Source organism: Onychostruthus taczanowskii, unplaced genomic scaffold, assembly GCF_017590055.1.
Source record: "Onychostruthus taczanowskii isolate IOZ18803 unplaced genomic scaffold, ASM1759005v1 scaffold77, whole genome shotgun sequence".
NCBI classification, from domain to species: domain Eukaryota; kingdom Metazoa; phylum Chordata; class Aves; order Passeriformes; family Passeridae; genus Onychostruthus; species Onychostruthus taczanowskii.
Window position 1 is genome coordinate 4,368,390 of NW_024505561.1, and position 66,264 is coordinate 4,434,653.

The following is a 66,264-nucleotide window of genomic DNA, read 5'->3' on the forward strand; positions in this document are numbered from 1 at the left end:
AGATGATTTTGGACATCCAAATCAAAAATGGTTTCCACCAGTGCTGTCTTGATATGTTATATACTAAACCCAAGAGATAAAAGTGGTAGATCCATGTTATTGTCTAATTTGGTGATCAAATGGTCAGTCTTTACTAATATTATCAATTGCAGCTTGGGTTAGGCTATGTAAGACCTATTCCAGCCTTGCCTAACTTTTGATAAGAGTTTGCAAACAACACAGATTGACAGATTTCAATTAATTAGAGGCAGGTTCTAAAGCTCAAGGGATTGATAACAACAAGAAAGTTAATCCTGGTTAATGCCTCGATCGATCACAAAAATAAACAGTCAGAAAAAATCAAAAGCTCCTCCCAACAACAACTCAAACACTTTATTCTTCTTGGAGCAATGTCAATAACTTCAATTTTTAGGGCTTTTGAATCTACCTAGGAAAATTAAATTTGTGGCACTTTGACAAATTGGGGAATTTTGAAATAATTTACATTTTTGTGGCCTACAACTTCCTCACAAGGGGAAGCAGAGGGACAGGCATTGATCTCTTCCCACTGATGACCAGTGACAGAACTCGAGGGAATGGAATGAAGCTATGTCAGGGCAGGTTTAGGTTGGGTTTTAGGAAGATTTTTCATCCAGAGAGTGGCTGAACACCAGAATGGACTCTCTAGGGAAGTGGTCACAGCACCAGGCTGACAGAGTCCAGGAAACATTTGGACAATGCTCTCATACACATGGTGTGATCCTTGTGGGTACCTTCCAACTCAGGATATTCTCTTATTCTATGAAAAAAAAGACACAATTTTTTCTTGAATTAAATCACTGGGTCTGTGTGGGTGAGATTCAGCATCTCTGGACTCACCCACTTACACTGAGATACTGCAAAGTAGCTGTCTTCATGTGAAAAAAAAATCAGCTCCAATATTCAGATGCAGGCAGTGGAGCTGAGGACAGACAAACCTGTAACTTAAATGGATAAAAAAATAGGAAAAAGTTGCAAACTGGTAGCCTGGACAGTTAATTAAAAAACTGCACAGGTCTGTTTGCTGTTATTTCTTAGATTTGGGACATAATCCTGCTCTAAGTCAATGGGAGTTTTGCTATTGAATTCAGAGGGACCAGAATCAAGCACTTTGTCTTCTCCAGACCTGAGCACTTTATTTGGAAATATAACTTTTTAAAACACACACTTCTCTCTTAAAATGCTACAAAGTAAAGCAAGTAATTACATTAGACTCTACCTGAAGCTCCAGAGAATTAATACAAAGGCTGCTTGACTCTTGCCAACTTTCACTATTACAATTTTACTAGCACCATATGCAGCACTACCGTACCTGCTTGTTTCACTTAGTAAAATCATTGGGGTTTGGGTTTGTTGTTTTTGTTGTTTTTTTTTTTCCAAAGGAACATGCAATATCCACAAACAAAAGCTCCAGGGAGTAGGAACCAGCTCGGAGACCCATATGGTCTTAGTCTCAAAGTAATCAGAGAGGGAACAGGTCTGTTTGCTCAGCAACCCCACCCTTTTTGCAAACATGTGAGAGTTGGCTCAGGAAAAGGTGCTCTTTTGGGTGGTTTCTGTTGTTTGCTGTCATGCAAGAAACTGTGAAGTGAGATTTCCAGTGTTATTTTCAGCACCCCTGTAGCCTCAAAGGAAAGAAGATGTGAGGTAGGGTAGCTGTGAGGACTGGTTGTGTCAGCTTTGAGACCATGGAAAAGTCGGGGACACTTTCCTAAGGACAGCCAGGAAAGGGTTTCTGCAGAGGAGAGTTTTAACCAGAAAAAGCTAAGCCTGTGATTCTCATTTGACTAATTCCAATTCAGGACAAGAACTGAAAGCAAATTACATATACAAGGCTTCACATAAAGGTCAAAGTGTCTGCTAAAGCAGAGTAAAAAAGTCGATGAGGAATTTTTCATCACTGGACTTGAAAATATAGTGACTTCTTGCTGAAAGATGACTTTTGAATACCTAAGATTCTGCCAGTGTGCTGTTTTGACACGCACAACTACACTGAGCTGCGACTACTGCAAGGAAGTCACACTGATATCTGACTTCCACAACCACGTGTAAATCAGATATCAATGACTTTAAGACACTGGCTAGCTCAGGCTGACAGGTTTGTTTGCAGTCTTGGTTCTGAACCCCAGCATGGGCTAGTGCACACTTGTAAGTGCTAGGCTGAGACCAGCCCTCAGGTGATGGCATCAGGGAGAGCTGCCCTCTCCTTCTGGCCAGGTGAGCTGGCTGATGGTTTGGGACATGCTTCTCTGTTGCTCTGGAACTGCAGAATCAAAGGAATGTTGGTTGCATGAGACTGCTGGAGCTCACCTAGTCAGATCTTCTGTCAGAACACCACAATCACCATATATTAAATTAGCCTTATCTCGCTAAGTCATAAAAAGCCTCCAAACAAGGAGCCACCATCGCCTCTCTGGAGCATCTGATGGAAAACAACAAGCTGAACATCTCCATCTGCCACGTGTACCTGTTCCCCTTGGTAAGTCCCCTGGCATGACCAAGAAGGGTTTGGATTTGTCCTTTTTGTACCTGCTCTTCAAGGAGATCTGCTTTGGGTTTCCCTTCACTGGGAAAAACAAGCTCCTTCCACCTCACTCTTACTGCATCTGCACTCCAGATGCTGGACCATAGTGGCAGCCCTTAGCTGGATCTTTCCAGTTTTTTTCACATTCCCCTTGAGGCAGAAGCCCCAAAACTCCAGCTGTGGATGCACCAGTCCTGGGAAAAGGAAGTGCATGGTGCCAGATGTTTGAGCCACAGCCTTGTGCTGTGGGCCAATGCACGGTGCAGACACCATCCCTATTTCCACTGCTGACTGTCAAAGGGGACTAAACAGTTGATATAAACTAGGAGAAACAGAGTGATTTTGGCTCAGTATCTGTATATAAATTTCCATGCTTACTCAGCAAATCAGAGCAGAGCCCAACTTACACCCTCTTGTTCCTCGAGTTTGTCTTTCAGCCTAAGATTTACCAAAACATAGTTTTATATGCTAATTTCCTCATAGTAAACCCCTTACTGTATGTCATTCACCGATGCCAAGCGGTGTACATGTAAGAGTAGGCCAATATTCTTTGTATATTACCAACTTTATGAGTTGAAGAATTACAATGTGCTTGCTTTATTTAGGTGGTAAACTTTTTTAATGAGTCTGGAGGGCCCTTTACATAAAAGTAGTGACTCTAGCTTGGAATCTCTTTCCATGTTTATTAGAAATGTGTTTTACTTTACCGTGAAAAAAACCAAGGAAACATGCAGCCCTAAAGTCTAATGAAGTAGTTACTCGTACAGTCAAAGTTCATAAATTTTAAACACATTTAATTTATAAATTGAAAACATAGCTTGCACTGGCTTTTTCAAGATTATTGCTTGCCACAGGGGTTTTAGGATAGTTGCTGTGCCATGCTTGCTACCTCTTTTCTTTCCAGGCCAAGACTGGATCTTCATGATTTGTTCACACTTGTGGGTTTTGGTTTTTTTTTTAAATGAAAATCTTTTCAGAAAGGTATGTCTTTGGAGTATTAAAAATCATAACCCATCCAGCAGTCTCAGCAGTTTCTTTGTTCTCAACTTAGATAGGATTTGCTTTTGAGCTGACACTTTGAGAGCTCTTTCTCCTGGTGAAAAGCCCTTTGTCCCTCTGGAGACCTGTCTTCTCAGCTAATTGTGAAGAGCAGTCCCTGAAGTGGCAGTCTGAGCTGGATTCCAGTCTCACACCAATAAAACCTCAGTGCCAGCCTGAGTGAGGGGCCCAGCTCCCAGGAAAAGGGAATGTGGGGAAGTGGGGAAATGACGATGCTAACTCCCCACTTTTGCCCTCCGCATTCCACCGGTTGCTCATCCATCCCTGGTGAGAGACTGGCTGCACAAGCTCCACCATGATTTGTCCTACTTGCAAAGCAGTCTCATGTACAAAACACTCCATAGGGATGTCTGGCACACAGCAGCACTCTACCTGCTTCAGGAGAAGATGAAAGGGGAGTTCCAGTCTTATGCCAGCTGGAATTTCCCTCACATATCCTCCCTGGGCACACTGCTTCGTGTTGGTGCCTCTGTGAAGTGAGCCAGCAGATACCTGATGACTGCAGGATCACTTTTTGTTGACGCAGAGTCACAGGAGGTCAGTTCTGGAGCTTCAGGCTACTTTATAGGGATATTATAGAAATTACACTGTGCCTATTATAAGGGAAAACATCAAACCCACAATAGCTAGAATAGCAGTGTTGGTATTTAACTGTTGAATCTTTAGATTTATATGGACAATTCCCCCAACCTTCTTTTAGTATTATGGCAATGCAGGTGAAGAAAAAAGGGTAGCAGGGCTCACCATCTCTGTTTCCATGCCCCCAAAATGATCAATTATACCCAAGCCACTTCAGAAAGATATTTCTGTGTCACGTGGCCTCAACATCCCCATGCCACAACATCCCTTGCCTGGATACCCACCGAGTCCTTGTCCCCACACTTACAAGGGCTGCTTCTGCATGACACATCCAGATCACTCCATCCTCAGTCGAGCAGGCACCTCCAGGAGCTTCTGCCAAAAGGCAGCTGTGAGGTGTTGCCCTCCCAGTGACTGATGGAAGCCCTGCTCTGACTCACTGTTTCTCCCATCTCTTTCCACCCTAAGCCCCGCAGTCCCTGCGTTGCTGCCTGGCTGTTGGCACACACCAGGCCCAGCCAGCACCAGGAGCAGGGCCAGTAATTGGAAAGGGGAATTGCAAAGCCCCAAAGCTTATCAACTGGCAGTGAGGGAGCGTTCAGCAGCCACTTCAGGGGCCAGCCCAAGGTCCAGAGTGGGTTGGCAGCCTTTTGTTTGGTAGCACGGGGTGGACACGCACGGCTGCTCCGCTCTGAGCGGGCACCACTGAGGTTAAAGCAGGGTGGAGGCTCGCTGGCTGGTGAAGCCTTCTCCTTCTGCTGGGGCTGCCGAGGCTGTGCAGGAGAGCAGTGCTGGAGCAGGGATCAGCCATGGCACAGTGCTCAAGGAGCAGGTGAGCATGATAGCCTCAGGCGCGGCTCCTTGGCCTCAGGAGTGCCAGCAAGCACCATTACTATGCACAGCAGTTGCAGCTATTTCCTCATGTATCTTTTACTCATTAACCAAAGCTTCTAAATATAGCCCCAACCAGCAGTAGCAAGAGATGGGGGGTGCCCTCTGTGGTTGGGTCTTTGCTGTCTGCCTACCTGTAGCACCAGCACCTGATCTTCACTTTGACTGGTGCCCTCTGCTCTCAGCCCTGGGACACATGGATAGTTTACATCACAGGTTTCCTGCTACACACAGGAAAAGCATGCAGTCCCAGGAATGGAGCCAGCTTCTCCTGTGCTCCTGCCAGCCCTCAGTGCCCCGTGCCATCCCCCCCTTCAGCCCTGAATCAACTCCTGAATCAACTGACCAAAAAATATCACTCCTTTCTGGGAGAAACCAGGCTTCTGGTGGAGCCAACATGGGTAAAACACGAGTTCAAAGCCTGTTTCCTTTTGCAGTTGTTCTCACTTATTACCTAGGATGGGTCTACTGGGAGCTCTCTGTTCTTGGCAGGGAAGGATTGAATCTTATCAGGCAGGTAAAATGGAAACTATTGCCTTTGCTGGGAAACTTTCAGGACATATTGAGAATATCTGATATACTTTTATGATTAGATTGCTGACTTCAGCCTTGGCTGTACCTGCCAATTACTGCTAGCCAATGCTTACCCCTTCACTGAGCAATTTATTCAAAAAGTGGGCAGCTGGGGAAGAGGGAAGACATCTCATGTTCCTGTGTGGATTTTGAGCTGTAGCTTCTGCAGGAGTTACATGTGTCCATTCCTTCTTCCAGTTCTCTAAGAATTGAAAAAGACAGTCAAGGGAGAAAAAACTTTGCACTTTGTCTGACAAAGAAAGAGGTTGTGGATGTTTAAAGGTTTGTTGATATATTCTAGATAAAGGAATATGATTATGATTTCTTCCATGTTGAAATATGATGTCATTTGACAGCTTAACGTTAATTTTTTGTCCATTCCTAACAAAATGGCCTTTACAATGCAGTAGAAATTCTAGGTAGTCTCCAAAACTCCTCAGAGCAGCCTACGTTGAAACTTTAAAATTGTTCTATGTGAATTCCTCAACTCATCTAGCTCAACATGATTTTCTTGGAGTAAATGAAAGACCACACTTCTCTATGCCTTGAATTCCTTCTGTTATAATGTTTGAGGTAGGATAACATTTTGTATAGAGAAAAAATCTTGTAATGGGCACAATATGCTCATCAGAAGTAACCTGCCTTTTAGTGAATGGCCTCTTACCCATCCTCTCTTATCCAAGGATCATTTTTCACAGTAGCTGGAAATCTAACTACCCATTTCTTCTCTGAGGAAAACAGTGTGAGAATAAAAATATGTCAGTGAGCAAATATTTGATGACAAAGCCAAAGAAATCATGCTCTTTTGAGACAAAACTCTCTTTACTTACAGCTGAGTAGACAGAGATTAAGTTATAAGGAATCCGGGCTCCTTGCCAATTCATCCCCATCTGCTTGTCAGGAACAAATGCTTTGTTATTTGGCTCAGAGAGGGAGCAAAGACCAGGAGAGAGGACAGTGGGCCATGGCCATGACCTCCCACAGGCACTCCCCCACCCACAGGAGCTGCTCTTGTGTGGGACCTTCAGCACTAATATTCCATGCTAGTGACAGAGAGAGGGCCAGGACGGGCTTGCCAGCAGAAGTAAGCACCATTCAGGGAAAAAAAACCTGAACTGGATAAAAAAGAAATTAATGAAGATGAATATGTGAGGCTTAAGAAAAACAAAGGTGGGTGTGGAAATCAAGAAAGTAAAGAAGAGATTTTCAGTGTCCTTGTGAGATCAAGGTATGTTATGTCACTGATAGGAGCTAAGAGACTTCTGGGGGCTCTCAGCAACTGAAAGAGTTGATGGTGCCTGGAGCTATGTTGCTGTGTCACCAGTATTCTCTAAAAATGTGAAAAATTAGAAGAGCAAGTGCAAGAAATCTACCACAGCAGCAATCTCAGCAATCCTATGAAGTTCAACAAGGAGACATGAAAAAGTTCTGCATGTGGAACAGAAAAACCTCAAACTGTGAAGTAACAGCTCTGCTGGAAAGGACCTGGGGGCTATGGTGGGTGACAAGAGGAGTGTGAGACTAGAACGGGATCTTATTGCAGATGACTAACTGCAGATTGCATGTCAGAGTGCTGGGAGGAGGATGGCCAGCAGATTGAACTGGGTATCTGCACGGCACTGGTAAGTCTGCAGGTGGAGTACAACATCCAGTTTTGGGACTCTTGTCTCAAGGGGGATGTGAAATAAACTGGAAAGGTCTAGCTAAGGGGTGCCACTATGGTCCAGTGTCTGGAGTGCAGATGCAGTATAAGAGAGGGGAAGGGACCTGGGCTTGTTTTTCCTGGTGAAGGGGAGCCCAAATGGTGATGGAACAGCAGCCTATGTCTGCCTGAAAAGAAGGTACAAAGATGACAGATCCAGATTCTTGGTGGTTTCAGAGAATGTTACAAGGGACAATAGGCACACATGGCAGGTGGGGAGGCTCAGGCTTGCTCTTAGGAAAGATTTCTTTAAAAAGCTCCAGGGAAGTGGTGGCAGTTCCTGCCTTGGAGAATTTTCACAGCCTGACTGGATAAAGCACAGCTGACCTAGCAGTGGTGGTAGTCCTGCTTTGAGTGGGGTGATCTTCAGGATCTCATCCAACTGACATTTCTATGATCTCATTTCTTGACATAAAGTTATCAGTGTAGGTACTGCCTACTTCACTAGCACAGATGTTATTTTAGGAAAGGTTACAAACAATCAATGCAATGCTACGTAGACAGCTTACTGCAATCCAAACATGTCACCTAAGCTGAATCAATGAATGCACAGGTTGCATATTCAGCTGCATGTATTTTCCATTCTGCCAGATCACACAAATACAATTGTGTCCTTCAAGAAGCTTTTCCCATTGCACCCAAGGTGTTGAGGCACTAGCAGACTCAGCTGTTGATTTTCTGAAATTGCTTCCAGATTCACCATTTTTGGCAGGCCAAGTCAGCACAGATTGTTCTTTTTTCCCTTGGCTTGCAAAACTCCTGAAGCACCCAACATGCTTCAGACACAAATACAGGACCAAGAAGTCTTACAAACCATGTGAATCAATAGATTGCTGTGTCAAATGCATTATCAGCCTTCCAGACTACCACCACTCTACACTTACTCATTTATATGAAGAAGGAACAGTACAGAAACTGATCCTTGCTGAAACAGTGTTGTCAAGCATCCAACATACAACATACTGGCCAGTGCACCCAGTTGCAGTATGTGTGAACACAGCTGCAGCACCATGTAATGTCACAATAGTAATTACCCTTTCCACACTTACGTTTTCTATTATTTTAATCTAGGACTATAACTGTTCTGCATGTTGCAAAGTCATGCTATTGAAACTGAAAAAGAAAGCTGACTTGACCATTGAAAATGAAAAAGAAAGCTGAGACCATTGAAACTGAAAAAGAAAGCTGACTTGCAAAATTCTTGGTGTTGACAGATTTTGGGTTGTGTTACTTTCCATTTTCTCTGCAGCACTGCTCTGTATTCCTGCTCATCCAAAGCCAAGAATGGCAAACAAACACCTCATTCTGAGCAGTGCCACGTAACCTTTTCAGACCTACCCACCAGTAGGAGTGTTTAGATATGATTTTTGTTACAGGTATACTTGATTTGTTAGCAAATTCACATGTCAGGTGTGATTCTTTTCATTACAGCCTCTGTTTCCTGCTCCTGCCTATTTGCACAGTGACCCATATGTCGCATGGTAAGTAAACCTCCCAGGGAACATACTGTGATTTCCAGAGAGAAAAGGTCACTGAGAGATCATCTTCATTTCACCAGGACTTCCCAAGCATTTCTATCTCCTTCCTATGTAAATAACATGCATGCATTTTTTCATCTGAACAACATCTGAACAAAATGCATGCATTTTTGATCTGAACAACGATCTTCCCACCAATCATAAATTGAAGAGGCAGTTTTGCATTTATCTGTATTTTACATCATCTTATTATATTTGCTGAGATATGGAAGACATAAATCAGCATGTAGTTAAAAATTTCCAGCATTCCTCTGGTTTACAATGAATTAATAATACAGAATAGCAGAGATAATAATTCTCCTACCTGGTGTTTTACATAAAATTTTGGCATCCTAATCCCACTGACTGCTTATTTAATTAAGTTTTACACTAACCTCCATCCTATTATTGACTGGGATGTATTTACAAAAAAAAAAATTAAAGCATGTGATACTTTAAACATTATCTCAGCAGACAACTTATACAAAAATCTATAGGGGGACCTACCTCTCCTGGTGCACTCTTTCCCCTGAAATATCTAAGCACTCCTAACACATCACTTTGAAAAGTGTAATGAGGGCACCTAAGAAAGAAGTTTATTTGCAAATGAGGCCACATAACCTTAATAAACCAGTTTATGTGTGGGAGCTAGCAAAACCATCTCTTGCAGTCTACCCAGTAGAAAAATACACCTCTTAATTGTTTCTAATAATTCAAATTTGGGTGCTTAGAGATCCCACCCTCTAAAATATAAAAGGGAATTAATTATGGGAGGAGTTGCAGTAGATTTGCTTGTTTTTCTCCCTCACATGGGAAAACAAAAATCTTCATGCAAAGGATCTTAATATTTTTGTCTGGTTAGGGCAGGTTTGTATTGACTGATCCAGCAAATCCCGTTCTCTTTACAGTCACACGCCATTGCTAAGAAGGCAAAGGCATTTGCATGAAATTACAACAGTAGGTCTGTAATATTGTGCTAAGTTTTTAGTCTGGACATTATTTTGCTCATCTTAGAGGAAACAAAGTTCCCCCATTTTGTGCCACCTTCTCTCTCCATACCTTTCTTCCTCTTCCGTCTTCCACATACTTGGCTGATCCCTGGCCTCCTTTTTGCCCCACTCTTCAGTAGTTTAATGAAGACCACATGCACCCCAGTTTATCCATCAGAGTGTTTTATGGGACAGCATCACAAGCCTTCCTTGTCCTGCCTGCCTGCAAGCCACCTTTTACACCATCTTTTTGACTGTCAGGCCATCTTCCTAAGTGGTCACACTGGCCTCTCCCCATTCCTGCTGGGAGCCTCCTGCATCAGAGCAGTTTTTCATCCCATCTTCAGCGCCTCTTTTAGGAGCCTAGAGTTCTCCAGGGCTCCCTTTCCCATTAAAATTCCTTTCCACAAGACTGCATTTACCAATTCTTTGAGTGTGTTGAAGTCTTCTGGTTTAAGTTCATTAGTCCACTGCTTTTGCTCCCTCCTCTCCTGAAACTCAAGAGCTCTGCTGATTTGCAGTCTTTTCCACTCAGAACACCTTCCTCAGCTGCAGCAGCCTCTCATCTGGTTTTCCCACGTTCACCAGCAGCAAACCACAAGCCACCAGGTAGAGCTGCACATGCCTCATGTCACTGCAGCAAAAACCTGCTCTTTATCCCCAAAACTTCAGGGATGGGCTAGACAGTGTAATTGCCTCCTGAACACATATCTAGGACAATTTCCAGTGCTGTGGATCTCCTACAGGAGTTACAAGCACCACTTTCCCACATTCCCTGCTGCACACAGGGATCTGGTTCAAGGTATAAGCTCACTGCAGTTAAAGAAGGATGCTTGTGGCTCTGCAATCAGATTCCTCATCTCTATGCAAGCAATTCCACTAGGAACCAGGAACCAGCTCCAATGTTTTGGCTCTGTGCTGTCCCCCACTCCCAGTAAGCCCTAGGATGTAACTGACTGGAAAGAGATTAGTCTGGGAACTTCAAAGTTGTGTTGGCCCGTCCTTGAACCAATGCACTTCTTTCCCCAGAACAGGCAGTCAGATGTTCAGATGCAGATACTGATTTTGCACTTCTCATCCTGGATGCTGAATTTTTCTCTGAAGCCAAGGAAAGTGGCATCAGGAAACCAGCAACACTGCAAGTCACGCACATTGTCTTAAGAAAGGGCAACAAAAAAGCCTCAACAAAATCCACATAAAACAAGTTGTATAAATATGAAATGCAGAATTCACAAAAACCAGAAAAAAGAATTTTTGCCTGGATTTCTCCCAGAAACAGCAAGAAAAATTCACTGTTGGGCTGATGATCAAGAAAATTATCTTTTAGTTCTACCCACATCATCTTACGTGGTATTTTAAATATAATATTATTCACGGTAATTTTTCACTTCTAATTGCAATGTCCTTTCACTTCTTTTACTTCTAAGTGCCAAGCTTACAAGAGCTAAGTAAAACTCTTTTCAGTGTCAAATTCTCCCCAATTTAAAGGGCTAGTTGCACTGCATTACCATTACCATTTAACACACATCCTGCTTTTTGTGGTTCTCTGTCTTGCTTTTCTCCACTTATTACTTTTTCCCTTTCTCCACTTTCTATTTCAGGCTGTCAAGGAGAAAGCAGAGTCTGACTCCCACAGTGAAATTCTTCACCTGCGGAGCCTGCTGAGAGTGAAATTGATAAAGGACAGCACCAGCCCAGGCAATTTCACTCACAGCGGGCACTTGCAGGTGAAGCACTACCGTAAAATGGAGCAAGGTTACTCGCCTGCTGCCTCCCAGCACAAGTCACCAGTCGATAGCTGCTTGTTTCCTGACCTTTTCAGTCATCTCCTGCCATGCACCACTTGCTCTGACCCCAGTGTGAGAGGCAGGAATCAGCCATGTAGCCCAGTGTTTGCAGGCAGGGGCTGAGCCCAGGTAAAGTGCTCCGAATGTGGAAAACTTGGCTGGAGGCTGGCCAGGCCACAGGACTGCTGAGGCCACCTTCCCACCAGGGGGGTCCTCGGGAGGATGTCTGCAGTCCCACCCACATCTTCATGTAGTACAACAGTCCCACATAGCTGCCACCAGTGCAACTGCCTGACAGGACAAAATCAACTCATTGGTGCTTCTGTAACATCTCTATAGGGTACCAGCCTGATGCCTGATATTATTTAAGAATACCTATACATCATTTAGCTGCTGGTTCCCGTGGATCTATTTCAACACAGGTTTGATCCCAAGGGGTATCACCCTCACTGTCTCTCCAGCATTGCTTTGCACCAAGTCCTGCTTTTTTCACTATTTGAAAATCGAACCATTCTAGTCAGGTCAGGATTTTTTTTTTTTTTTTTTTTTTTTACTTTGATAGGAATGTTCCTCAGAGCCTGACAAATACCAGGGCTGATGTTTTTCCCAAGACAGGTTAGTGTAAGGAGTAGTCATATGAGAATTAGGGAAACTGGGTTCTGCCATCTACCTGGTTTTTCAATACTAGGAGTAGGGGATGAAACTCAGAATCTCCAGATTTGGAAAAAACAAATAAACAAACAAACTTTTAGTATGTCATTCATCATGTATTTAACAAGGTGATTACACTATTTTATACCCAAGATCAAAATATTTTGAAATGTAAAAAAAGCTTAAATATTTCAGAAGAATAGCCATAGTTTCACTTAGATCACATGGATAAAGCAAGCTTAAAAGTTACAACAGATCACCTTTCTCATACTTCAGGGCACAAAATTCCAGGAACAGAAAGGATTATTGAGAAACTCCCTTTCTAAACAGTGCTTCTTATGGAGTGCTATACAGTCCTTGTTAGAGACTTGAATACCAGGCAGTGCCAGACATGTGGCAAAGCAATTCCTGCAGCATTGGTGGGGGAAAATCATTGCTGCAAATATTCTATAAATACCCATCATACCATTTACAAAATTCGAGGACTGAAATTAAGACCTAAGGAGCACAGTGCAAACTCAATGTACTTGAATATCCAGATCCTAATTTGGAACATAATTCTCAACTGAAATTAGTGGAAAAATAGGAGTCTCAGAAGGATTTAACTGCCTCAATGCCTTCATGTCTAGATTTCCAGTAGATACATGTCAAATTAGCTCTGCAGCCTTTACTGTGCTCTTCCAAAAGGCTTCTCACAATCTGAAGTGCAAAATTTGCCACCAGGAACTAGCCTTCAGTAAAGACCTTTATCAATGGTTGATTACAAGTGTGATTATTGTCATGCCACGGGAGGATACAGGGCAAGGACAGAACACTTCAGAAATGTGACCACAGATTAACTGCTAATAAGCAGATGGTCTCTGTGTGTTCCCATTTATGAGCTAGAAACAGATTATAATACTTTTTTTAAATTATTTTTTCCTGAAAGATCGAGTTTAACTCTTGTCGAAGATCCTGGGCAGTCTCTTGGAGGAAAAAATATCTACAGCAGATTCTTCTTTTCCTAGTTGATAGACATCAGTGACCACTAAGAGTGATTTAAGCTTGAAAACTTAAATAAGCCTGTACATTTAAGCTGACAGTAAAACTATTACTTGACCATGCTCACTGCAGAAGAGGTAACCAGCTCAACTGATTTGGGGGTCACAGAGCTATAAAAAAAAAGCATTTCCCTTTGTTTTATCCACAAACACATTAAGGGTATAAGGGTTTGTTTCTTTGCAGTCTCTGTAATTCGTACTGATGTTAACAGCATCATATTTTTACACACTAATTGGTGCGGCCTGAACCAGACCCGCTCCAAACATGGAGATGTGAGCCAGGCAGGCAGCAATCTTCCCACACTTCCTTTTGTGCCGGTTTAAAACTCGCCAGGGACCTCACAGAAACCTTACCTACAGCAACAGCTGAAACAAGTAATAAATGTAGCTGCTCCCAAGGCCCAGAGTGTGCAGGCTGCTCTGGCTGGTGCCCTGTGTCCCCTCTCCCTCCCGGGGGAGTCTGGCTTGTGTTTGCTGCAAGGCATCACCACATCCCTCTTGGCACACTCATTTCTCCAAAGGCTCTGCCCCGTTGTTTAGGCAAAGCTGAGCTGAATTTAGCTTTAAATATACTGTAATTGTCTAAGTTTTTTCTTTTTAGATGTAATTCATTAGCTGTTTTTACCTGACAGAGCTCTTCTTTGCCTATTTTATTCAGTCAGTCCTTTCTCTTTCTAACTTAGAGAGTCAGGCATTGGACTGATTGCATGTTTCTAGTGCCCTGCACAACAGAGGGGAAAAGGACATAGGCCTCTACCGCATACCAAAAGCCTGAAAGGATTTGTGTTAAATATTAATTTGAAGTAGGTCATAAAGTCACAGGAAATGCTGAATCTAATGCCTGAACAAAGGTTTAATTAAAAAAAAAAAAAAAAAAAAAAAAAAAAAAAAACAGGGAAAAACCTCCTGCATGTGAAAAAAAAAAAAAAAAAAAAAGGTGCCGCGAAACCAGCCTTGTAAGTCATAAAAAACCAAACAAAATCAGCAATGGCACAACCAGATGAGTTTCTACACACCTTGTGACTACTAAGAATACTGCCTTGTTTGCTTAGGTAATGATGTGGCTTCTCTATGAAAGAACACATTTTTCCTGAGAGACTGTGCCTCTACTTGGACCTGAAGGAGAAGCACACCTTGCGTGCCACCAAGCCCTGATGATATCTTCACCCTTACTGCTCATTTTATAGAAAAATGGCCAACTTGACAGCGTAGGAGCTACTTAACAGCAGGGGATTTCCCCCCAAATATGAACGACAAATATGAAATTTGTTGTTGTTAGTGCTGGTTGTCTCGGGAGAAAAAAAGAATGCACTTATTTACAAAAGTCTGTATTTTAGTTGCTTCAGGTTCCAGGCTGAAAATAGATTGTTTATATAAAAAAAAAAAAAAAGAAACAAAAAAGTTGAAATTACAATTAGCAGAAAATGAACATTAGTTGTATCCAGTTAGCACCCGTAAAGTTACGTAACAGAACATTATTTTGTTTTTGTGGTACTAAAATTGGAACAGAACTGTAACCTGTAGTGGGAAAAACAGCTCTGTGCTTGCACCTTCCAGAGCAAGGATTATTTGTCTGTTCCACAGCAATGGGACAGTCTCACAGCTTGGCTGTTTAAAAAAAAAAAAAAAAAAAAAAAAAAAAAAAAGAAAAAAAGTTGAAAGTACAATTAGCAGAAAATGGACATTAGTTGTATCCAGTTAGCACCCGTAAAGTTACGTAACAGAACATTATTTTGTTTTTGTGGTACTAAAATTGGAACAGAACTGTAACCTGTAGTGGGAAAAACAGCTCTGTGCTTGCACCTTCCAGAGCAAGGATTATTTGTCTGTTCCACAGCAATGGGACAGTCTCACAGCTTGGCTGCTAAAGTGCTCAGGGAAAGGAGAGAATGTGCTAGGAGAAGGCATTAGACACTGAGCTATAGGATAAGAGGGACTTTTGGGACTTTGTTTCTGAAAATAAGAGGTAAACTGTGGGAACTGTGAATCCTCAGAGGAAGAAGACACCCCTTGGAGCCCAGACATGAACAGCAAAATATGGGAACCACCACAAGAATAGCAAAAGTTATTCACAATACTTTCTGATAAAAAGAAGGGGTAACACTTTTCAAGGAGTGACACTTACTTCCTCAGAACTTTCCAACTGCTCTATATTCTTATCTCTGCATTTTCTTATTACAATAATTTATTAGGAAAAAACACAGAATGTCCTTTTACATTGGCTTCTGTTGGTTCATTAGTGTCTGAAACAGTATTTTTTCCTGCATTTTATTTCACAGTCTTGCATAACCTTGAATTTCTGATGATAAAACCTGTGATACTTGTTCTTCCAGTACTGAAACCACACCCCCGAACTGCAACCTATGGCTATAAGACTCGTAGCAGGGAAATTCAAGAAGAGAAATTATCAAGCAAGTTCCCACTGAATTTCTCATTAAATTAGAGAGGATGGGTTTTGCCCAGCTTCGAACTGGATCTCAAGGACCATGGCCATTCCTGGGATTGTAAACCATGGTTATAATTGCTCCGAAATAACACAGCCTACAAACAGTTTTTCCACATCACCTTTGCAGAGCAGTGAGGAGGGAGCATCAGAGCATATGGCTCCACATGCACAGAAATGCTGTCTGGACTGACTGGCAGAGCACTCCTTAAAATAGCTCTGAGTCAGCAGGTTTTGCAGTCACGAAGGCAGAGCAAGGGGAGAGATTTAAGCAGATCACAAAGCATTGATGCACACACCGCAACTCCTACTCCTGGCGCAGCTTTTGGAGCGTTCTCAAGGAAGAGGAGGGTTAGATGGGCAAAGGCTTTTAAATATTCTCTCATGTGAAGGAAAGGAATTAGGCCCACAAAAGTAATTTGCTTGGAATATTAACCTGGGAAACGGGAGATACATTTGAACTCCCTTGTGGCAGAAAAGCAACTGAACTTGGGTCATTTACAACCTGATTATCCTAACCATGAGTAATTTTAAATAAAAAGAGGGAACTGGGATTTCTTCTCCAGCTGTGCTTGTCATAAGGCTTGATCTTATAATTGTGCTCTTAGGATATCTACAGGATGAGACAAGTAGGAATTGGAATGAGAAAGGTAGATGAGCAACTTATATTTTAAATATATGGAGTTCAAAAATATCTAATGTATATGCTATAAATTAACATGCATTCATCTCAAACTTGAAGAATGGTTTGTGTAATGTTGAAAATTCACCCTGCCCTAGACAGTTTGGCTGCTGTAGGACTGTGTGATCAACAGGTGTGTTCCCCGAGCCCTGTAATAAACAGCAGAAATGAAATAAGAAATGTTGTGAGAACCAAGGTGATTAGTAGAAATGCTGCAGCATTCACAAAAATAGTTTTTCATGAGAGGGTGTTGTTTGGAGTTTCTGAAGCTGCACAAACTCAAATGGATGGAATGCTTTAGGAAGTAGGGAAAGGTAAAATGATAATCTGAGCAATGTCCTCTCCTACATTATCAAAACAGTCTTTTTATGTCTGCCCCTCTTATAGGATGGGGGTTTTTTGGTGGGGATTTTTTAAAGTAGATTTTTACCCATGCTATATGACAGTAGCCATTGATGACGTGGAGAGAATGAGGACAGAGATTGTTCTGAATGCTCAGCTGCAATGGACAGCCACCACAGCCAACATCTGTCTGTCTGTCTGTCTGCCTGCTTTCTCTCTCCCCCAGCTCCACTCAGTCAGCAGTATGTCTCACTGCAAGAATTCAGTTTGAAAACCTTGAAGAGTTGTCCACCCATGAGAATCAAAAACCCCAAAACCCATGAGAATTAAAAAGACCAAAACCAGACAGGGAGGTTGTTTGCTCTGGGTCTGGTATGGGCAGTGTCATGCCATGGTCACAGGACACCTGAGTCTGAGGCCATCCTGCCTCCTTGGCCACCCAGCCTTCAGGGGTGATGTCTCCCTGCCTAGCTGTGTTGGTCATGAATTCCCCACAGGAGCCCATGGGAAGTGAGGAATAAAGACTGGATTTTCTATTTTAGAGATTATGTTTTGCATAAAATTTTTAATGTTTTTGTTTAAAAAAAGCCTCGCCCCCTTCCTTCCCAATAACAACCATACACTGCTGCATCTAGAAGAAGCTCCCCTGTTTTGTTTCAGTGCTTTGAAATTAACTTTATATTCTAATAAACCCTTTCTCATTAGGAACTCTTGAACTGAAAATGACTGGGAATTCAAGGGTGCTGGTAAGAGGGGCTGGGCACGGCAGCTCCCTCTTTCCAGTGAAACTTTAGAATTAAGAAAAAACACCAAAAAAATCCCAGGCAGATTTTTTTTTTTTTAAATTATAATTTATTTTTAAAAAGACAAAATGTATTTTTATCAAAGCAAGGACTGCAGGACAGGCATGAAGCCAGTAGAGCCTGACCGGGACCAGTGGACCCAGGCTTTGCTGGGATTGACTGCCCAGGTGCAGGGGTCCCAAATGAGCACCATTCCTGTCTGTCACCTGTGGACATTCACAGAATCACTGAATGGGACAGGTTGGAAGGGACCACAGTGGGAAAACCTGGTCCAACCTCCCTGCTCAGGCAGGGTCATCCCAGAGCACGCAGCACAGGATTGTGTCCAGGCGGCTCTTGGGTATGTCCAGCGAGGGAGACCCCACAGCCTCTCCGGGCAGTCTGCTCCAGTGCTCAGTCACGCACAGTGAAGTTCATCCTCACGTTCAGGTGGAACTTCCCGTGCATCGGTCTCTGCCCGATTCCTCTCGTCCTACTGCTCGGCACCACCAGCAGAGCCTGGCTCCATCCTTTGGCACTCTCCCTCCGACACTGATAAACATTGACGAGATCCCTTCTCAGCCGTCTCCTCCCGAGGCTGAGCAGGCCCAGCTCTCTTAGCCTGTCCTGGTAAGAGAGATGTTCCAGCTCCTGGATCATCTTTGTCGCTCGCTGCGCTGGACCCATTCCAGGAGCTCCTGTCTCTCTCGCCCGGAGGAGCCCCGACCTGGCCACAGCACCCGGGCTGAAGAGAAGGGCAGGCTCAGCGCCCTGGACCCGCTGGCAGGGCTCCCGTCCCGCATTCCCGGCGCGGCCGCTCCGGGCCGCGCTGCCGTGGCAACGGGGGCGCGAGACACCCCGGAAGCGAACGCGCGCGCCGGCCCCGCCCCCAGGGGGGAGCCGGAAGCGGCGCGGCCGCGTCAGGGCGGGCGCGGGGGGCGAGAGACGGAGGCGCGACCCCGCTGCCGCCCAGCGACCCCCGGGCCCTGCCCCGTCGTACCGCAGCCGGACATGGCTCTGCGGCGCCTTCTCCTCGTCGCTGCCGCGCTGGCGGCGGCCACCGCGCCCGCCGCCGCCTTCTACCTGCCGGGCCTGGCGCCCGTCAGCTTCTGCGAGGCCGGCAAGGAGAAGCCCGAGTGCAAGGTGAGGCTGAGGGAGGCCCCTGAGGCCGCCCGGGTGCGGCGCGGCCTGGGTGTTGTCCCCCTGCCGCGGGGGCTGCGTAGTGGAGCTTGTCCCGAGGGTTTGGAGCCGCCTCGCCGTGCCGTGCCGGGGCTCCGGCGGCGCTGGGGCTGTGGGGACTGCGGGGACTCCGAGCGTGGTTCGGTTCCCGCTGTGCTCAAACTGCTCACAGAATTGTTAGGGTTCAGGAAGGAACCTCTGGAGATACCTGGTCCAACCCCCCTGCCAAGGGAGGGTCACCGGGAGTAGGTGGCACAGGGACGCGTATGTCTCCGGAGGGGGAGGCTCCGTGCCCCTCTGGCAGCCTGCTCCAGTGCGCTGCCACCCTCAGCGTGAGGAAGTTCCTCCTCGTGTCGAGGTGGAACTTCTTGTGATTTAGTTTATGGCCATTGCTGCTTGAAAAGGAAATTGATGAGACAGAGGACCCAGGGGAATGGCAGAGGTGCTTGCCTGGCTGGGAAGTGACCACGATCCCTGCGAGGGAAGGAGGGAGCTGTCGGCTCATCCTGTGAGATACGGCCACGTCGCGGAAGTAGGAAGCTCGGTTATCTCTTGGGTACTTTCAAATCCCTGCCGGAAAGCTGCAGCAAGTAAGGGTGGCAGTGACAGGTCATGCCGAGGAGGGTGTGTGTGATTCTTGGCAGGAGCGAGCAGATGGTGGCTGGAGCAGATGTCAAAGTAAGCATCCTGTAACACTCCCCTTGTTGTGTCTTCCTGGCTGCAGGACCCCGAAGTGTAAGGGCTTCTAGACCCCGGAATGTCAGTGAAGCTTAAACTTAGCTTCGTGCCTGCAGAAGTGACGAGCAAACTTCGCATAACCAAATAACTCGTTTGTAAGGATATTGGTGGGGAGCATTAATGTAAATCTCCTCTGATGAAAAGTCATCTTTGCTCCTTTGGAGCATCTTTTGAAGTTGTTTCCTGCTGCTGTGATGGAAATTACAGCAGACTATGCTTTAATACTTGAATGAGAAAGTTCAAGACTAATCAGTTTCATGGTCCATGGTCTTACTACTGTAGAAAGCAGCTGTCCTGCATTTTCTGAGCTCTCAGCTTCTGCCTTGCATGAAACACTGGTTCATAATTCTTCAGAATAAGAGCCTGCTTGAAACCGTGTGCTTTTGGTAAATACCATGTGCTAACTTTATCCTCCTGCTGTCCTGAATCAGCAGAGCTTGGAATAAGCCACGCGCACAATGAAGGCGGTTCGGTTGTAGTAGTGAAATATCCTGTGGACATTCTTTTATAGGAGCACAGAAGTGGTGTTTGGAAGTGACCTCAACGGGGCACATACTGCAACCTCATGAGTATGGAGCATGAGAGGACAGAAGGCACCACTGTTGTCAACACTAGATCAACTCAGCTCTACCTTTGTTTAAGCAAGCTTTGGAAACATCCAAGCGTAGAGTATCTATCTCCTCCCTGGGTGACCTGTTATAGTGCTCACCACCCTCTTAAGGAAGGGGTTTTTTTTCAGTACAGGCTCAGCTGGGGCTGTGGCTGCAGGGACTCCGAGCGTGGTTCGGTTCCCGCTGTGCTCAAACTGTGGCTTTCAAGCCGCAGTTCGTGTTTTTTCACAACATCCCTGAAAAACATTGCTGTGTTTGGATTATTTCTGTTTTAAGCTTGTGGAAGAAAGATTTAATTTTTTAAGTCAGGTGGACCATGTCGCCTGCTAACCTGAGACACTTACGGGAGACACTTACGGTGTGATCTTTCTCAGATGTCTCTGCATTTTTATGCCTCATAAAACACGTACAAAATGCTTGTTGTCTCCTGAGATTTTATCATTTAATAAATGTGACATGAGGTACTTGGGTAATGTAAATGTACCACCAGCAGGCAGCTGAACACCTCAACAGATGTAGTAGTGCAAATATTCTTTCTGCAGTTAGCCACCTCTTAGCAATTGCCACATTAGACATAGGCATATGGAGAAGTCTAAAGCACTCTTCACATCTCATTCTCTCCATGTAGTCTACAGCTGAATGTACTCTGGTTCCTGGTAAGGAGAAACACTATATGATTGGATTATTGCTGTATCATATTTATCTAAGTGGATAAAATTAAGCTTCCTTGGACAGGCTTCTTTTCTCACAGGTTTCTTGCAGTAATCACTGTTAATTGCAGTGCCAGTAATAGTGCATTTTCCTCTACCTGAAGATTTTGATCCACATGCCAAATCTCAGTAGCTTCTGTATGTCTGTTATGATCCCTGTGATGGTGAGATGTGATGAGATGAGCAATGAGACCTCACTGTTAATTGCAGTGCCAGTAATAGTGCATTTTCCTCTACCTGAGGATTTTGATCCACATGCCAGATCTCAGTACCTTCTGTTTGTCCATTATGATCCCTGTGATCTCCTGTCCTGTGTTGGTGAGATGTGATGAGATGTTGTTAACGGGGCATGTAGTTAAGAGCAATGAGACCCGTGGCTTTCCCCCTTTCTCCAAGTTTCCTGCTAATCTGCTTGGGCAAACTCAGATTGGCTGCTTCTTCTGGTTTTGGTTAGAATATCATCAGAAATGGAATGGGATCTGTGCATACTTAAATAGTAATTCTTGCCTAAAGATTAAGAATCCTTACTCAGTTATAAAAAATCCTGATTGCTCCAAAAAGGGTTTGGTGTTATATGGGAAATGGTTTATCAAATATGATGATCTGCAGTAATGCATATAATTCTTAGGAAAAATTGCAGCATTCATGTAAATCTCCTCCAATGAAAAGTAGCTAATTTAAGGCCATGGTTCTGCGGCCAGCTGAGGCAATCTGATTCCCTCTCACTGCTGAGAGTGAGATATTTCATTGCTTTCTTCCCCTGGGCAGTGTGTTCCTGTCCTCTGCATTGACTCAGCTGTGTTACTTGTGGTTTTGAGCTTAACATGTCAGGAAACTATCCAACTTTTTGCCAGTCTAGTTTCCCGCTGTGTTAGGGAGTTGAAGTCACAGAATTATGGCAAGCATAGACTACCCTGAGGTGAGCAGCAGGTCTGCATGGCTTAGGGCAGGGGAAAGATGAGCCTGAAGGTGTGTCTTCACTTAGTGGGTCATGCTAACAGCTCACAGACCTTCCTGTGTCTCCCAGGACTGCATCCTGACTTGCACATGGACAGCTAAGTTATATCAGTAAAACACAGTACCCAACTGAAGTATCTGAGCTACAGATACATGTGAACATTTCTATATTTTCTTTTTCTCCAGAATTTCTTGGTTTGGGTAAACTTGAGTGAATTTTCATAGGGAGAAAATGCTCTTCTGTTGGTAAGAAAATAGATGGCTTGCTGTTGAAAGGGAGAGGGTTTGTTCTTGAGGGCATTCACCTTTGTTTTGCTCTTCAGCTCTTGTCTGATTGCACAGTAGGACAGCTCAGTTTAACCCTAGCTAGCAACTAAGAACCACACAGCCATTTGTTCCCTGCTGACCCCAGTGAGATGGTGAGCAGAACTGAGGGGGAAAGTAACTTGTGGGTTGAAATAAGAACAGTTTAATTGAAAAAAGTAAATATACTACTAATGATAGTAACAATAATAATAATAATAATAATTTTAATGAAAAGGGGTGAGAGGGGGGTGGGGAATGAAACCCAGGCAAAACAAGTTGCACAATACAGTTGGTCACCACCCACTGATGGATGCCCAGCCCACATCAGAGCAGTGATCGTTCCCTTCCAGCCAGCTCTCCCAGTTTATATACTGAGCGTGGCATTCCATGGTATGGAGTGGCCCTTTGGCCAGTTCAGTTCAGCTTCTCCTGGCCGTGTTCCCTCCCAGCTTCTTGTGCACCTCTGTGCTGGCAGAGCATGGGAAACTGAAAAGTCCTTGACTCAGAGTAAGCACTGCCCAGTCACAAGTTAAACTTCAGTGCGTTATCACATTATTCACTCATTGAATACAAAACACAGCACTGTACCAGCTACTAAGAAGAAAATTCTGTCTTAGCTAAAAGTGGGGACAGCCTGCTGTGATACTAAGAACTGCTCTTCAAAATTTTTTTGTATAAGTCTTTTGCTGTTTAAGCCCATTGGGTTGGTTTACTGTGCAAGCAGATAACTGCCAAAAGCAGTGTAAGGCAAACACTTGAGATTTATTGGAACTGCAACACTAGAATTAGGGAAGGAATTTTGAGGGAAGAGTGAGAGACCTCTCCCTTTCCACAGAAGTGGAGTAGCCCATCTGTAATTAATGTATATAGATCAAACTAGTCTGAAACCACAGTAGACTGAATTTCAGGTTCTTACTTGAGTTGATAGAGTTAGTGAAAAACTTCTATAGGAAGGTAAATGTGGGTATCCTTGCCTTCTCTTTGAAAAGAGATTCTGGTCAGACTTAAAATGTTGTATCAGTCTGAATACGTTGTTGAAATTATCATAGTTCAGTTTTTAGTTACTACACAGATAAAATTGTGGAGCGTCCTTAATTACAGGGAGCACTACTGGCCTCATTGCACTTTTCTTCCTGTTCTTTGAAGACTTTTATTACACAAAAGTTGTGGTGATGACTAATATGACTCTAACTTGGTACATTAAAGTCAAACACTGGCAGTTGTGCTAAGGATATTATTTTTGTGCATGGTTTCCTGCTATCTTGTAGTTGGAATGGTTATGTTAGCCTTTAAGTGTTTTTGTCATGTGGTCTCTGCTTTTGTGATGGTTAGATAGTGCTTTACTTGTGCTCCCAGCAGATATAATTCTTTACCCATCAAGACGTATGCTTACACAGATCTTACATTTTCAGCTTTCCTTAACCTTATTCAAACAAATCTATTTTTATATATCCATGGGAATTGAAGGAGTTCTTCAAATGTAACTGCTGATTATCTCTGCTCTTTCAGTCTGGAATCGAGCTGTTTGTGAACAGGCTTGACTCAGTAGAGTCTGTCCTGCCCTACGAATACACTGCGTAAGTATATTATACCATTTGTGCCATTTTATTTGTCAGTTTTTCCAAAAAGATGCATTTAATTTACCTTAAAGTATTATCTACTTCTTGTTACAGCAGTGTGCCACTGAGGCGTGGCTATTTATTTTGCTAACATGAGTTTACATATAGAGAATTTTCAATGAGCAGATGGATGCCTGCATTGCTTCCTTTGTCTCAAGTCGTCTTTGCTCATACTTCAGTGCATGGATTTATAGGCCCTCATGCAGGTCGAATCGCTGTTGTAGTGTAACTTAAGGTTATAAATATATGATACTTTACTGCATCAGTTGTCACTGTAGATCAAAGTATTACCTCTGTCTTTAGTAGCCGATCCCAGATGAGTTAAAGTGGTAATGAGGTGCGAACATCCCATCAATTATCTTAATGAGGTGTTAAATGTTTTCTTTGTACACATCATAGGAGTGCAGAAAATATATCAGTGCCTGGTACAACTATGTGAAGTTTTTGCTATAAAGAATATTTGCTATAAAGCATATTTTGACTGTTAATATTGAAGAGCTTAAGCACCAGTTATGTCTACACTTTAAAGAACAAATGTGCTATATTAAAAAATAGACTGGAAAAACGTGGAGGATGTGCTATTAAATGTGTTGCTGAATAAAACTGTAATAACCTGTTTAATAGTGTTTGTTGTAAGGGAGCTGTCTCTGTCTTTATTTTTATTTTCCCTCAAATTCCAGAATCTGGCCTGCATGCTTTTTTTCTGAGTCGTTATTAAACTCTAGGTGAAGATTCTTGTCTAAAATCCTGTTCAAATAGGAAACTTCTAATTACTCAAAGAAACTTAAGCTACAATTTTCTGAAATAAATGATGAAGAGATTTGAATGTTGGTTCTGTTTCGTCTGGTTTATTCTCAAACCAGGATAGTGGTTTTCACATTTCACAGGTTAAATGAAGAAACTGTTGTCTACAGGGAAAGCCATGTAGTTCCTTTACTTGTGATAAACATGTTGATTTGGGAACATTATTGGCAGCTGAGAATATTTTATTCATTTTTGTATCTTTTCTCTAATTCAGGTTTGATTTTTGTCAAGCAGAAGGAAAGAAGCGTCCATCTGAAAACCTTGGCCAAGTCTTGTTTGGAGAGAGGATAGAACCGTCTCCTTACAGGGTTGGTTCTCTGACAGTAATGTATGCATTCAAATGTAACCAAAGGAGATCAGAATCATCTTGAAGATGATTTTCACAAGGGCTTTATCTGAGAAAGCTTCAGCATCTGAAATTCCACATGATAAAAATCTGTCAGTTTAACGTAATCGTAACTGTGTGCTTTGCATTGTGGGGCTATAGCCTGAAATGCTGTGCAGGTTATCTTCTCTCTTTGGGATCTGACAAAACCTGAGTATTGCTGCTCAGCACTCTTGTTTCTTAGAACCAGATCTGAAAACATTGCAGCCATAAAACGGAGGAATATAAATGGCATTACCTTGCTGGTCTTTCCTGCTGACTGAAGCTCTCACATTCTCTTCTACAGAGGTAGTAGGAGAGACAGTTACCAACTGAAGCTGCCTGTGACAGCATGGCTGCTGTGAGGTCAAATGACTTATCTGGTAAATCATGGCAGAAAATGTGTTAGTAACAAGGAGCTCTTGCAGTAGGGCTCTTACAGTGAGCATAGGAGAGGTTTAGAGCACACACCAATATAAAAACCTCCTTTGGAGGGTTGATGTACCTACTCTCAGTAATTTGTTAGGTGTTTGCATTGTAATAGTATAGGCAATGAAATGTATAGGATAAATTGTTATGTACTGAGACAGTTTGTTACAATCTTTTTGCTCATGAGTCTCTCATTTTTCTTAGTTCACATTCAACAAGAGGGAGACATGTAAATCTGTTTGTACAAAAACGTATGATACCACAAAGCCAGAAGACAAACAGAAATTAGACTTTTTGAAAAAAAGTATGCTACTGAATTATCAACATCACTGGTAAGTTGGTAAGTCTGAAATTCAGAGATTGGTTAGTATAGTATGTTGGTGATAATTTAGTTTATACTTTTGTATTTTCAAGTTAATACAGATGGAACACTAGATATGTGCACTTAATTTCTTCCTTCCCTGTTTTTGCATAAAATATTATATTGTTTATTGTAAAAAAATAAAAATTCCTTCACTTGAAGGGTAAGCATTAGGAGCAATGGAAATGAATCTATTTCTAAACACAAAGCTTTGTGCTTACTGGAAAATACTGCTGCTTTTTCTCACCTGTAAATGTTGAGGTTAGTCCTGCCTTAGCTTGAGAAAAGTCTTACTGGACCTTTATTCTGTTGCTATGGTGTCTTTGTTTTCCTTGAGAGCCTTTGCACTCACCTTCAAATGCTGTGTCAAGGAGACAGGATCAACAGTTCTGAAAGGCGTTTATGCGCTGCGCTGTTTGTTTCTCTTCTATGGATGTGGAAGGGAAAGGTGGCCAATGAAAACTAATTAATGAAATAATTTTGGGGAGTGCATAAAGGCTTGGTCCTTTCCAAGCCTGTTCTCTGGGCCTCTTTGTAACCATCTGATTGACCTTGGAGCATGCTGGGGCTCTGAGCTCAGACACTGAATCCTCGTCAGATGGGCATTAAGGGTGGGGCAAGGCTGATTGTGTGTGCTGAATCTCAGGGACATACTCAGTTTCCCAACACCGCACCCACATCCAAGAGCTGTGAAATGTTTATCAGCAGGCTCAGTCTTGACACTGGAAATACCCAGCCGTGTTATCGGTGTTTATTTAGTGCTTGACGTGTTGGCATGCTCTGCCAACAGCAGCTTTCAGGTGCAAGAATAGAAGGAACAACTTGGGCATGAGTTCCTGAGGCATGTCTTAGCGAGGAATGCATGAGCATCATTAGCTGGTGTCACTCATAGGTAAGCCCTAATTCCAAATATGGGCTCCTGCTTTATGGGAACAAATGTGTTTGTCTTCATCTAATTGGATTCAAACTTTTTGGGTATTTTAGTAAATACCCAGGCTGAATGTTGCCACTGTCATTAACTGTTTTTCTGTGATGTCATATTCCATTCCTTCAATTTTGAAAGAAATTGAAGAGGAAAGGCTGGGAAAGGCAACAAGTGCATTTTCTACTGTTAAGAATTGATATTGGATATCCCTTTGCGGGGATAAACTGTGGTTCACTGACATAAGTATTTCTAGGAACCTCTTGAAAATGAGTGTAGTAGGAATTTGATAGGTTATGTCAGAAGGGTTCACAGGAAATAGTCATATGTTCAGGTAGGTGAACAAGGAAGCCATAAAGAAACTGAAATGTACAGCTGCTTTTGCAGGGATTTGAAGTGTGTATGCCTGTTGGCAAAGTAAGTGGAACTTCAAATGTACTGGACTTGATTATATTCCTCTTAAATACTCCATATGTTTGTAATATTTGCACCACTTTGAATTTCAGTAATGCATGTGAGTCTGGCATAAAAGACTCAGTTATAAAAGGTTGTGTTATGTTTTGGTGTGTAACTTAAAAAAGCTTCCCAAGACTACGAGGCTTGAAATAAGTTAATTTTTTTTTAGGAAAGCTCATAATTTAAGTTGACAGAAGCTGAAACAGAACTGTGTAAAATTAATCATACAAAAAAGTACTTCAGACTGGTTTGGGTTTTTTTCCCTGTAGATTAAATTGCTTAAAAAATATACTTAGTGTATTCAAGTAGACATTTGTTTTTAACTGGCGTAGCTAACTTGATAGGACTGTTGAGGTTTAAGTGAGGTATAATTCTGTTTTTCAGTGTGAAAACTTCCCTTGAAATTTAGGTTATTTTTTAATTCTTTTAGTGGCATTTTTACTAATTTTTTTCTCTCTGCCCACTGCTTTAAAACTTAGAAACCAGTGAAAAATCCCTGGTTATGTCTGTTAGTCCTTCTTAGCCACAGGTTCACAAAGTGGCCGTGGCTGGATTTTGTGATTAATAATGCATGCTCCAGGAGTATGGTACAGAGGTATGTTGTACAGGGATGAACAAGGTAGCATAAGTGAGGATTCCGTAGAGGGTTATTATCCAGCTTCAATTTATCATGAAATTCCTGGGAGCACAGATGGTGCAAAATACTTGAAAGGTTTCAAAAGCCACTTAATAAGATTAGGAATTGACATACTGAATTGGACTGAAGAGCTATACTGATATCTTGGCTGACAATGTTCATCACCAGATGTTCTTGAGAGACATGTAAGAACACTGTTGAATAGCATATTTGCTCCACATGTATAATCTCTTCAAGTCATTTTAAATTTGAAGATTAGCTGTAAAAAATGATTTGCTGCTTAACTATCAATTTGTTCTGGCATTGCTGCTGCTGCTTGAAGGCAGCTCGGTATGTCTTTGCTGCATAGATGCAAAGGAAAGCCTTTATCTAAACCAAACTTACTTGCAGTATGTTGCCTTGTTTTGATTAGGAGATGAAAACACTAACAAAAACAAGCAATCTCTCTGGCATGTGTTATGGATACAAAATTTCAAATACACAAGCACAGAATTGTTTGCATTGGAAAAGACCTCTAAGATCATTGAGTCCCGCTGTGTGGTGGGTTGACCCTGGCTGGACACTTCAGTGCCCACCAAAGCTGCTTTGTCACTCCCCTCCTCAAATGGACAGGGGAGGGGAAATGTAGCAAAAGGGTCAAGATAAGGACAGAGAAAGATCACTCATCAACTACTGTCATGGGCAAAACTGACTGGAATTGGGGAATTTAGTTTAATTTATTACCAGTTAAATCTGAGAAGGGTAATGGGAAATAAACCCAAATCTTAAAACTCCTTCTCCCCACCACTCCCTTCTTCCCAGGCTCACCTTCACTTCCAGTTTTCACCACCTCCTTCACACAGGGAATGGGGATTGTGGTCAGTTCATCACACATTATCTCTGCCACTCCTTCCTCCTCAGAGTCAGGACTCTCCACACTCTGCCCTTGCTCCAGTGTTGGGTTGCTCCCATGGAAGAGTTTTTAATGAACTTCCCCAGTGCAAGTCCTTCTCATGGGCTGCAGCTCTTCAGGAACTGCTCCAGTGTGGGTCCCTTCCACGGGGTGCAGTCCTTTAAGAAGAGGCTGCTCCAGGTGTGGGTCACAGGATGGATTCACAGGTCCTGGCAAACCTGCTGCAGAGAGGGCTCATCTTTCCGTGGAGCCACAGGTCGTGCCAGGAGCCTGTTCCAGTGTGGATTTCCCATGGGATCACAACCTTCTCCAGGGCACATCCTGCTCTGATGTGGGGTCCTCCATGGGCTGCAAGGGGACGGCCTGACTCACCATGAGCTGCACCATGGGCTGCTGGGGAATCTCTGCTTCTGTGCCTGGAGCATTTCTTCCCCCTCCTTCTCCACTGACCTTGGTGTCTGCAGAGTTGTACAAATTCCCACTCTTCCGGCTGCAGATGCTGTTGTGAAGGGGTTTTTCTCCCTTTCCTTAATCTGTTTCCCAGAGGTGCTGCCTCTGGTCACTTATGGGCTTGGCCTTGGCCACCAGGGAGTGTCTTGGAGCCAGCTGGCACTGGCTCTCTCAGACATGGGAGTTCTTAAAAAAAAACCTCTGGCAGTTCTTAAAAAAATTCTATACCCCCCCCCAACCAAAACCTTGCCACACAAACCAAATACAAATGTTAACTGAACACTGCCAATTCCGCCACTAAACCGTGTCCCTAAATGCCATATCTAGGGTTTTAAGTGCTTCTGAGGTTGATGACTCCATGACTTCCCTGGACAGCTTGTTCCAGTGCTTGACCACCCTTTCAGTGAAGAAATTTTTTCTAATATCCAACCTGAATCTGCCCGGGCACAACTTGGGGCTGTTTCCTCTCTTCCTATTGCAAGTTGCCTGGGAAAAGTGGCTGACCTCCACTTTGAACATCTGCCATGCGTTTGAAGATAGCAATAAGGTCTCTCTTGAGCCTTCTTTTCTCCAGACTAAACAACCCCAGCTCCCTCAGCCACTCACCCTGAGGCCCTTCCCCAGTTCTGTTGCCCTTCTCTGGACATGTTCCGGCACCTCAGTGTCTTTCTAGTTGTGAGTGGCCCAGACCTGGACACTGGATTTGAGGTGCGGCCTCTCTAGTGCTGAGTACAGTCACTGTCCTGGTCCTGCTGGTCACACTATTGCTGACACAGGCCAGAATGACACTGGCCTTCTTGGCCACCTGGCTGCTCACTGCTGGCTCATGTTTGACATCTCTGGACCAGCACCCTGGGTCCTTTTCTGCCATGTAGTTTTTCAGCCACTCTTGCCCTAGCCTGTAGTGCTGCATGGGGCTGTTGTGAGCCACATGCAGAGCCCAGCACTTGGCCTTGTTGAACCTCATGCCATTGGCCTCATATAATATGGTCAAAGTGTAATGAATCTAAATCTGGAATACCTCCTAATTTGGAGCATCATTGTACCTTGTAGAAGCATGGTGAAGTGAGTAGTAATTAATTGGTGCTGTTGCTGCTTGCAACTGCCATAATCTTTGGAATGTCCTGAAAACCTGGCAACTCTTGTTTTTGTAGGGCCTGTCTTCACCTTTTCTATTGTGTCAGTATAAACCAAGGATACTGCAGTTTATTTCTGCTGGGTAGCTGCTGGTAGGGATTATGCAGCTCTCTCCATGTTGTGTGGATAAAGGCAGCACATACCACTCTTTTCTCCCCCGTCTGCTGATGTGTTGTGAAAAGTGGCACAAACTTGAAGGCTGTTCCAATATGCAGCAGATTAAATACTGCTTTGTTTTTGTTATCTGAAGTCATAATTCCTTTTTAATTATGTATTTGAAAGTATCTTTAAGACACTTAATTGTAAAGACATTCAGGAGCTTGGTAAATTGTACAAAATTGTGTTAACTTTCAGTGGGATGTCCTTTTTCTGGTTTAGTGATGCACAAAATGTGGCAGTTGTCTAATGTCTTCATATATTAAGTTTATTAGTACACCTTTGAAAATATACCTTGGGCAATTAATGCTGGCAGATACTGAATTTTAAGTCTTCTTTACATGACATGTTTTAGGGATTAATCTTTTAGCTGCTTAAAACACTTCATAAAACATAAATTGGTTTAGAGTCTTCCAGTAGTTCCTTTTAAGAAGGGACAGAATCCTTTCTCTATGTTTAAAAGTATGTTTTTGGTTTTGACATTTGTACTGTTAGTTGCATGTTAAATACAGTTTGTATCTTACTGTCTTATAACTTTCTGCAACTCATTATGGGAGTGTGCATTTCCACAAATTTTTAATTGAAACTGACCTATAAACCCCCTGGTTTTAGGTAATATGAGTATAAATCTTGTGAGGCAATAATATAAAAGCAGCAGGTTTGAAAGTTATTATTTTTCCAGTTGTTTGGTGGCTTACAATTTTTTAGTAATGCAAATAATCTACTTAAAATGTTGCATACTCTTCGGTAGCTATAAATGAGGTTAATGATTAGTAATTCACTTAAATAGCAAAAAAAAAAAGTTTTAAGAGTGCCATGAAAAAATGTATTTTGCAATGAGGAAGCTGGAGAATTAGTAATATGTGATGTAGGATTTTTTTAAAATGTTTTGTTTTGTCTTGAAATTGTCAATTTTAGCTGGTTTAGCAAATTTGATTATTTTGGCCAATATTTAAAGACAAAATAATAAGTTAAATTGTTACAAATTTGGGCTGGGTGAGTTTTTGGCTTTGGGCTGGTTTTGTATGGGGACTTCATGAAACAGTGCAGTGAGTAGGGCTGTTTCAGTTGAAGAGCTACATGCTTGTAACTCGTTTGGAACTTGGATTGGCAATCAGTGCAATTCCATGGGTAGTATTATTTTTGTAGTCAATATTCCAGTAATGAATGTAGCAAAGTAGATTAATGTTAATCTGGTTTTGTTTCCATTACATTGTGTATTTTGAAAACTTGTGAAGTGTCACTATGTCATTTGCAGGATTGTGGACAACATGCCTGTGACGTGGTGTTATGATGTAGAAGATGGCCAGAGGTTCTGTAATCCTGGTTTTCCTATTGGCTGTTATATTACAGAAGATGGCCGTCCAAAAGATGCCTGTGTTATTAACGTATGTTTATGCAGTTATATATTTTTTAATATCCCCTTCTTACTAATTTAGAGACTAGCATTTGTCCTGTGTCATGTTTCTGGGGTGAGTCCTTGCTATTTTAAGAACCCATGTTGCCTAAAAACAGGCAAGTGTTTTGGTCTCTGCAAGTACCTCAGTTTGAAAGCCTGATCGAAGCCTAAGAACCTTGTCTCTTAGGCTTTGTAGTACAGAAGAGCTCTAAAAGATCAAGGGGTGAACATGCATAACATCCAGTACATGTGGAGGGTAAAGGTGTAGGAAAGCATGTCATCCTTCACTGCCTAAGAAATGGAAGTGTTTGAAGGCTTGGACTTGATGTTTTTGTGGGATAGAAGTGTTTTCATGGAAGCAGATTTGCATAGGTGTGTTTGTACCTCTGGGTACTTTTGGAAGGTTTGCTTTCCCTAAAACTGGGAGCTGATGGAAAAAGATATAAAATTTCTGCATGATCAAAGATTCTCTCGTGACAGATGGTGGAGATCCAGATAAGTGCACTGAAAGCATTATGGAGATGACAATAGAACAGAAAGTCCAGGAAGTCTTTAGACTACCACAGACCTCTTCCATGGCAAGGTCACTAAGAACTTGGGATAGGTTTTTGGGTTTTTTCAAAATGGTTTGTTTTATGTAATAGATCTTACCAAAGATAACAGTTTCTGTGGTTGCCAGTTTTGTTTAATTGCCTCCATAATGAGTTGGTTTTAGAGTTTCCATGTGAGTGGATGCATTTATGATCAAATATGTAATCTGGCAGTATTATTTTAATCTTATTTTAATACTTGCTTTTAATAAAAGGAAAATAGCCTTTGAAGAAATAACTGATATACTGTTGAAGAGCATTTCATTTATGTAACTATTCTTATAACTGGGGGTGCTCTGTAGGAAGGATGGGGATAGAACCCTTAAGAGTTTCTAACAGAACTTCAGTAGACATAGCTGTTAAAATTACTTGTGAGTTTAACAACCTCTTTAACTAACTAAATTCCAAGGTGATGTTTCCCTTCACCTGGGGTTTGCATTCAGCATTCTTGGCTGCTGCTTGCTGTTCATCCCTGTGCATCTTTGGTTTCAAAGGTGGTTCTCTCACAGAGAGCATTTATTTGCATTGTCTTGGCAGGTTCTGTTTAATTTCTGAAAAATAAACTCATTGTTTTAAAATAGCTGATGCTTATGGAATGCTTCTAATAACAAAAGTTGTCACATAGTTATCTATTCAGTTTGCTATTTCAATGGAATAGGACATCTTCAGTTAAATTTATTAATATATATATATTAAATATTTTAAATTAATTTTTCTACTTTTCAATCTTACTAGACTGTTCTTATCATTAACTCTTCTAACTTATGTTTTTAATGCAAGAAGGCACTTACTGTCTTTATAATTTCCAGTATCTCATATTCATATTTTAGAACTTCTTAACAGAAAAACTTTATGCAGTCTAAAATTCTGTTATGCAGGCTTCTGTTTAAGGCTCTGAGATGTCTATATTTTTTGATAGTTTAATATAACCTTTTTTCATTGCAGTCAGAATTTCATGAAAAGGATACCTTTTATATTTTCAACCATGTTGACATAAAAATTTATTACCATGTTGTGGAAAATGAAGCTCTGGGAGTAAGACTGGTTGCTGCTAAACTTGAACCAAAAAGGTTAGTAGTTGAAAGTAACTTGTCATCAAAAAGTGATCCATCCCAAGACACTTGCTTTGATCTGGGAACCTGCTGCTAGTCAGAAATGCTTTCAGATATGTGACCTGTGGATTACCTCTCCTGTTGATTGATGTAGTGTAGTTAGGACAGTCTGATGTAATTTTGTAATTTGATGGACCTTGGTGCACTTTTTCCTTCTTGGACCAAGAAAAGATAAAATAAAACCTGTAGGTGTTTGTGGGGTGTGATGAGTGTGTATGTGCATGCATGTAGAACCCTCATTTCCCTACCAGGGAATATTCTGTCTTGTGTCAGAACAGGATATCAGTGCCTGCTGCAGGCTTGACTGGAGCGCAAGATTTGACCTCTTCAACAACTGGGATTTGTGGAGAAAGATTTCACAGATACACTCATCAGTTGTCCTGGTGTCTGTGTGGCTTTTGCACAATTGGTGTCTGTTGCATTATTTCTTAGCATCTTGTCTTTCATGGTATAAACTGAGCTTCTTGCATTGTTCGATCAGTTGAAAGTATTATTTGCTGACAGAAGTTAGTAATTCTGGCAGTCTTAACTTTTTTAATGTTTTGGAGGTTCATAACAATACTAAGGCTTCTTTCATTTTTGGTACTCTGCTTTAGAGACTGTGCTCTTTAGAAAAGACAAATCTTGTTTAAGTTCAAGTTTCAAAAATTCCTGAGCTTAGGATATCTTCTTTATGAGTTCTGAAATTTATGAGACATTAATTACAATTCTTACATTTAAGGGAAGAATCCTTGGTATGCTTTTCTAGGTTGAATGAATTCTTTCTTAAGAATCTTGTCACTGAAGTGGCTTTCATTCTGTGTCTTGTCTTCCTGCAGTTACAAGCATACTCATCCAGACAACCCTGATTGCTCAGGAGTACCCATGGATATAAGTAATAAGGCCAGTGGAGAAGTCAAAATTGCATACACATACTCAGTCACTTTTCATGTGAGTACTAAGATTTCTATGGTAGTTACCTCTTAAAATCATGCATTAAGAATCTGAATTATAAAGATTGACAATTAAAATTGTCTCAGAATTGGCTCAGAATAGTAAATTTGTAGTTTTAAAACTTTATTTGAACTGGATTGTCAGAGGTGGCTTGGGATTTAACCACATACATTACAGTTTTGCATATCAACACACAGAGAGTAGATGTGAAACACATACATGCTTTTTAAAAGTCACACTTTCCACATCTGCCTAGGTTGTCTGGTAGATTATTTTTCAATCCAAGTTCTTAAGTCTGAGAAATTGTGTGTTTCATGTAGGTAGGTTGAAGCTGATCATTTTCTGCCCTCCTGCTGCTAAAGCTGCCTTCTCTTTAAGGTCTTCCTCCCTTGGAATCCTTCAAAAGAGTAGGAAGCTGGTAGTCTTTGTTCTACTACTTTCTATTTAAAATCAGAGGAGCAGTATATCAGGCAACTGCAAGCAGCAGTGATAGCTGAATATTTCTCATTCTGCTGACAAACAAGAGAGGGAGGCTTTGATTTTGTTTTGGTTTTCTGTAAGTGGTGTTTGCTGAACAAATTGTTTATCAAAGTTCCCTACTCTTTCTCAAACTGTTTCCACTCTGAGTTCAAAATAAAATAAATAGTATAAAAAGTATACTCAGGAGGGATTGTATTATGTATATTCTATATAATGATATTTTGCGAAGTTACATCAGTTGTGGTGCTGAAATTAATTTGTATACCAAAAAGCAAGTATTTCTGGAAACCTGTGAGAAGTTAGTAATTAAGAGTAACCTCAGCTTCATATTAATTTATTGTTTTTCCTTAAAAATGACATGCCCAGCTATGTGTGTGCAACTGTCTTGTGCACAGTGTTACATCAATTGTAGGTAATATTCTGAATTTCTGTTGGGTTGGCAGACCAGGTCATCTCGGAAGACAAAAAAAGGCAGTTTAGGTATGAGGAAAAATGCAGTTCTGTCTTAGAGTCATTGATACTGGTTTAGAAATTTGTAGCTTCCTTTGAGACATGGTTTTATTATCTCAGTGAACTATATACGTGATCTTGACTACATTTTTTAACCTACTGGGTATTTTTTTGCAGAATCTGGATTTACTGGAAAGCACTCTTGCATGTTACAAATTACTGAAATAACTGCCTGTCAGACACCTAGCCAGTTTTGTTAATTGGTTTGTGTAATAGCCATCTTCACCTTGATTGGCACTGTCTATTCCTTTTTTCCTGTCACTCTGCAAAATGTAAAAAAGAAATGTTCTTTTTGAAGTGTTTTTGATCAATGAATGTTCATTTTGAATAAGTTTAATCTGTTGAAATGCCTGGAGGAATAATTTGGTTCCCTCTACTAGCAGTGTAAGTTCTGTAGTATTGTATCCCTATCTGTCCTGCAGTAAAAGCTGTTAGTGATGGGATTGGTATTTGGAACTGAAATGAAATTGTATGAAAGCAAAAGATAATTTGGACAGAGCATGATCTAGAGAGTGAAGTATCATGCTGGAGACTGTATAGCATAGCTTAGTTTCTTGATATATGGACTTACATGTGCTAAAAAATGTATGTTCTTTCATTATTCTGCTAATCCATTCCAGATGAACCAATACGGTTCTTGAAGGGAGGATGCACAATTAAATTAATTTGGCAAGCCTTAATTTCTTAAGAAGACACAGGTGCTCAAATTCAGGAAATATTTTGGTTTATATTCTATGGTCAAATCTTAGGTTTGCTCTAGGGAGCTATTATTAAACTATTCCCTGTAAGGCATGGAACTTGAAATTTCAATTAGTCATGAGATTTAAGATTGCTTTGCACAAACATCAGCTTTGAAATGTACGAGTTGGATACTGACTGGATCTGATGTTCATGTGTTTACTCTTTCAGGAAGAAAAAAATATCAAGTGGGCATCAAGATGGGATTATATTTTGGAATCCATGCCTCACACTCACATCCAGTGGTTTAGGTAAGGAGGAAGTTTATTATACTGAATGTTTACATTGCAGTTTGAATGATGATTTTCATTAGTTTTCTTTTTTTTTTTTTTTTTTTTAATCTTTTCAGTATTATGAATTCCCTGGTGATTGTCCTCTTTCTGTCTGGAATGGTAGCTATGATTATGTTGAGAACACTCCATAAAGATATTGCAAGATACAATCAAATGGATTCCACTGTAAGTCTAAAGTATAGCTTCTAAAATCTATTTGCAATGTAATTTTTCCAGTTAAATGTGTAGCTGTAACAGGCTATTTAAGTTGCCATCTACTGTATTAAAATAGATGTATTTCTTTTACAGGAAGATGCTCAAGAAGAATTTGGCTGGAAACTGGTTCATGGTGATATTTTCAGGCCCCCAAGAAAAGGAATGCTGTTGTCAGTTTTTCTAGGCTCTGGCACACAAATCTTAATAATGACTTTTGTTACCCTGTGTAAGTAAAGTGGGGAGGATTTAGTTGATCAATTTAGTACAATCAAGTACGTGATTTTTCACTGCTAACTGCATGGTGCTAGTAAAAATAGCAGTATCATTTTGTCTAGAAATTTCATTAAAGTCTTCAGAAACAGCTGAATGATGTAGTAGACATACAACTTAGTATGCACAGATTATAAGATAACCGATGTACTGGCTCTAAGTCAAACATACAGTCTAAGGTTTCTAACACCATTTCTAAAATTGTGCATCTCTGCTTCACAGTTTTTGCTTGCCTGGGATTTTTGTCACCTGCTAACAGGGGAGCTCTAATGACCTGTGCTGTAGTTTTGTGGGTACTGCTTGGAACTCCAGCCGGTTATGTTGCTGCCAGATTCTACAAATGTGAGTAATAGTTACTGAAAATGACAAGGCTTAAGTTCATTAACATACATTATCATTACAGAACTGATTTTTTTTTTGCTGCACTGTTCATAGCTTCCCTCAGGGCAATGTGGGGAAATGTACTTACCTTAACAGAAAATATTTCTAGAACACTTAACATAGTTACACTGGTTTTGATGTAATCATGCCTAAAGGCCCTGAATTGCTCTTGCTGTTGTGTATTTGTGAAATTAAATAATACTAGTACTAAGGTCATTACATCTTTACGTCAGACTGTTTTCTGCTTCTTTTTCCTATCACTGTGGGGAGTGTGTAAACCTGCACTGAGTTTTAGCCGTGGATGTTGTTTGGTAACACACACCTGCACCCCCAAATTGTGAACCTCAGGTTTTGCATGCCTGAGATTTGTGACCTCTTCTTAGCTAGTTCCCAGGTATTTTGGAGAACAATGTTTATTGGACTGTGGCTGGAGAACAGGGAGAAGGACTGTTAGGTGTTCTGTAGTTGTAGAAATCAACCCTGTGGTGTTTGGGCCCCTGACAGCAGTTAGTTGATACTGTTCTCCCTCACTGATCCCAGCTGTTGTTTCAAGACCTGTCTACCAGCCTCATACGGTTTACCCCTGTATCCTCTGATTTATTTTAAGGTGAAGCATGGCATCCCACATACAGCTTGTTTTAATTACCTTACTCAAGGTGAAAGGTTTTTTGACTGAGAGAGATGGGCCTTTTGGACTACTTTAGTTGTGAATATATACAGCTAGAGAAGTTTATTTCAGAACTTCAGCCTGGCAGTAGATATTGGAGATCTTTCTTCTTACAATTTTGTAATTTTTATGTGGGGAAAACCAGTGGGAAAAGTGAGTTTGTATCTTGTAGGGAATTTTTTCCATAGTGGTGGTGATGTAAAAGTGAAGTATTCCTAATATCCAAGCCAGTTAGACTTAAACAAAAGGAAATTTTAGTACTAAGAGCATAATTGAGGATAGAATTATTCTTTATATTGTGGTGTATACTGTGTGTTTTGAAGGATATTTTGAAGTGTATTGATAGTAAATTGAATCCTGTGTCTTTGGTGGAAATGTAGTTATTAAGGATAAAATTTAATATTTGACATATTAGTAATCATTTAGTTGATACTTGAATCTTGTGTTTAATTACTAAGATGGTGAATGACTGATTCAGAGATATTTTTGTTATAACAGGAAGTGGTTTATTGTAAACATGAATAGGTTTTTTTATAGTATACAAATAATGTGACACATAAAACAAAATGCAACTGAAATGGATATCCAGTTTTAAAAATCGGGGTTTGTTTTTTCAAAATTGCATTTAAAAAGTGAAACCTGAGTTGAAATTAAATGGTTAATCTTAATAACTGCTGTCATGTTCTACCAAGTTTTTTTGAAGAAATAGAAACTTAATTAAAATCACTCTAACCATAATCACTTCTGACTCTTGAAATAAAGAAGCATGTCATTATGGCAGTGCTCAGATGAAATTATCAGCTTCACTGCACTCCAGCAGGATATTTTCATTTGAAAGTATATTGACTAGAATTTTTATCAGCATAGTGCAAATTCATGAAGATTTTCTTAAAAAAAGCTATCTTTGGTCTTTTGGTATCACCACTGCTTAATGCTGTTAAGACTCAAGAAAACATCACTACTTCTGTAAGCGTGTTAGTTCTGACTCTCCTGTAAGATTCATAGGAAAGAATTATTTCAAGAAAACTGTTAAGCTTGGTTTTCACATATTTATGTATCTTTACCTACTGAAACCTGCAGTCAAATGCTAGAAAGCTTAAATTTCTTAATCACTCCAGGTTTAAAACATTTTTTAAAGATTTGGAAATACTGCAAATCTGCTCCCTCCTTTTAGCAGATAAAGTCGTCAGAAACACAGTTTTAGTTGGATACCTTTCCTGACCTTGGTCTGAGACGTTTTGCTTTGAAGTTCTGTGGCTAAGCAATAGGATAAGGAAATCTAATTTTATTACTGAATATTTAGTTTACTGGTTTTGGGCATGATAGCACATTATTTGAGTATTTGCAAGCTAAGTATAACAGGTAAATGGACTGGAAAATTAATAGTTGAGCTTAATGCATGTTTTAATGTCTGTCAAATGTTTTAATATACAGCATTTGGAGGAGAGAAATGGAAAACAAATGTCATGCTGACATCATTCCTTTGTCCTGGGTAAGTTGAGAATATTTTCATGATTAAGGGAATTAAATTGCTTCTCTGATGTGCATAGCTAATTTTTTAGGTTTCAGCTATAGACCTAAATCTCATATAGTCCCTTTATTCTGGAAGCTACAAGATTATCATGGTGCTTTTGACAAAGATGAATATGTTAGTGGCATATTATCCTTAGATTTTTTTTTTGGTAAGCATTTTGTTTACTCTCACCACGTGAAAAGGTTGATTAGGAAACAGCATTAGGATGTTGTAGGAGTAGTAAGTTTTAGGCCCACTTTTCCATTGTTTTCTTTTATTCTCTGGACTGCACTATTCTGACCGCACTGTAGTCAGTCATATATAGTGTCATATAATGTATAACCACTCTGATAATTTTTTCCACTTAATCACAGCAAGCAGTCTTACCCTGAAGTGTAGTTAAGACAAGCATATATTTGAAATAGCTTAGTTGGAACGTCAGTGCCTGCTGGAGTTCAGTCCCACTAGATTAACAAGAATTGCTTGTCTGATCTCTTTGTTTTCATATTTTGTGTGTGTCATTTGGTTTTAGCAGAGATTTGTGCTAAAATCTCAAAACAGTGCCACTGTTTTGTCAAGGTTACTAAATGTTCAGAAGTATTTCTGTGCTCTAAGTGTGCTCTGTGTTTTTCAGAATTGTATTTGCAGATTTTTTTATCATGAACCTCATTCTCTGGGGAGAAGGCTCTTCAGCAGCTATTCCATTCGGTACCTTGGTTGCTATTTTGGCACTCTGGTTTTGCATATCTGTACCACTGACGTTTATTGGTGCCTATTTTGGGTTTAAGAAAAATGTAAGTGTTTCTGAGAAGTTGTTTTTTTTAAAGTGTATACATGCATAAACACACACAAACATTTTTCTCTGTATAGGCCATGACTGAGCTAGCACCTAAGCTAGTTACACTGTTGGGCTCCAGTTCAGTTCAGTTGCTTTAGACTTGCCTCAGATAACCAGTCTTGATATTCCAAGGCTGTGACAGTGGTTGGTGGCAGTGATACTTCTCTGCAGCAACTTGGGTTGTCATTGTATTTGTGTGACTGCTACAGATAAATCAGTGATTTGAGCATTTTTATTTTAATTAGCATTTTTTTCATATATTAAAACAAGTACATGACCCAGCAAGCATGAGGGAAAGCAAATTATGTATTTCTGGGTTTCATCATGTATTTCTTGTTCCTGTCTGCCCTCTACACTGAGGATGCTTCCTGATCAAATTGCTAGAGTTCTGTGAAATCTGTTTGCATAAGTGTTCTGTAAATGGTTATCTCTGCTTGACAGACATTAATTGTTATTTACTCCTAAGCCAATCAATTTTACAATTTTTATGGGCTCTTTGTGACCAAACATTTAGTAATTTGGTGACCAAATCAGTAAATAATGAGATTGGTTCTTTTTTTTTTTCTTAAAAAACTGTTTACTATTCCAACAAATAAATTTCTGTAAGTGCAGATACATTTCTGGATTTTCTCCTGCGTGGGAAGTTGGGATTCTCTCTCTCTGTAGATCTCCTGTAATACCTTCAGAAAATATTGTTTTAGTAGGCACTTTTTAATTCACTGGGGTTTTTTCTGATGACCATGTTGAAATTCCATCAAGTTCCCCTGCATTGTACAGGTGTGTACGTCTTCTTTTAAGGAAGCAAGATTTGATAAGCTAATAATGCAATGTGGTAGGTGTCACAAAAACTTGAAAATCAAATCAGAAAGGAAGTATCTATTGATGCTTTTGATGTAATCCGTATGAAAGGTGAAAGATGCAAAGTATGCATGTATCTTACAATGCCTTACTTTGTTTTCTCCCACCATGCTGATCCATGCATGTGTTTTAAATTAGGATTAAATTGCCAGATTGAGTCCTTTCAGTAAGTTTATCCTAGTGTGATTCTTAAAGTAAACCTGAAAGACAACATGCAGGAATTTTTAGAAGGTGAAAGCAAGAATCTGCACCACCACTACCCCAGCTGAAATACGGTCAATCAGCTCAGGCTCTGTAACAGATGAGAGATAGGCAAACACTAAAAGGGAAGTCCAAAATATCTGTCACTATGTTTTCAGTAAGAGCTGTCTTTTTGCAAGTTTGCCAAGCAAGTGTTGGTAACTGAGCTGGAGCAAAAGCCAATGTAGTGTAGCTGGGTGTGCACATGCTCAACATAAAGAGTAGACTTTTTGCCACTCCTCATTACAAAAAAAACCCCAAAAAGGTTTGATATTCTATTTATTTAACTGTTATTTTTGTTTAAAGGCTATTGAACACCCTGTTCGCACAAATCAAATTCCGCGTCAGATTCCTGAGCAATCGTTCTACACAAAGCCATTACCTGGCATTATCATGGGAGGGATTCTTCCTTTTGGATGTATCTTTATACAGTTATTCTTCATTCTCAACAGTATTTGGTAAGTTCATAATGAATTGAATTTTCTCTGTCATAAAAAGTAGTAATTCTTAGTGAAAGTTTTTCTTCAAGATGCTTTCCCTGATTATTTGAGGATACAGTGTTACCATAATACTGGTTCAATAAAATTTAAATGCTAACATCTTTTTAATATTTAGTTATTTCAAAGATACTCAGTGCCTGTTGTGCTTGTTGGGGTGTACAGAGAGGTGGCTGTGATATGCTTAGCAATTTACAGCTGACCTACCTTCAGATAGTTTGTTGTTTTCTCATGCTACTCTTGTACTTCATGTGGAAATGGCTCTGAAGCTGATATACGGCATATAACTTGACAGTAGTAAAGTTTATTAAAATAAACTTGAGATTTTTTGGTAGTTAATAGTCTAGAAAAGTATTAGTACTCTTGGGAGGAAAAAAAAAAGAACCAAGAACAAATTCTTGTGAAATCTTTATTTAAAAAAGAGTAATTATTTTAAAAAATAAAGCACAGTAGACTAGTCCAGTATAAGTGAATTTTGATGTGAGCTCACTGACAAACTAATCTACTGTGAGGAATTTGTCTTCCTTCTGGCACAATTTAGTTATTGGATCTTGTTAAACTGTTTCTGAACCTTGAATAGGTGCCTCTACCCAACACAGACAGCTACAGCATTTGACATTTCTTGTTATTTTGGAGCTTTGCCCCTTTGATTGAAATGTGAGGTGAAATCCAGGTTCTTCTGAAGTCAGTGGAAGAGGTCATGCTGACTTCATTGGGACTGTGATTTCACCATTATGTTTAGTCATTTCTTTCTCTAAAATCCCAACCAGGGGCGTGCTTTGGCCTTGCCTTCTCAGTGTTCTCAGGCTGGGCTGCCAAAGTTCCTATTCTTTAGTTAGAAAATAAATTAGTCAGTTGTATGGCTGCACAATTGACAGTATTTCAATAGGAAGGGGAAATACTTAAGGTGAAGGTGATGTTACTACCTATGAAGAAATAATAATAGCACAATGGCCATTTTAATTTGTTTTACTCCCTTTTATAGGTCCCACCAGATGTATTACATGTTTGGCTTCCTGTTTCTGGTATTCATTATTTTGGTTATTACCTGTTCTGAGGCTACAATATTGCTCTGCTACTTCCATCTATGTGCAGAGGTAGGAAATATTTCCTCTGTTTTCAAACCTAATAATGTTGTAAGAGTGCTTCAAAAAATTTTAATGCTTTTGTAATTGAAAGTAAGTATTCCAGAATTCAACATGAACACTAGTGCTAAATGAGATGTACTTAAACCATGTCTTTAAAAAGTGAAGCAGGCTACTTTTGGCAAAACTTGTAAGAAATATTAAAATCTCTCACTGGGTATTGCTGCATCAGATATCACATCTTCAGATTCTCACTCACTGTTTTCTGAAGGTGCTAAATTAATCCATTAATTTTGTTCAATCAAAGTGCATTTTGGACATACCCAGCCTTGGAAAAAATATCTCCTTGGCTGGAAATAAGTACATCTGGATTATTTGGGGTTAGTATTTTGTGTATTTGCTATTGATCTTTAAGTTACTTATCTCTAATGTTGAATGCTGTAATTAAAACAGTATTGATTATATATAGTTCTGCTCTCTATAGATAAAAGCCCTACCTAAACTTGCTTTTGGATAAAGTCATAATAGAGAAACTAGCTCTGCATTCACTAGTAGGGTCAGTGGGCTAGAGGTGTACACAATATTTCTCATACATTTGTATTTTTTCTCACTCCTAGGACTATCACTGGCAGTGGCGTTCATTTCTCACTAGTGGCTTCACTGCAGTTTATTTCCTAATATATGCAATACATTATTTCTTTTCTAAACTGCAAATCACAGGAACAGCTAGCACCATTTTATATTTTGGTTATACCATGATTATGGTTTTGATCTTCTTCCTTTTCACAGGTAAGTGTATTGAACCTGAATTTTAAATTTTGAATCTGCCTTTAGTTTTGCACAGTAGAATCCTTTGCAAAACTGATCTTGATACAGAATTATAAATTTATGTATGCCTTTGATTTTTTTTCCAGGTGTAGCATATCGCAGCTATGTGATTACAAACTTTAATAAAAGAAATAAGTGAGGATGAGGCAAAACTACTGCTAACTTGAGGTGTGGCCTATAATTAGGTCTACAAATATGTGATAAATACTTTTTCAGATTTTATTTTTATGATAGTCATATGACAAACTCAGTTTTTTACAATTAGTTGTCTTCGGAGAAGCACTTCAAATCACACACAATCGAGTATAAAGTTACAGTGTCAAGATAAAACCTGCAGATTTTATGGAATGGCTGGAAAGAAGAGAGAAGAGTAAAGGTTGACAAAAAATGCCTTTCTTTTAATTTGCTCTCTTCCAGAATGTATTTACCTTTATCCCAATTGCATTGAAGTGGCGTGGGAAGCAGACAGAATTTCTCTAACATTTTTTTATCAGTCTTGTCAGAACCTTGTAATCTTCATTGTGAGTGTTTGGAAAATACATCTGTCTTAGGTGCTGCATTTCAATTTCCTCTTTAGTAATTGAGATGAAGTCACAAAATTTTCCATTGTGGTCTTCAGTCAGACAGAAATAGCCCATGTTTAGGGTAGAAAAATGGCAGTGAAAATTCAAGAAGTCTCCTTTCAAACTGATGAAGAAGGCAGCAACTGCCAGCTCCTCAAAAAAAAACTTTAAAATTCTGTGTTGTGCTCCAGCAGCATGCAGTCTATCCTTGTATACTCTGCCCTACAGAGCAGTACTTCTGAGACTACTTTGAACTGATCAATGGTTTAAATAATTTCAGGCTTCATGTTGATGACTTTTAATTATTCCAAAGGCTTGGACATGTATCTGTGTACAGACACTATCTTTTGAGGCCTCCTAGGCCACAAATGGCTTGTCATCAGAGCTTTTAATACTATGACTATTAAGCAGAATTTTCATTTCCACTTAACCTAGGAGAACAAAAATAGTGAAATAAAAAAAGAACTAAGAATGGTGTTCATTTTAAGTCTAACTGAGTATTTCAAAGACATGTCCACTTCAGCTAAGGAAATATTGAAGCTGTTTGTGGACTGAATGCAGATGATGATGAATGGGAGCAGTGGCCTGCAAGGATTTTCTTGGGTCATTGCCTGTTAAAAGAAAGAAATGGGACTTGAGTGCATTATATAATCTCATTGAAAAGTGATCAAGCTGTGTCCCAACAAGTGGTCAGTTTTATCTTCCATCCTTAGATTTAAGTCAGTCCAATGTATTTTGGCCTTGCTTGCATATAGTTTGTTATTTATGCATCTCTGCTTTTCTTCACATTTCTGTACCAGTTTGCAAGTCATGCTGAATGCATAGATCAGAAATTCTGCCTCCCTTGCTCAGGTTTTCTTCTTTCTCACCCTGCTTTTCTCTTACCCTTTACTTCTGGTCTAGGTGTACTGATAGTTTCATTGAACTAAAAAATCCTAGGATGTGTAGTTGTTCAACTAGAAATGAATGTGTACTGCTGTATGCAGATCCATTTTAAATGCAGTGCAAACTTAGAAAGTAGTGTGAAAAACAGTAAGGCCTTACACAAGTGTAAGGTCAATTAATTTAGTTTCACCAGCTTTTCCAACAGATGTTCAGCAAGTCTGCCTGTAATAGTGAACAGTTTTGCCCAAAACCAGAATTGTGTTTACCAGGTCTCCTTTGTTCACTCTGTTCACTTTGGTCATGTGCACTAATTCTGGGGCAGATTCATTCAAGATAAAGGGGATTTACAATAATTTTCTATGCTGAGACATGGTTTAGCTGCCTTTTTGCATCTCAGATACCCATATAATTTCCATCTTTTGCCCTTATTCTTTTGAGTCAGTCCTGTCACATGACATTGTCTAAAGGCATTAAGATGTGTCCACTGCATCCCCTTTTTCCTTTGCTCACGTGTTCACTTTCAGTTGACCAAGTGGCTGTGCAGCACTTGCCAGCAAATTTTTAGAGTAGTTTCACAAGCATGCAAAGAGGAGGTGGTTTATTCTCAGCCCCTTTCACCTGCTTTTTGTGGCAGTCATTTGTTTGTAATTGGGACAGTGGAAATGCAAGTCATGCTGTGCAACTAGAACTAAGTTTTCAGAGTCTGTATGCTCTTGATTTTTCTTAAATTTTCAATTTCTGTGTTGAAATCAGGGGAGGATACACTTGAGGTTATTAATTACACAGAATTGTAAAACACTGTGGTTAATGATTTTTTTTCTACTTCCCTCAAGATTAAGTGCAAATTACCTTTTAATTTGGGAAATAATCCTGTTTCTTAAGATTTGAGAAGAATTTTGTCCATTTAGGTTGATATGAATGTAAAAGCATATTATGTTCAGTTCTCTGAGATTTACTGAAGTGCTCTGAGATAAGGATTTACAGAAGAAATCAGAGGTAGGGTAAAGGTACAGGCAGTCCTCAATTTTTTTTAAGCAAAAGAACATATTAGCAATTTAGCAAAAACTGCTCCCAGAGGCAACTGACTTCCCATGTCAGGATGATAAAAAAGCTAAAAAGGAAAAGTCATAATTGTTGTATGAAAACTATTCTGCTGCTGCTTACTCATCTGTGAAAAATTGTCAGGACTGGAGGAAGGGTTTTGACGATGCCCTGCTGCTATGTCAGTGTAACACATGCTTCAGGCACTTGCATCCATACTGCATTCCAGGTCATTGATCAGACTCAGCAGGCAGAATACCAGGAGCTACATGACAAATCTTTGATTCACAGCTGGGATCACAACTACGTATCATAGTAAATGAATCACTTGAACATCAGTAGTTTAGCAAGCGTAAAGTGAAAAAAAAAGACCATGATATCATTCATGGTTCCTTTCAAGCTTCTGTAGACAACAAGTTAACCACACAACTTTTGTTGTCCCTCTTACCAGATCTAAAACAAAGGAGGTTTTTTTTCCTCTAAAGAACTTCCTTGACACTTGTATAAGTTAAGGATATAATTTTAGAAGAGGTACTTAGGTAAAAATCAGATAATCTTCAGGGCTTTTTTCCTGTCCTAGTTTTTGTGGGAAATTAAGGTTCTTGTAACAGGTGTTCTGAGCTGCTGTTTAATCCAGTATCATTCTGATTGAGACTGAATTTTGACGTAATCCAGTTAGTTTAACAAAGCCCAAATATATTAACTATTTCACTTTCAAAATAAATTTTTGTTAAAAGTTTCTTTTGGAGTTACACAAAAAGAAGGGATGAAGCCACTGTTTTTATTCTGTAGAAGGATAATAAGTTATCAGGAAAATGGTCTTCATCTTCCAATTTTAGTTCAAATCTCTGTGTACCTTTTGACTCTCGTAAGTATTTCAGAAGTGTTTATTTTTAAGGTATGTAACACATGTTTTCAATAGGACTGCAAGTTGTGTAGTAACTACACTATGGTTTGAAATTTGTGTTAACTCAGTCTATGGAGAAATAAAGGTAGTGCTCTAGTTTTCCAAGACCTTAAAGTATTACTAATGTTCTGGCAGCTGAGCAGATCAGATAAAGTGTGTGTGAGTAGTCACTGAGAAAGGGTGAAATGGAGCAGTGTGAAGGAGTGGGACTGCAGCATACTGGAACAACAAGAACAAAAAAGTAACAAACATCTTACTGCTAGAGTGTTCCACAGGATCTGTTCTGTGCTCCTGAAAATGAGAGGTTACAGAGTAGCTGATGCCTATAAGGTCCGGGTATTGTCTGTAACTTTCCATTATGTGATCTGATTGATGTACTGAAGGCTAAGGACAGCAGATCACATATACATGCATCCTGACTTACACACCACGGAGAGAAATGAATGTCTCCTGTGTCAGTGTTCTAACATGTCATTTTCTTTTTTCTCTCTTTTAGGGACAATTGGATTCTTTGCATGCTTTTGGTTTGTAACCAAAATATACAGCGTAGTGAAAGTCGACTGAAGAAACCAATGTAAAGAGTTAACACAGAAGAGGTTTAATCTTCATTAACGTAACTTAAAAACCTGGTCTCGTTGATGAACTTGAGCTTTATCAGAAGTATTGGCTTCCTGTTGTTTGAGAATGATACTGAAATGCACCTACTTTTCCACTAACGCGTTTGTATTGTGACTTAACAACCTGTTTTCATTCAAACCTTAATGAAGATCAGAGTTATGATATTTATGCATTTGTAAATACAACTATACTTCAAAAGAAATGTTAAATTCTGATGACAGAATAGAAGTGGCTGTATTACACAACTTAATGATACTTCTGATCAAAGTACAACTGTAAATAGGTTTTTCTAGCTTGGTAGGTGGGATGATTTATTTTTCTTTGAGGGAAATGAGAACTTTTTATTATGCTAACTTTGAAGGATGACTCTTAAGAAGTGTTGCTTTTAGTCTGGATGTGATTTTTATTTTTTACTGGTGTTACGTCCATAAATATTCTGATTTCTGTGACTTAATTAGTTTTGGTGTTCTTGGCCTTTTAAACTATGTGCCTCTGAGTCCTTGAATTTATAAATTCATAATCCAATAAACGTTGTAAAAATGTCTTCATTGACTTATTACATACTAGAAGTTCATAAAAATATGTAAATACAATTATATTGAAGACAGATGCTTAAAGATTGCATAGAGTATTTTATGGCATTTTCTATGGTTTAATGTATATTGACAAACAATTAGATCTGCAAGAATTATTATTTGTGCTAAATGGCTATAACACGGACATGTGATTGTGGCGCATGGGAACTAAATTATACACACATTAACAAAACCTCTCTGCAGCATTAATCCAGTCCTTAACCCAGAGATTGCTATGGAGTTGTCACTATGTTGAGAAGATCTTACAATGCATGAGTCGGCATTCTCTGCTGATCTTGCTTTTAGATCTCAATGATGCATATTCTATAGAGCAACTATTGCTGACTGTACTTAATGTAGGTTAAAAAATAAAAGAAAATTACTATTTTTGCCTTATATTAAAAGACTAATGTCAATTTTGGATGACTGGCATTAAACCTATATTTGCCTTTTTTTGGAAATTGAGTATTTTGTTCAAACCTTGTTTGGTAGTTTTAGATTCATAACACAATTTGGCTGGTAAAATTTTATTTAAAATTAAACGTCATGTACCAGTTGCCATTCATAAGGTTGGGGGTGTTTATTCTTACCAGTTTACTTTTCTATAGGACCTTAACCTGATGATGCTTGAATATTGGACCAAATAAAAATGTCCTGGGTTAAGGTAACTTGTCATAATTAACCTCCCAAAAGTTGGCACATCAAGGCTTCAGGAGGCATTCCCACAATTGCAGTGCTCCATGACCCTTCCCAGATGAACCACAGCCCTCGTGCTCTGCCTTTTGCCAGACACAGCTCTGCTCAGATGTGGACAGGTTTGTTCTTGTGCCCCTCCCAACACGTAGTCACTAGGAAATGCGGATTTTAGGTAAATCTTCCATGCTTTATGTTCAAAACAGGAAGTTTGAACATATGGTAAGTGTTTGTTCTTTACTACTGCAGTGAACTGTAGTATGACTCTTGATTCAAATGTTTAAAACTATAAAATTGAATAGTCTTCATATCCTTGGTTTTATGACCACCTACTGTATAGTCACTGCCTCAAATCACCAGTAGTTTTTACACAAATAGGGATACTTATTTGAGAAACGTGAATCAATTGTCTGCTAATGAAATTCAAATTCAAAAAACCAGATTTTTGTGTTATATTTGCAATTGCTGTTTAAAAATCAGATTAATAGAAGTCAGATGAAACCACTGTGGTGTGTATGTGGGTTTGAAAGTGATGGGTGTATTTTCCTGGCGATTTTTCTACAGACTAGTTGACAATTCATAGTAGCTTCACAAGTATTTTATTTCCAACTTCAAAGCCAGTCTGTGAAATGTGTCACTATCTGCTGGAATATGAACCTGCTGCATACACAGCTTTTCAGGCAGCCTTGCCTTGTAATAATTGCAGCTGTTTTGCAATTGCAGCGCTTCAGTGTATACTACTTGAGACAACTCAGAATGTTTAATAAATCACAGATTTTACAGAAGAGCTGTTTGAAAGTTGTTTTTGCCCTTGTAACACATTACTGTCTCAGATAATTTTAACTGTTTTTCTAGAATTTAGGCTTTTCGTGTGTGTTAGGGCATTTAAGTGTTCTACTGTATGCTGTATCTGTTTTCCTCTTGGGAGACCTGTTTTTTGTCTAAAGATTCAAAATACTGAGCTTTTCCGGAATCTCAGTGTATTACCCAGTATTTTCTTAAATTGCACTTACGGCATGAATGTCTGAGAAAATGTAAATTAATCAGAGGGTTAAGAGGTAGGACAAATTGCTGAGCTGCAGGAAGACAGGGCAAATTTGGACAAAACACTTGAGAGGAGTGTCAATTTTTTGGTGGCTGATAAATAATTTTAAAACTTGTTCAGAGTCTGAAAAAGAGTTGCCATCACTGTCAGATTTAGTCTGAAAGGAATCCTTGATTCAAATCATACTTTGAAAACATGATATGGGAGTTGGTGTCCTGCTTTTCTTTCTCCAGAAGAAATAGGAAAGCAGCTTTATGGCCAGCTGTCATTCACTGTGGCAGGATCGTTGGGCCATCTTTAGTCTGTAGCTTCCCTTCTTATTCAGAAGCTTGGTTGTGTTTGAATACTTGCGAGAGTCCTCAGGTTTCTGCAGTCATACAGGTTGTGTGTGCCCTCAGCTGCTTGGCTGGATCTTGTAAGCAATGTTATAAATATTAGTTGACTGTGAACCAGTCATAGTGTCTTGAGACTTTTTGTGCCATTTTCAGGCAGTGAGAAATTACTTCAGGAAAAGTCTGGAAGTGGTGAAACGACAAAATTTTGGCAGTCACCTGAGGTGCTCAGTTATACTGATCTGAGTATCTGTTTGGAAGGGCTGGGAGGCACCAACCAAGTCCTGTTTGAAGTGATGTACAAATCAAAAAGGTGAAATGTGGATGTGAAATGTTTTGCTAATACTGGTAAAGGTAGAAATACCCATCTCTAAGTAGGCTGGAGCACATCTGTATTTCAGTCTAGTAGGGAAGAAGTGAGAGACCTTGAAAGGGAGTGGTTTTAGTGTATATGACTTTGGTCCGTGGAGTGAAATTGTGGCCAAATTTTTCTGCAAAGTTTTGTGAGAATGCTGGGGAGGGGCTGCTGCAGCCAGTCCTGATGACATGGGTCATGCAGAGTTAAGTCAAAACTGAGGTTTCTCACTGAATTGTTACTCACCTGATGGAGATCCTGAGTTTCACAGGTGGAAGTATGGTAAATCCGTAAGAGCTGTAGATGTTTTTGTGTTTAATGGCTGATAAAGCACAGCAGTGTGCATAGAATCACAGAATGGTAAAATAGTCAATAGTCCAACATACTCCAGCCCCCGCCCCTTTTTTTTTTTTTTTGGGGGGGGGGGGGGGGGGGCTTTGGTTTTGTTTATTTGGGGTTTTTTTCTCTTTTAATTGACTGTTACTGCAGTGTTTGGTTTAGCACAGTGTTTGTTTTAGTGTTCCTGCTCCAGGAATTGAGCAAGAATTTTAGTAAGCTTAGCTGATGTGAGACACACGTGTCCATGAGTTTTTGCCATGAAGTTACAGGCCAGCCTCTTTCTGTTGGAGCATCTTTACCAGTCTGGACACCACCTTCATTTCTGGGGGCAGCTGTATCTCCAGCTCCAACAGCCCATCACAACTATGTATTTCCTTAAAGGAAGAGAGATTACTTGTGCAGAGATGTTCTTGTCTGAGGTATGCTGCTTCCTACAATTCACTTCTAATTTAATTTTTTATTCTCAGTACTCTGCTGTTTATCCTAATGTCAGACACCAGTGATCTATTTATTTCTATATCTCCATAAATATATATTTCTCAACAGACTCCTGAAATAATTCTCCTGTTACCCTAAAGAATGACTTTGGGTACATGTGCTTACACAAGTGTGTGACACTTCAGATTAAAGCACAAACCTTCAGGAACTACTGAGAGATTTAATTTATCAGTTGATTACTGTACAGCTGCCATCATGCACTATTTCTTCTTATAGGAAACATCTGGAACTTGCTGTTGATGAGATGAGAGTAGTTAACTCTTGTAAATCAGATAAACCAGAAGATTACAAATGAAGCCTGTCGTGTTTGGGTGATGGCATATTCTTGCCACTTGCCAGGATTCCAGGACTTCCAATGAAGATGCAGTTGAAGTTCTCCCTTCCCTCGAGGTATTTGAGCATCCTGCTGGCCACAGCTCACACACAAGTACAGGGTGCAGGAGCAGAGGCAAGGGCATGATGGGAAGGTTTGACCAAAGCAGTCCACTGGAGGGATTTAGCATTAGATCTTTAAACATGCATGATCCAAAGTTTCTGGAAGTGCACAGCCAGAAATCTTGGCAAAGAACAATAACAGTAATGACCCAAATAATTCATTGGTGAATGTGCTAACATTATGTCTCCTGCATGTAGTATGGGCACACTGCTAGCAAGGGCCCTCTAGAATTCACTGTATTTCTAAAGCCTTGCTTTATAAGGATTAATTGTCCTTACTCAGGAACCCATTCTGATACTTTCAAACAGTTATTTCTAAGTTCCCTACAAAAGGCTGCTTCAGATAGGGGCCCACAGTGTGTCCTGAGAGGCTGTCCAGCCTGGGCAGTGAGATGGGCAGAGTGGCACGTTCCAGCTTCTCAAGTTCAATAGTGCCAATGCCTTGTTTTCAAACAATTCAGCACAACTGCTGTTATGGTGATGCTGCTGCTGCAAGACTCGAGACTTGATGTGGCTTGTGTGGGTGGTTTGGTTGGGGTTTGGGGGTTTTTTTCGGGGGTGGGGGAAGGAGGGTTGTTTGGTGGGGTCTTGTTCGGAGTTTTTTGGGGTTTTTTTTCAGTAATTACATCAAGTCAATTTCATCTCTCTTTTGGGGAAATTGTTCAGGTAGAGGAGACGGTCTTCCTGATATTGCTCCAACTTTCTATGACTCTCTTTTGATTTGTTTACAATTATGCATTTGGTTGAGGTGTATGAAATCATTAAACTGACTTGGCTACATGATGTGAAGAAGAGAAATGTGCAGCTGGGAAGAGAAGTGATGTCCCAGCAGAGCAGGCACATGCACAGTTTGGCCTCTGCTTGCCTTCTGTATTGCAGAAGGTGAGCAAACTTGTCATTCTCTGGAGGTTGGTAAAGGCAGGTGGGCTGTATTCAGCTCCCACCTATTGCATGCACCAGTAATTAGTTGCTCTGGGATATTACTGAGGAGGTCAGTGGGCTTCCAGGATGGCCCATCCTTCTCACATTGTAGCCCAAGGATACAAGAAGCAGTAGTGTTGTGACATTTCTTCTCCAGCCTTGCTTAGGAGCTACAAAATGGAGCAGCCAGAAAATCAGATCTTTTTCCTACATTTTTCTGCAAGCTCTCACAAGGAGCCCTCTCCACTTTCCTGCTGGAATCTGCTCTTCTCCATCCACTGGAGGAAGACTAGCAAGACAGCTGAGAATAAACTGATGTTCTGTTGCTCTGTCTCCTTCTGCAGACTATAGTGACAGCAACAGAGCTAAATCATATATGTTCTCCTGCTACATGATGTCAGATCAGGGCAGCCCCAAGGCAGGTGGAGGGCAAGGCAAAGGAGAAGCAGCGGATGGCCTGAAATGTGCTGTTTATCCCAGAAAGCTGGATGACTGTAGTAACACTGGATAAAAATTAGAGAGAGGCTTCCTTCCCTTCAAGAAGGACAATATCCACACCCAGGGGACAGAGTCTAAAGAAATAATTGACTAATGTATCAAGAAGATGATGGTTTATTAAACCCAACTCTTTTCTCTTAGTCTTTTCCTGCTGGAATCTGCTCTTCTCCATCCACTGGAGGAAGACTAGCAAGACAGCTGAGAATAAACTGATGTTCTGTTGCTCTGTCTCCTTCTGCAGACTATAGTGACAGCAACAGAGCTAAATCATATGTATTCTCCTGCTGCATGATGTCAGATCAGGGCAGCCCCAAGGCAGGTGGAGGGCAAGGCAAAGGAGAAGCAGCGGATGGCCTGAAATGTGCTGTTTATCCCAGAAAGCTGGATGACTGTAGTAACACTGGATAAAAATTAGAGAGAGGCTTCCTTCCCTTCAAGAAGGACAATATCCACACCCAGGGGACAGAGTCTAAAGAAATAATTGACTAATGTATCAAGAAGATGATGGTTTATTAAACCCAACTCTTTTCTGTTAGTCTTTTACATCTTTCAAGTGGGTTTTTTTTCTGGAAGAGACATCTTAGATCCAGAACTGGATTTCTGAATAGACCAAGACTAGCAGACAAATGTAGGCAGATTAGGAATGTGACTAAATCCCCGGAGATTTTCTTGACCAACGTATTCTGTTAAGGTTACTGTGGCTTATCTTTCTGTCCTTTGAAACAGCTTTACCAACATGTTTGTGAAGGCCCATTACTGCACAGAATGGGAGAACTTGCAGTCTCAGTTTTGTTGCATGGGACACTGTCTCCTGTCCCACCCATCCTTGACATTCAGAGAATTGCTGGTAAAATAACCTGAGCAAGCCATCTACCATGTGCTTTGATGCAGAAATACTTCTCATTGCTCCAACTGCAAAATGTCCATATAAATGCCCAGCAGAAACCCCTTTGGGGGGGTGTAACAAAAAAAAAAAAAAAAAAAAAAAAAAACAAAAACACTAAAACCCCCAAAAATGGGGATAAGTAGGAAACAGAAATGTCATGAAAAATGCAAAGTTCTTGGGCTGCAAATAGATGACAGAAAGGACGAATACTCCCTCTTGCAGTTTCACTCTTTGAATCTCAGAGCCTGAGCAAATCCAGATAAAGCTGCAGCACTGCTAGTTCATATACGGTGTATCGCAGAAATACATCTAAGTCAGGGCTTGTCACACCAGAAGTTCATGGAAGAACACATAAATATGCTCTTAAAAGGTTTATAGGAACCAATAATAAGAGATGTATTTACCACAGTTAAGCTTCAAAAGAAAATCTGGGCTGGCTGGAGTGAAAGGGAAAAGGAGAGGGCATGTCACTCTTGCACTGAGAACAACACAGGAACAGGCAAGAGGCAGTATTGTAGAAAGAGCAAAGAAGGCTAATTAATTACTTTATTATACTGTATTATTCTATACTATACTACATCTAAACTGAAACTGCAGAAGCACTCAACTCTCCTGAACAGAATCTTGTGACTGTCTGCTGACCGTCAGTCTGGACATGTGCTTGGCCCTGACAGGCCAAGGAAACAGAACACCATCACTCTGGGTAAACAGTGTCCGTATTGCATTCTACTCTTGCCCAAACACAGGCACAGCAAATGAGACAAGAATTGTTTCTTCTTTCTCTGATGTTTCTCGCTGGGATTCTCAGAAAATATCCTTGGGAAGTTGTGCCTTGCTTTGCTCTGTGAAGTGAAATGCAGCCACAAGGGCAGACTTCTGCAGACACAGCACAAGCCAGAGGGTCCAGTTTGGTATGGACATGTTCCAGCCCTTTGCATTTATTTGTGTGGATGCAAACATTTCTTTCTCTTTTAATTTTTAGCACAGCTTCAATGGAGTAGTGAAAGCATAGGAAGAAGCAGGTATTTGCCTCCGTGTCTTGCCAACAGTGGCAACATCCACAGCTGAAGTAAAAGAGATTGGATAGGGCTAACAAATTAGAGAGCAATAATATTAAACAAATAATTATTACCCACTGCATTAATTATAACTTTGGGCCATTTAGTCCATCATTCATTGTGGCAGCTCAACAAATTGGTCAGGTGTTTGTTTGGGTTATTTCCTCCTCTCTGTTAGCTGTTGTTTATTGTGGCAGGAACTCCTGTCAAAATTTTAGTTAGAACCTGCAGGTCTGTCTTAGCAATCAACACCTGGTGGTCTTTGGGAAGCAGCATGGAAGGCTGTGGTGGAGGATCACAGATTGGTATCAGCGAATCAATAACATTACAAATTAAATATCTAAAATATGACATTTCTGAGGGGCCAGGTTTATTCCTGGCAATGATTTTTATATGTGGAAATTCCTGACAAGATTTTATATGTGGAAAAGACTGAATTCATACTATGGTCACCAAGTATATCAGTCTCATTTTCAACTATGCTGTTAAAAACTGAACAACTGAAAGCTACTTCTAAATATCCCAATGCCACAGTGGTTAATGAGGCCAGCCGTCGTTATCTGGGAGATACATAGGCGGCTGTCATAGTAGCTGTCACTCACAGCAGCATTAAGTATAAACCGTGGCATTAAAATAACAAACAGGAGAGGAAAGCCGGGCTGCAGAAGGATTATCCCGGGTCCTGTCCGTGCTGAAAACACCACATGACCTTCTTCCCAAAATGGTAGGCAATCACTTGGTGGCATGGCAGTGAGTGATCCCCTGGTGAAACTCTGGAAGGCAGCCTCTTCTTAAAATTACTCCTGCTAGAGATTTTTCTTGTCTGCTCAGAGCATGGATTTCTCTTGGAAGTTTATTTCACTCTTTCTGAAGATGATGATCTTTTTTTGAAAATGCTCTGCTTCCACCGTGCATGACAATGACTTTCTGTTTGGTGTGTGGTCTACATCTAGCCAAAATTATTTGTCATTTTTACTTTCAGTTTAACTTAGGTTTAATTGTCTTGATTTAAGCCTCTTGCACTAACACTAAGCTGCTTTTGTTTTTACTTTGGATCCAATAATTTTAATGTTTCCTCCATATGGCAGTGAGTTTTTGAAGGAAAAAACAAGGTTTGAGATGAAGTTATTTGAATGGGATTGAAATTTGGAAAGTGAAACTAAAAATATAGATAGGAAATACCAAGTTAAGATGACATAAATGTAGGCAATTTCTGTGTGATACAGACATTTTTTTTTAATTGACAAAATTTTTCACTTCTTTTGTATCTATAGTGGATGCCTTACACTTTCAGCAGCTGGATAAGCAGCACAGCTACTCCTTTGGGGTGAATGCCAGAGAATAACAGTTATAAAATACATTTCAGTGATTCTAAACAATGAATTACACCTCCTTGTCAAAACTATTTTTGTCAAGCATAACTGGCCTGTGGGCTTATTCTGTGAGTGTGGTATGTTTTGTTAGCCAATTTCCTTTATAGTCACTTTGATCATTAGCACAGGGAGGAATACGGGTGTGTCAACCCAGTTTTTAGTCCAATAGGTATATTGGTAAATATTCCCCCTTTGAGAACATTTAACCATTTGTTAAATTGGTAAAACAAATATTGTTTCACCAGAATCTGAATTTGGGTCCTCGTCCAGTTGTGGCTGTGCCCTGCGAGGCCAGGCTGGGGGGCTTTGCTCCCAAATATGGTACATCAGAGACTGCATTCCAGTTAGATCTGCAGGCTGAAACATTTCTGTGACCACCCTGAGCTCATTTCATTTCAAACACCCTTGGTTAACCAAGATCTCCTACTTAAACCAGCTGATTTCAACTAAACACCTTGGGGAGCAATCATATGATCCCTTCTCTCAAGCCAACCACCAGGCAGCCCAGGATGTCCTGCAGGTCACAGTAGGCCACTTATGACCACAACTGGAGCAAATCTACCAGAACCAGTGTCTGTATCACTTTGCTGAAAGCACAACTCTCTTTTTCCCGGTAAAAAATGTGTGAGATACAGGAAGTGGCACGTTTCTGCATCTGCTTGCACTCCTTTACTTGCATTTAAGTCTCAGGTTGCTCTCCAAGTTTTAGGTCTGGGCTCTAAGGTGAGAATTTTTTCAGTCCTGACTAATCTAAAAGTAGCCAAAGTTGTTAGAGGATGTATTTTGTGCCATGTGATAGCCATATGGCAATATCTCTAATGATGGATGATTCTGTACTACTTCATGGCAGAAAATATTTATGTGTCATTAAAATCATTGTGACAACTATTTTTCATACCATGTCAGTCACAAAACTGGAATCAGTTTAAACTGAGATTAAATGGGAAGTGTATTTCCAAAGTACTCCTGCAATGTCAGTCACTGTGAGGCTATGAGATGCAGGAGATATGTGCTCCTGATGGGCATGATGAACGTGGATGACAAAGTCAGCAGATACTTCAGTTCAGGATCTGGGACCAGCACTAAATTTACATCTGCCTTACCCACATGGAGAGCTACAGAGAGCTCCCAGCTTGATCCTGCTGTGGCTTGTAGCATGGAGCACTGGCAACTTTACCCAATGAAATGAACACAAAACTCTACAACTTGAACCCATGCAAAGGGGAAAGGCAAATTTAGTCATTAAACTTCTAGCTGAGACAGAACATGGGAGGCAAGGCGCTTCTGTAAATTTGCAAGGGATTCCAGGTTTTCTCAGTGGCCTAAGCCCTCCTAGGAGCTGCAAGGATCCTGAAGGAATTCTGCTGCCAGCATTAATGGTCTGTGTTTGAAGACACAGTATAACAAATTGTCCCACTATTCATCTGATGAAGAGTCCCAGCTTTTTGCTGGGATGCTCAGGTACCTGGCTTATTTGAGGAAAACAAAATAATTTCACTTGGTGTTTCACACATCAAAAACATTCACAAAATCTAATCACATTTGCCAAATCCTTTTTTTCTGTTTATAAAAATGAGGGTATTACTTTATTGAAGTAGAGTGAAACACCAGCCTTTGGATGTTTAATGGTCTTTGGAAAACTATTTTATTTTGAGATCCACTCCTTTCTGATATGACAGAAAGCAGCAGCATTGAAATGATATTTCAGACTCTATAAACAGAATAACATATTCCAAATAAGCACTGTATTCAGAACATGCATTCTTACCTTCTTGGTCTCAGCAAATTTACTGGTTGAGAAAATCTTACTAGAAATCAGTGAAAGCTCTATTTCCGAGTTTTCTTTTTTCTGCCTTTTTTACCTCTCGGTATTAAAGGATAATATACTATGTATAATCTTTTCCATAAGAACTTCAGAAATGTTTAAAAATTATGTAAAGTCAGTCCAAGTGGTAGGTAGAATGGCTAGTTTCAAGTTTTCTATGACTTCTTTAAATGTTTTCTTCATTTTTCTGTCTTTTCCTCTAGTGGAGCATTATCTCTGAAGCCAGCAGCAACCAAATCTAAATGGCCAGTATCACAGGGCTAAGTTATAAAACATTCTTTAACTAAGGAGAAGGAAAGGCTAAGTTGTACAAACCTTTAGTTTAGAATTAGATAGAAATTGAACATTCCTTAAATGTTGCCTCATGGAGAGCTGTGTAGGTAAATCAAGTCAGCTTTTTTCTACCTATTTTCTCCTCCAGTTTCCCAGAGCTGATTTCCCAGTTCTTTGGCCACAAGGGCTCTTTTGGAGATGCACTGAAAGGCTGACACAGGTCCTTCCTTTTTTTCATTTTGATTCACGTGATGCTTTTTAGGATATGCAGGTTCCCAGTCCCTGTGATGCCTTGTGAAGGCTGACCTCGAACAGAGACTAGACAGAGCTGAAGAATAAAGCAGGTATTTATTAGAAGGTCTCAATGGATCCACCTTGGGCAGCACAAGAGCCCAGCCAGGGCTACAGCCCAGATGAACCCAAAAATGGTCAAAAAAAGGATGACTGGTCATGGGGTCTCACACTTGTATAAGTTTTGGTCCATTAGTGTAATGGAGTTAATTGTCCAAGCCCATGAAGTCCCATCCTTCTTGTTTTTCTCTCTTCAGTCCACTGTGTTGTTCACGCTCTTGGGCCTGAGTTCTGGTTGTCCTTGGTCCCCAGCTAGAGAAGGAATTGTTTTGTCTACCTACTCTGTGAAGAGAGCTTACTATCCCCTAAAATGAAGCTCAGACCCACACACTAATGCAGTACAGAGTCTGAAAAATGTAAAAGCTAAAACCCGAGGCATCACCTGCTGCACGACCCTGGGCACAAGAATTCATGGCCACAAGTGCTACAGTCATCCCTGCTCGCAAGTCACGCTTGGTGCAGAGCAATGCCTTGTGCAGCCTCCATTTGCTGTGCCCTTCTGCTTGGGGTTTCATAACCTTCTTACAAACCACAGCATCATATGCCCAGGGGCTGTGCAGATGCAGGAAGTGGACCTGAAAACTAACAGAGACGAGCAGCTGGTGGATAGTCTGTGGAACAGAAATCTCCAGCACAGGCATGCCCACAGGAGTTTAATCTGCTTGATATGAAAGTGTCTGAACCTCCATTCATAAACATCAAAACTTCTACAAAGTACAATAGGGACCTGGACTAGCAGCAACACGACTAAAAAACAAAAACAAAACCACAGCTAAAACTGGGATTATAAACAATTTTTTAATATTACTTGCAGTATAACTGAAATTTAGTATAAACATGTTCCACCTTGTGCCAAAAAAATGGCTCTGTTCTACTTACCTGGTAAATATCATGATTTCTGTGCATAAATTTTTTCTTTACATGTTGGCACCTCACAACTGAAATTTTATTTCGCCTCCTAGTTTGCTTGAAAATGAGCATCAAGCAGAGTTCAGCTCTCCCTTACACAGAGTTTTAAAGGCACCACTCCAAGTACACACACAAACAAACCCAAGGGTCTCTGCCTTTTAGACACACCCATTTCCCTCCCCCTTCAGCCAGTAAACAGCTTCTGGCTGCAGATTTGATCCTTTATGGAAGAGATTTTTAAGATGCTGGCTGACCTGTCCAGCACCCTGGTAATCCTCAAATCATCTGCTCGCCATGCTCATGAGGAGATGTCACCAAAAAGGCTTGTTGACAACCTTCTGCTGCATTAAGGACAAGTCTGTAAAACTGCCACTACCTTACTCAGTTCAACTTCACCATACAGTTGCATAAAACTTTGCCTTCTGACAATTTCACAGTCTGTTGACAGAAGAAGATTATATGGAAAAAAATAATTTTGGTTTCCAGTTCATTTTGGCTTAGATTAGACACTGATCTGTATAACAGTTTGTGAACTCATTATATTTATTTTTTTTTAATTTACAAGTTATTTTTTGGAAGTCTGAACGTCCTTTCTATGCCCATTCTCATACAATGCATTTTAAACATATTTTATATTTGCATGAAACTAAAATATTTAAATTAGATTTATGTCAGTTATTCAGTTTTTATTGTTTCCATATACAGTGATTAATTCCCAGGTCTTAACAAGAGCTCGTATGGCAAAAAGTCAGTAATTTAGTGATAAAATAAAAACTGTGATATTATAAGCACCTGTGAATCCTTCAATCAAATTTTGCATTGAGTAATAAGTACTAATCTCAGCTAAACTGTTTTGTTACACATGCAGCATGCTCTGATCCCAAACAACTCCTTAATCCACTATTTTAATAATAGCCTGTGGATTAAGGGATCTATACTGTATACTGACACAATGTATTGAGTTCAGGTTCTATAGATGAACATTTCTGTCATCTATTTTAATGGCACACAGGCCATCATAGCATTATGGTGTCAACAAGCCTGCAGATTATCTCCTGGCTTTCAAAGCATCCTGCAGGAAAGCTTGTTTAATGAATCTCCAGAAAGGTGAAAACATTATCAGATCTATAGGGAGACAGGACTTTGAAATAAAAGTGATCATATAATAACCAACAAGCATTTTTATGTAATCAACTATAAGATACACAGAATGTTTGGAGTTTTGAAATCTGTCAAAATAACAATATTAAGAAGGACAGTCTGCTTTCTTGGCTACTCCTCTATATGTGCATCGTAATTTTTTCCTGGTATCCTCATTTCCTCTCACAACTTGCCAGCATTTCATGTAGGAAACCCATCATGATGTACTTTATTCTTTTTTTAATAAACTTGCTCCAAATAGCCCTGGGGTCTGTTAAATTCCTGCTTCTAAACTACAGCATCACCACCTCGCTTTAGTCAAACCACTGTGCCTGAGCAGGCGTTCTCCAGCACCAGTGCAAAGGAGAGGAGTGTCCCCAGCACCCACTCCACCTGGAAACGTCATCATGTGTTTAAGGTCATTTTCCCCAAGTTCTGCCTGTAGTCAGGGAAAGGACACACTCCTGTGGGAGTAGTTGTTGTTGCTTATATGAAACCCAGTGCAGAAACCACACCTCTTTTTGTAACACATCACCTGCTCCCACCTGGAGAACTGGCAAACACATCTCTCCAAAGCCTCTTACAAACTCTTGTTTTCCAGTTGTTTCCCATTTCCCCGCCCCACCCCACCGTCTGATCTTTTCCAGCCAGTGTATAGAGCACACAGGATGTGTTCTGCTTCCCAGCATGAAAATACTTTGACTTTTCAGAATTCCAGTGATTCCGTGGAGCTACTTTTCAATAATCTCCTCCCAAAATTGCATAGTACGTAACAGCATCTGAATTGTATGGCAATAAATTCACTGTAGTGTCCTCCTGATGCCTGGAAACAGGAATTCTTTGTATCTCTTATCAAGCATTTTCTTCAATTTATGGCTGGACCTGTTCTCCTAGTTTATACTCCCTGCAGCTTCACCTCAGCTGCTGGCCCTTTTTTTTTCCCAGATGTTTCTGCCTTTTTTTTTACTTTCTTCTTCTACCTGTTGATGATGCTTACCAGTATCCCCCGTTTAATGGGGAAGGGGAGAGTTTGATTTCAAAGGTGGAGAACCAGACTTGGACAAGAACCTCCAGGTAAGCAGGGGTATTTACCTTTTCTGATATCTGGAGAGGATCCAAGAGCATAAAGCTGTGGATTTTCCCTGGTTCTGTAGGATGATGGTAGCAGGGGCTCTCTGCCCTTCCCAAGTGGAGGAAGCAGCTGCCTGAGTGGTGATTCTGAGGTAGTTGAGAAAGGGAAGCTTTGGGCCCTTCAAGACCACATAGAAAGTTTTTCCTGACAAAATGATCCTGTCTCAATATACCAGGGCTATTCAATCTGTTTTCCCCAAAATCCACCTTCCATCACGCTAAATGTCCCAGATGATGTACTCTACATGGATTTATGGTGGATTAAAACACAATGCACTGCTCGGATACGACATGCAGTGCAATTCCATTGAACATAACAGTGCAATGAATAGACACTGAACAATTAATTTTTCACTGTGAAAATGCTGGCTTTTTTCTAGTTGTATGATAACACAGTTTTGGGGAAGATTCTCAAAACTTTTTGGTGCTGGGAAAGCACATTCCTCCTTTGGCTCTCGTCCTACGGGAGGAGATGTGTAACATGAGGGAGCGCTGTGAGCTGTCTGGTGGCACAGCAGGCAGCGCAGGACAAAGCTCCCTGGTGATCAGTGGTCTCCAAGCTGGGAGGCAGCAAACACTTGGGCAGGTAGGAGCTCAGGCCCAAAGCAGCAGCTCACCACAGGAGCACTGTAACACTGCTGGCCAGCAAAAATGAGTGCCTGTCGGAAAGAGGCACAGGAACCTCAGCCAGATTGGTGCCAACAGTTATTTGCTTCCCATTCTTGCACAGTGAGCTGAGGAGGACATCCTTTTGTGTTCACACAAACACAAAGAGGAAGGCACAACATGCCCTGGCTGTTATGATGCTCATTTCTCTCTTGAAAATCAAAGTAAATGAGTGTCAAGAGGACACGGACATGCAATAGCTTCAGGCAGCAGCTTTTTTTCTACTAAGATTCCAATAAAAAATATTTCTTTTTATCAGCATGGTTTATTAATAGTTCTACAGTACTGCAGTAGTACACTGCTTTTTTCCTTTCTCATTCAAAAATGTTTGGGTTTGTCACTATCATACCATTAAGAGATCATCATAGAATTAGAAAATGCTTGTAGAAAAAGGACCACCACATATCCTGCCAAAATATTTGCTCTTTTGTAGCAACCTTATTCGTTCAACATCTCAGAAGATACCAGACCAAGATTACAAATAAGGTGTTTTAAATCCAGCAATTAAAAAAAAATACATTAAATGTACACGGTGTTTGGTGTGATGCTTTATTGAAATATGAGAAGAAAAACTCATAGGTAGTTATCTTTTTTTAGAATATTTTTCCTAATCCATTATAGTTGCTAAATTATTTTCACCAGCACGGTCCATGAGTCATTTGACCTTCACAATTTATTATCTATCTGATAAATTGCAGGATCCCTCTCTCTCATTAATTTGTGTGCAGTTATCTCACGTTGAGCTGAAACATTTGTGCACATGAGATTTTGCAAGGAGACACAAAACCCAACAGCACTCACAGGAAGTACTGTAATTCTGATGAGCAGTCCCAAATTAGCGCAGCAACCCTTTTCTGCACATATCCTTCATGTACACAGGGCTCCAGGGATCTTAGCCCCAACCATACTGCTGCTGCAGGATTCACATCCTCAAAAGTACCTCACACCTAACTCCTGAGGATGCCAATGAGAGTTAGGCTCGTAAGTACCTTCTGAGAATCCTGGAAAATGTTACACTGGCTTAATCCAATTAAGTGAAAACTTAGCATCTTTAAAAGGCTTCCCATTTTAAAAGGATGAGACAGATACAGTAAGTCTTCCCAGAATACAGAAGGGAAAAGATGAGATTCTATTAATGTCCCTGTGTTCTCCTGATCATTTACAAGTCAAGGGGATGCAACAGGTCGGGATACTCCAGGTTTGCCTGCACTGGCTGTAAAACCCACACTCAGCTGCTAATGCTGAAGAAAGTTATTTGGACTTCTGACAAAACCTGACAGCTGCTCATGTCAGCACAGTGTTCTGCCTCCCCCTGATGTCACACTAAATGCTGTTCCTGCAAGGAAGATTCTTCTCTTGTCTCTGGTGTCCAGTGACAGGACTCGATGGAAAGGCATGAAGTCGTGTCAGGGAAGGTTTGGGTTGGATATTAGGAAAAGGTTCTGCCCCAGAGGGTGTCTTGGCACTGGAACAGGCTCCCCAGGGCAGTGGTCACAGCACCAGCCTGACAGAGCTCAAGAGGCATTTGAAAATGCTCTCAGGCACATGGTGTGATTCTTGGGATGTCCTGTGGAGGGCCAGGAGTTGGACTTTGATAATCCTTGTGCGTCCCTTCTAAGTCAGGATATTCTGTGGTTCCGTGATGCATATTTCAGGGGTTCTGCCTGGTCTGGCTGTACCCCTGCTCACATCCTCTCCAGGCAGCTGCTCTGCTCTGCTCTGCTCTCTCATAGAGAAACAACAGCCAAGAGGGTCTATCAGGTGTCACATATCTCTTTTTTTTTTTTTTTTTTTCCCCACTGCAGGCCATCCTCATCAGTGAAGTGGGGAAGGAGAGCATTTTGTACACCTGGGAGTCTTGGAGCTGGAAGGGGGAAGACAAGAGAGGTGACAGGAAGGAAATCTGTCCCTACAGAAATAAGAGAGGGGCAAGGAGACAAGTCCAAGGTTCTCCTCCACCATGTTGTGCAATACCATCCTTCATGAGGAAGTTCCCCAAGAAGGAGAGAGCAAAGGAGGCAGCAGTGACAGGAAGGAGAAGGAACAGTCTCTGCCACACACAGTTCACTGGACCTGTGCAGAGAAGGGTTAATGCTGTCATGCTGCTGGTGATAAGGAAATGTTTGTTATCCCAGTGTGTCAGATTCAAGTGGTATCACCCGTGCCTTGCACGCAACATTACACAGGGGAGGGAAGCTGAGAGCAGGTCACGTTCACGGTTCAGCACAGCTCTGCAAAACAGCTTATTTTGTTTTTGCTAGGAGGGGAAACTCATGTTTTGCTGACACCACTTTCCCAATAAAGTGATGTTAAGCCACACTGGAAAATTTCCACACAGCTCTCTGACAAAGAAAAGCCAGTTGTGTATCAGGAGGAGAACAAAGTTATATGGCAAAACTCAGTGACCCTAGGAAAGAAAAAAGCCCTTCCATGAAGACTTGCAATGAACCTGCGTGGATGTGAACCTGGGTTTGCCAAGGAATGGGGGCTCTGGTTGGGGGTAATTACATTATCCATCTCCTGTTTTTATGAAAGCTGCTGCAGTTGGGGATCTCTCTCTCATGGCCAGGGCAACACGTTCAGCTGCTGTGGAAGGGCAGGAATGAGAGATGACAGGACAGAACGGACATGATCCGAGCTCGTGTCCTTTGGAAATGAAACTGAAATAGCTACGTTATTGGAAGAGCTTGCTGGGATTATGCTTTGTGGCTCTGGCACATTCCAGCATCACGGCAAAGAAAATTATATTATATGCTCAGTCTAAGTTTGGACTGATGGAAAATAGAATCAGAATCCCTATTTCCTTTTCCGGACCCTTTTCTTCTCAAGTTAGTTTCTTTCCTACCCCGCCCATTGCTACTTCCTATGGTCTTGTCTCTTTATCCTCTGCAGAACGCTCTGTTCCCACGCACGGCAGTCCCTTGCGCCCCGGGAGGAGCGGAGCTGGAGCTGGAGCATCCCGGCCACAGCGGGCTCGGGGCCCGGAGGCGGCAGCAGCGGGAGCGCGCCAGCGACCCGGCGGCGCGCCTCCGCCGTGACGTCAGAGCCGAGCGCGCCGTGTGGGCGTGCCGCGGCCCCCCCCACCGCAGCCAATGGGAGCGCGGGGCGTGTGGCGGCGGCGCGATGGCGGCGGGGCTGTGCTGGCGGGCCGGGCTGCGCGCGGGGAGGCGGAGACTGTGAGTGACGGGCCGCGCGCGGGCGGGGCGGGGCGCG

The 66,264-nt window shown here is 40.8% G+C and overlaps 2 protein-coding genes across 3 annotated transcripts in view; both read left to right on the forward strand.

Annotated features, from left to right (window-relative positions):
• Positions 1-18,476: 18,476 nt before the first annotated feature.
• On the forward strand, positions 18,477-48,772 carry TM9SF2 (transmembrane 9 superfamily member 2). Its single transcript, XM_041423383.1, has 17 exons — positions 18,477-18,722; positions 23,590-23,657; positions 24,718-24,811; positions 25,501-25,628; positions 31,566-31,695; positions 33,242-33,366; positions 34,227-34,338; positions 36,241-36,320; positions 36,419-36,527; positions 36,651-36,783; positions 37,050-37,169; positions 39,310-39,367; positions 40,023-40,182; positions 41,631-41,782; positions 42,807-42,918; positions 43,524-43,695; positions 47,627-48,772. Exons 1-17 carry the CDS (start codon positions 18,591-18,593, stop codon positions 47,692-47,694), a joined length of 1,953 nt encoding a protein of 650 aa, XP_041279317.1. The 5' UTR covers positions 18,477-18,590; the 3' UTR covers positions 47,695-48,772.
• Positions 48,773-66,174: 17,402 nt separating this feature from the next.
• Positions 66,175-66,264, forward strand: part of CLYBL (citramalyl-CoA lyase) — a 167,102-nt gene continuing 167,012 nt past the window's right edge. For both annotated transcript variants that reach the window (XM_041423415.1, XM_041423416.1), the window contains exon 1: positions 66,175-66,227. In XM_041423415.1, the coding sequence (XP_041279349.1) occupies positions 66,175-66,227 (53 nt within the window). The remainder of the gene's footprint in view (positions 66,228-66,264) is intronic.

What these genes read in the sequence shown, in the direction of transcription:
- TM9SF2 (XM_041423383.1), top strand. Translation starts at nt 18,591, where the DNA reads ATGGCTCTGCGGCGCCTTCTCCTCGTCGCTGCCGCGCTGGCGGCGGCC. An exon ending in CTGCCCTACGAATACACTGC is followed by an intron (nt 23,658 to 24,717) that starts GTAAGTATATTA and finishes TCTCTAATTCAG; the next exon opens with GTTTGATTTTTGTCAAGCAG. An exon ending in ACTTCCATCTATGTGCAGAG is followed by an intron (nt 42,919 to 43,523) that starts GTAGGAAATATT and finishes TCTCACTCCTAG; the next exon opens with GACTATCACTGGCAGTGGCG.